At 39.3% G+C, this 69551-nt stretch overlaps 3 protein-coding genes across 6 annotated transcripts; all 3 read left to right on the forward strand.

Annotated features, from left to right (window-relative positions):
• Positions 1 to 6652: 6652 nt before the first annotated feature.
• LOC112201539 (1,4-alpha-glucan-branching enzyme 3, chloroplastic/amyloplastic) lies at positions 6653 to 16654 on the forward strand. 4 transcript variants are annotated; one of them, XR_002936802.2, is made up of 22 exons: positions 6654 to 7060; positions 7245 to 7316; positions 7691 to 7755; positions 8129 to 8806; positions 9200 to 9372; positions 9471 to 9560; positions 9752 to 9827; positions 10374 to 10481; positions 11590 to 11680; positions 11867 to 11968; positions 12564 to 12666; positions 13179 to 13316; positions 13437 to 13508; positions 13634 to 13738; positions 14127 to 14204; positions 14273 to 14383; positions 14712 to 14792; positions 14891 to 14995; positions 15224 to 15309; positions 15468 to 15522; positions 15996 to 16188; positions 16282 to 16654. XR_002936802.2 is itself a non-coding variant. In XM_024342439.2 (21 exons), exons 1-21 carry the CDS (start codon positions 6786 to 6788, stop codon positions 16026 to 16028), a joined length of 2697 nt encoding a protein of 898 aa, XP_024198207.1. In that variant the 5' UTR covers positions 6654 to 6785; the 3' UTR covers positions 16029 to 16654. The 4 variants fall into 4 exon arrangements, 2 of the variants coding, with proteins under 2 accessions (XP_040362971.1, XP_024198207.1); XR_002936801.2 differs by having other exon boundaries at positions 16303 to 16654; XM_024342439.2 differs by having other exon boundaries at positions 15996 to 16654.
• Positions 16655 to 21882: 5228 nt separating this feature from the next.
• Positions 21883 to 27018, forward strand: LOC112167368 (CCR4-NOT transcription complex subunit 9). Its single transcript, XM_024304381.2, has 9 exons — positions 21883 to 22265; positions 23929 to 24000; positions 24235 to 24324; positions 24475 to 24517; positions 24687 to 24793; positions 25527 to 25622; positions 25778 to 25968; positions 26060 to 26129; positions 26612 to 27018. Exons 1-9 carry the CDS (start codon positions 22119 to 22121, stop codon positions 26723 to 26725), a joined length of 930 nt encoding a protein of 309 aa, XP_024160149.1. The 5' UTR covers positions 21883 to 22118; the 3' UTR covers positions 26726 to 27018.
• A 13142-nt stretch (positions 27019 to 40160) lies between these two features.
• On the forward strand, positions 40161 to 42928 carry LOC112168375 (ribonuclease 3-like protein 2). Its single transcript, XM_024305497.2, has 4 exons — positions 40161 to 40835; positions 40951 to 41106; positions 41231 to 41607; positions 42187 to 42928. Exons 1-4 carry the CDS (start codon positions 40446 to 40448, stop codon positions 42359 to 42361), a joined length of 1098 nt encoding a protein of 365 aa, XP_024161265.1. The 5' UTR covers positions 40161 to 40445; the 3' UTR covers positions 42362 to 42928.
• Positions 42929 to 69551: the final 26623 nt, after the last annotated feature.

Genomic DNA, 69551 nt, shown 5'->3' on the forward strand with positions numbered 1-69551 from the left:
CCCACAAGAGGACATGGTGCCACCCAGAGAAGATGGGTACGACAACACCACCATGGATGGTGGTATGGTGACGCCACAAAGGTGGCATAATGGCGTCATAGGCCATGGGTTCCGCTAGAGAGAGTAGGAGGCCATTAGGTTCGATGGATTCTCGCCCTAAGAAGAGAGTGAGTTTGGCACAACTTGATCCATTGATCATTGATACTCAAAATCCGTCTCATGAGAATATTTTGGATTGTGGTTATATCCGAGAGACATCGTTGGGGGACGCCTCAATGTTAGAACCAATTCCTGAGAATATAGAGATCTCTATGAACTACACTAGTGTACATGAGGACGTGGAATTGTTGAGACCAATGACATCGAACCTTACTCTGTTGAAGAATGTCAACGTAGAGAAAATTGGCCTAAATGGAAAGATGCGATCCAGGTTGAATTGGATTCACTAACGAAGAGGAAGGATTTCGGGCCTGAGATGCCAACACCTCCTAACATAAAACCTATTGACATTAATAGGTCTTCATTAGATAGCATGATGAGAAAAAGAGATGGTAATCTCGCCTTATGGCGCAAGATTTCTCACAACGCCCTGGAATCGACTACGAGAAGACATATTCTCTCGTAATGGATGTCATTGCACTCCACTACCTTGTCAGTTTGGTAGTTTCCAAATAACTGAACATGCAGCTTATGAATGTGGTCACTACGTATCTCTATGGGGATCTAGATACGGAATATAATGAAGGTTCTTGTGGACTTCATTTACCCAAGTCAAGTGGCTCTAGACCACGGAAAGTATTTGCAACGAGGTTGAAATGCTCACTAAAATGACTACTTGATTGGGAAGGGATATGATGAACTATGCCCACGCGTTTCCATGACAAGTTCCGGATTTGCAATTGTCGCGGTTTATGTTGATAAACATAATTGGAACCCTTGAGAGTTAAGGGAAACCGTTGAACACCTGAAATCCAAGTTTGAGAGGAAGGACCTTGGGAGAACATGGTTTTGTCTAGATTCAGAACTTGTATACCGTGTCAATAGATGCTTAGGCATTTTTGATAAAGTCAAAGATGCACCATGGTGGTCCGTAGTCTTGGCCCTAAAAAGGGATCCGTTTCGTCCTAGGGATGATGAGGAAGACGTGTTAATAGCAGAAGTGCTTACTTATGTACAATAGGCGTATTATTGTACTTAGCACAATACAAGACCGGACACCTCAATTATTATGAACTTGTTGGCTAGATATATCCCTGCGCCAACGCAACGCCGTTAGATTAGTATAAAGACAATCTTTCGATATTTGAGACGTACGATTGATATGGGCTTGTTCTATCCTTACATAGAGAAAAGAAATGACGGAAGTGTGGGATCGGACCCCACAAGGCAAAATGCCACCTTCCGTGCTCCTCCTCCCCTCCATCAAAATGACAACAAGCACTTCTAAATATTGAAGTGAACCAAATCCGATCAGAGGATAATGTAGCGGACTTATTTACTAAGTCGTTACCAAAATCCACCTTCAAGAAACATGTTAAGAGCATCGGATTGAGAAAGTTATCCGAACTCCCATGATTGTAGCAATCAGGGGGAGATATTGACATCAGGAGGAGGCATGATGTCTACATGTTCGATCTCGAAGAGTGAAGGACGTGTTGTGCTCTTTTTGTCCTTCGACCAGGGTTATTTTTGTCTCACAGGGTTTTTGTTACCTGGCAAGGTTTTTAACGAGGCAACAATCAAAGCGTCATCACTAAGTTTGAGCGGCACAAGGGGGAGTGTTGAAGGATGTCGACATAATGTGTGCCTCTACAAACTAGGGTTTAGAGTTATAATAGGAAAGTGTTCTAGGTATTCAATTGTATTCGAATTCTATTACCTATTGTGTACCTTGTAACTCCCTATATAAAGGGCTCATATTATCAATAATAAACACGATTACAATTCTCCTACAACAAAACAGACATTTTTCTATGTTTTTTAATCTTTATCAAGGGGGCTTAAGAAAAACAAAGATTAAAAGCCGACAAACTTAGACTTTACAGACTGGCATTACTCATTAGTAACCATCTCTTAATTCTCAAGTTATATACCTCTAGCAATTGAAGCTCGTCTCAGAGGATCCAGCACAACGTCAGGGCTTTCATAAACTGCAAGTGAAATTCGAGACGGCGATGCATAAGCAGTTAGAGAATACAAAGTCCAATGTTTTAACGAAAAGAAAAGGTAAATGACCAGGTATTATTCGAATCAATGCGGAGCACTCAAATAATCTATTCTATAGCCAAGTTACCAGGTTTGAGCAAGAAATGGTTAACAAATAAAAGTCATCACTGATTTAGTACGTTATAACATAAGATACTATTTCCAAAGCAGCACGCACAGAATTTTTCGACATCAATCGTAACATGTTGAGATTTTGGTGTCAGATTGGAGGGAAACAATGACATAAATTGTAATATATGTTTTTTTTAATGTCATGTTGCTAAGAGATGGACCGAATTAACATAAATTATTTTGTTTGATGACCTAATCTAATATAACCCATGTTAAAATGACCTTAGTTATCATTTCTTCTATTTTCATATATTTCATTCCAACAAGGTATTTTCATGCTTTCACTTCATCAATGAAGTATGTTTGAAACATTTTCCAGTAACTGAGGTGGAAACTACGAATATGTCAGAGATGCTCTGATGTGCTTAACACGTGAGATTAGTTAAATAGAAAATTTCGATAGAATTACTAAAAGTTGACGAGTAAAGTATCTCCAACAGATTACTTATTTCAAAATAAATTTTAAATTTAGCTAATTTTATGATAAAATTCTATTTTAACAGAATACTTAAACAAAAATTAAATTTAATCTTTACTAAATCTCCTCTATTTAACTAAACCTTAAATTTTCTAACATTCAAATTAATTTAACTTCACTGGAGTGTAACTCTTATATTTCACTTTTAGCTATGAAAATAGCTACAACCGTTAACATTTCTTCATCAAGCTCCGGTCTTTGCAGAGCAATATTCCGAAACCTAGGTTTCGTGAAGTAAACGGCGGTGAACCCCGATGGATCTCTGTTTGCTAGAGATCCGTTTGCAGTCGAATCCAAATAGTTTTTCCGCGCAGCGCGGAGGTTTTGAAGGTGATCCAAGGCGCTCTTCAGACCAGTGGTGGTAGCAGCGACTTCAGGGTTGGAGGCGGCGAGCCCTGCTTGATCAGCGACGTAGCTGGTTCGGTCGAAGTCAACCCAAGGCAGACCTGATTCCAGCGGGCTTTGAGTTTTTCCAAGACCGATCCAAGGCGGGGAACTTTCCGGTTGCCCTGATGGGATGAGCGCGGACGCCCGCCAGAGTGATGATGGGCGACGGTGGTTTCTCAGCAGGACCAGATCTGGTCGGCACGGCTGATGGGTACAATAGGGTTTAGGCAGTGGGCCTTGGGCCTCTGGCTTTCTGGGCTGCGGTATGGCCTAGTGAATTGGGCTCAGGCGGGTCCAATTCCCCTATTTTCTCTCTCACTCGGGCTGGGCATGGTTTGGGTCTTTTAGGAGGTGACTTGTCCTGCTTTGGCTTGTACCTGTTCCTAGTATGGTGTTGTGGCTGTGCTGAATATTGTGACGTACACCATTGGGTCTTAGGCGTCATGATGTTTAGAACAATGGTTCTATTCTAGGGCAGTGATGGGCTAGGGAGTTTTTAATTTCCGCACTTTGGTCTCAGCATGACCCTAAAACGAGGCTGTTCACTGCATTGACGGGTGGAGGGGTACACCAGATGGTCTTTAGGGCCCAAGCTAATCAAGGTAGATGCGGAGAATTAGGGTTATGTAAGAATAAACTTAGTTGTTAGTTTTTTTGGTATTTTCCTTTTGGATTTTAGTTTTGCATTTTCCTTATTGGAGTTTAGCTTTTGCAACATTCTTTTGGATGGTATACTGGGTGCAGTCAGTTGAGCAATGAATATAATGGATTATCTTCGGATTCTCTAACTTAACCTTATACGGTTGTATGATCTCTTCGATCACATGAATATATCTTCTTTTCTCCTTAAAAAAACAAAGAAAAAGCTACAGCTGTTAAACTAACTAGGTGAAAATTAAATTTATCTAAAATAAAAAGCATAAATTGACAAACATGAGAAACGTTGGTTGCAGTTCGGCTATTTTTGATAAAATCTAAAATTTTCATCATTTTGTGAAGGGGGTAATGTTGCCAGTGCAAAATATTTAATAACAAATTACATTTAAGTTATTGACAAAAGATGACTTTACAAATAAATCATCTAAAGATTGAATTAAACATATAAGGACTAAATCTTACAAATAAGGACAAGGTGTTCTCCACTTGCCACATGTCATGAGTTAATTTACTTTTTTATCCTTAACTATTTCTTTTAACTTCTAATCATTTTGTAAAGATCAAATCTTACAAGTAATGACAATTTGCTCTCCACTTGCCTCATGCCATGAGTTAATTTACTTTTTTACTCTTAACTATTTCTTTTGACTTCTAATTCCCTTATGTTACTTTTTTTTTTTTCTGAGAATAATTCTTTATGTTACTTTTATTTCCTTGAGAATAATCCATTTATGTTACTTCACAAAATCTCACTCTCCTACTACTCTCATCTCATCATCTAATCCTGCTACTGTACTCGTCCAATCCTGCTACTGCACTCATACTCGTCCAGTTCTGCTACTTGTTTTCTGCTACTGCACTCGTCATCGCCCAATCCTGCTACTGCACTCGTTCAATCCTGCTACTGTACTCGTACTCGTCCAGTTTTGCTGCTGCACTTGTCCAATCCTGCTACTGCCCTCGCTGCACTCATACTTGTTCAGTTCTGCTACTACACTTGTACTCGTGTTCTGCTACTGCACTCGTCATCACCTAATCCTGCTACTGCACTCGTCATCGCCCAATCCTGCTACTGCACTTATACTCGTCCAATTCTGCTACTGCACTTGTCCAATCCTGCTACTGCCCTCGCTGCACTCATACTCGTCCAGTCCTACTACTGCACACAGTATCACATAATAAACTGCACACAGTAGCACATAACAACAATAAACTACAGAAAGAAACTTCAATTAAACACAGTAGCACATAACAATAATAAACTACACAAATAAACTTCAAATAAACTGCACACAAATAAACATCAAATAAACTGCACACAGTAGCACATAACAATAATAAACTGCACAAAGCACATAACAATAATAAACTGCAGAAAGAAACTTCAAATAAACTGCACACAGTAGCACATAACAATAATAAACTGCACACAGTAGCACATAACAACAATAAACTGAACACAGTAGCACATAACAACAATAAACTGCAGAAAGAAACTTCAATTGAACACAGTAGCACATAACAAATACAACAATAACACAGTAGCACAGTAGCACATAACAAATACAACAATAACAAATACAACAATAACACAGTAGCACAGTAGCACATAACAAATACAACAATAACACAGTAGCACAAATGCAAGAATAACACAGTAGCACATAACAACAATAAACTGAACACAAGATCATGATGTTCTAGACATAACGCAGAAACAAGCACCAAAATAGAGTCGAACTGAGACTAGCTTATATAAAAATTAACTCTGTTACTATAAAATATATTTTTCCAATCTGTCTCATACAATGTACTAAACCAAGCCATGTAAAATCATGTGCTACTCAAACTCTCAGTAACAGACAAAGTTTTGAATTGCAAAGAAAACAATAGACTCAGTGGTAACAACTCCAAATAAGCACAAACACACAGTAGCATAAAAAACTAATCCAAACCAAGCAATTACTCCAATTTTTCCAACCCAGCGACTGTGAAGTTGCTTCGAAAATGACAGACAAAATTCTAAGTCTCCCTTCTCACTATCAACTATGATATTCCGATATTCAAGCTCAATAATCCACAATACCAGATGTTGAGAAACAAATCAAATTCGAAGATTAAAGCCAAAAGATGACGAACCTGAGCAAGTAGTTTGGGCAAATTGACCATCACAGCAGCCTTGTTAGCACTCAAACCACCACTATCGTCAGCCATCACAGCTTTGTTCTCTTCTTCTTCTTCCTCCCTTTCACCCTCCAAATCGGAGTCTTCCTTCTCCGAAATCACAATCATGCGGTCCTTCTCCTTCTCCTTCTCCGGCTCCGGCAGCACCTCCTCCTCCTTCAGCTTTTTCACAGCTAACCTCGTCCTCGGCCTCACCACAACGACTCAATCATTATATTTACAGCTGCGAAGCTTTGAGAGTCATGAACATGGTTGATATTTCAAGCTGAGTGCTGCTACTACGGAGATTTTGCAAAGCATTTTGGATCTGTTGCTGGAGTTTTTAGGTTTTCTGATTTGGGTTTAGGGGTTTTGCGTTTTGCATTTGGGGATTTCAGGTTTTGTTTGGTAAGAATTATGGCAGTGGCATGAGCGTAAATTATAACAAATACTAAGCATTTTAGTCATTTTCTATCAAAATTTCAAGCCAGGCCTGCTTCATTTGGTTTTGGGCCTGGGCTTGTGTCCTTATTTGTATAAAACAAATTGAAGGTGAGTTTTCTGTGTTTATATTTTTGGTCATGTGTTACTATATAATTTTCTAAAAATTTAAACCTTTGTGGCCGGGGGTGTCCAAATAAGACTTGAAGGTGCCCACAGAAATCACACACATCATAAACCTCTCTAATACCCTTTCTGCAATTCCCAGTACCCGCCTTCTTATCCCAAGCTCTGCTCTCTGCAGCTGCCTCAACTCTTCACCATGGCTTCACTTTCACTTTCAACCAAGTTCCCTCTGTACCCCAACCTCACATTTCTCCAATTCCAGTACCCAAACAGACCTCAAAGAATCATCTTTCCTATCAAGAAGACAACCCACATAGGCTGCTCCGCCACAGGTCAACCCCACCAACAACAAAGACCACCCAAGAACAAGAAGAAAACCCTCACCGACGGCGACAAAGGCGTCGACCCAGTTGGCTTCCTCTCCAAATTCGACATCTCCCATAAGCAATTTGCTCAGTTCCTCCGTGAAAGGTGACCCATTCTCACTTCATTGATCTTACAACATGCGAAAGTAGTAAAGTTTGAAGCTTTGATATACTTAGATATTGGTTTAGTGAAATTACTGTAGTACATTGTGGAGGGTTTTTATCTTATGCTAGTAAGAATTACTGTGAGCTGTTGTTTATATCTATTCCATTGGTTTATTATATTGCAGACACAAAGCCCTCAAGGACCTGACAGATGAAATATTAACTCGCCACATCAACCTCAGGGATATGTCTTCTGGGTTTGTTCTTCCAAACCCAAATTCCCTTTCTTTTTTCATTTCAACTTTTGGTTTTTGATACCCTTCATGCTTCATCTGTGGTTGTTTTTGTTAACCTCTAGTTTTGATGTTAATTTAGTGCACAGGTCTGTTGGTGTAACTGTTGCCTTGTTCATTAAGTCTTAATAAGTAGAATTCACATTTTGAATGACCAAATAACTAATTATCATTGTGAAACTGTCCATGTGACAGCCTCAGTTTATCTTGTATCAATAGCTTTTGGTTACTGAAAAAAAAGAAGAGTAAAATATTAATATAGCTGACACTACATTGCTGGTTGAGACTTGAATTTACCAGTTCAGGTTGTAATTGCTATTGTTATCTTTTTCCTATAGATATGAGATATTGGGTTTGCATCGACACCCAGAACATAGAGAGGATTATATGGAGTGGGCTCCAGGTTTGATATAAGCCTAAACCCTTTTTCTTGTTTCCAATTTATGGTCAGTGTGATTCTAAATGTTGATCCCTTAGTCAATTATTTTCCTCGATAAAATCAAGATGACTAGCTTTTCTTTTATTTATTTTTTTCCTTCTACTTCTTCGTCTGTTAATTCATTTTCTATAGATTTATATGGTTTTTTTTTTCCTGTCTGAATTACATTCTGGCCAGCTTGTCTTTGACTAGTCACCAATTATTTGAACCATGAAGAAAGACAATTTTCTCTGGTCTTTGTTATAATTTTGTAATGTTTCTATATAAATCAAATACCTTGTTTTCTGGACTTTACATCTAGCAGATCATATGTCTAAGATAAGCTTGCGAAATGCAGGTGCTCGCTACTGCGCACTGGTTGGTGATTTCAATGGGTGGTCTCCCACAGAGAACTGTGCAAAAGAGGGTCATTTTGGACATGATGACTATGGATACTGGTTCATCATTCTTGAAGATAAGTTGAGGAATGGAGAGAAACCAGATGAGCTGTACTTTCAACAGTATAACTATGTAGATGATTACGATAAAGGTGACAGTGGTGTTACCATTGAAGAAGTCTTTAAGAAAGCAAATGATGAGTATTGGGAACCTGGAGAAGACCGGTTTCTAAAAAACCGCTTAGAAGTACCAGCAAAGTTGTATGAGCAGATTTTTGGGCCTAATGGACCTCAAACGTTAGAGGAACTTGAAGAAATACCAGATGCAGAAATAAGATATAAAGCGTGGAAAGAACAGCATAAAGATGACCTGCCTAGTAACTTACCTTCTTATGATGTGATTGACAATGGAAAAGAGTATGACATTTACAATGTTGTACTTGATCCAGTATCACAAGAGAAATTTAAAGCAAAGAAGCCTCCCTTGCCATATTGGTTCGAGACACGTAAAGGAAGGAAGGCATGGTTGAAAAAGTATAGGCCGTGCATTCCTCATGGGAGCAAGTACAGGGTCTATTTTAATACTCCTAGTGGGCCACTGGAACGAGTACCTGCTTGGGCAACTTATGTGGAACCAGGTAGTCATTGGTCCTCCAGCATTATGCAATTTTTGAAAGTTCTTATGTAGAATTTTTTTTTGTTGTCTTGTAATTTTTTCATTAAAAATGTGCAAGAATTCTCATCAAGTCTGCATCAGGTAAATGGGATATCTATTTACAGACATGCTTCGCAGAATCCTGGCCTAGGCCTTATGTAGACTATAGTGGCTGTTCTCATTGGTTCCTCTCCCTCCCTCCCTCCGTCCTACCGTTTTGGTTGCTTTACGATTGTCTTATTAGCCATCACATGCTTTTATCCTTTTGTGGTGCCTTATCATCATTCTATTCATAATATTTTGTCGTGTATATTATATATTATATTGGCATATTGGTGTATCGTTTCTTCATCTGAACCTTGTTTAATACCTTCAGACGCAGATGGAGGACAAGCTTTTGCAATCCACTGGGAACCACCCCCAGAACTTGCATACAAATGGAAGAATGCACGCCCTAAAGTGCCAAAGTCCCTGCGCATTTATGAATGTCATGTTGGCATAAGTGGATCAGAGCCTAAAGTATCTTCTTTCAGTGATTTCACAGAGAAGGCAACTCCTATTCCTGGATTGTGTAACTAGGGACTTAAATCTTATTCTTATATGGCAGACAAATTTTTCATTTTTTCTCTTGATTTTTCTTCTTGTAGGTTCTTCCTCATGTAAAGGAGGCTGGCTATAATGCAATTCAGCTGATTGGAGTTATTGAGCACAAAGATTATTTCACTGTTGGTTATAGAGTGAGTGCTTCCACTTTTCTATTCTCAAATTACACATATTGATACAATTTTATCTTTTTAAATTTCTGCATGTTGACACATCTATTTCCTGTTTTATTAAGCAGAAGAGGCATTAGGCCAGAAAATATTTTGTAATCTTGATTTGTATGATGGTTCTATGAATATGATCAAGCAATATTTTGGAATTTCAGGCCACTAATTTATATGCTGTTAGCAGCCGATTTGGCACTCCTGATGATTTCAAGCGGTTGGTTGATGAAGCACATGGTTATCACTTTTCATTTATTCCATTTATTTCATTCAGTAACCATCAAATATATTATTCATACTTTATGATGTCTATGCGACTTTGGCTGTGCAGATTATGCAAAATCTATTTTACTGCTGAAATATTCTTTTTGTATTGCATCACATACTGAAGTTGATCTAGAAAACATGATCACCTAATGTTGTAAGGTGTTTTTGCGTAATAGCTGGATTCATGTCTTGTTTGTAAATTCTAAATGATTCATTAAAAGAGTGAATCAATAATATAGAGTTGTACGTTAATTCATAGCATGTTTTGAGTCTATAATTTTGTATAAAAGGAAAACAGTTAGCAAAACAAATGAAACACCTTGATGGCAGGTGGATATAAGCCTCTAGATAATAATTATTTTGAATCTATGCTCTTGTACTGAATAAGATTCATGAATAAGTGCTCTCTCCTGACTAGTTTGGCATCAATGATGTGTTTCTTCAAAAAATTTCTCCTCCATGACTATTGCTTTAGTAAAGCTTACATGCAGGACCCACCCTTTTTTTCCTTTACAGGACAAGGACTGCTGGTCTTCTTGGAGATTGTCCATTCCTACTCAGCTGCAGATGAGATGGTTGGATTAGGGCTTTTTGATGGAACAAATGACTGCTACTTCCACACTGGTATTTCTTTATATTACTAGTGCCTCATCTTTATTACCAATTCTAGAAGTGGACATTGGTCAGGTTGGATATAGTGCCATACTGATATATGATATGGAACCCATATAGACTCTGATTACTCAACATCGAGACTGACTGCAGTGAGATTACTTGATAGAGAGTGGGTTGGATCTGATCAGGTTCTCTGCTAGGGATTGAGACCAGATTATTACTTTTATTTTTTGAAACAAGTTCAGAAAATAATACTAGACTCACAAATAACAGAAAAGTATTTATAAGAAAAGATTAACAATAGAAAAGACTACCAGTAGTTTACCAGAAGATAGATCACTTATCTTCCAAATTAAAACTTATATGGCTTTGGAATTTGGATCCCCATATTTAATCAACTTAGTGGCTAACCAGTTTCATCATCACTCATGCAATAACTTGAAAATTGGTTCTATATATTACATACGTAACGATTGAACTTCCAGCCCCAAAGCTCAACTCAATAGGTGGTAATGTTCACATGATACTTATATTAAGGATCACACATAACTACTGGTGATTATCATTAACACCCTTGGTCATGTCCAGGTCGGATAAAGAAGTGTAATCTGGAAGTCTGTGTTTCCTTGATAGTAACTTATCTCTTAGGCTTGATAGAGCTTTTCTTTGCTTTTGCTCTTAGGAAGATGGCTTTTTGCTACTAATGTATGTTTCTGTCTGTGTTGATAAATTTCAGTAGCTTCTGAAAAAAGAAAAAAAATTGTTTGATTATTCTTTTCCAGTCAAATGACCCAAATAAGCAAGCACCAAGCATTACCACAAAACATTGGTCTTCTCTTCGCCCCCTAAAATCTTATGCTTTTTAATCAATATAGAAAAGCACCCCTGGGAACGGGCAGCTAGCATTCACCTCTCTGAATAAATTCCACACCGGCTCAGAAACATCCAACCTGCAAGCTTATATTATTAGCTGATATGTTCATTTGATACTTGTACTGGTATTAATGGCAGTAGCTAATCAATGTGGAATTATTCTCTTGAACAACATTGGCATTTGTTCTCATATTCATATATCATGTTGGGCCCTTCATGATATTGACATTATCTTCTTAAATAGGCAAACGGGGACATCACAAGCACTGGGGTACCAGAATGTTTAAATATGGTGATCTGGATGTTCTGCATTTCCTTCTCTCGAATTTGAACTGGTAAGTGTGAAGCTCAAAGAATGGTTCAAATTCTGACATTAGTGGAGTTGCTTCTTTGAAATGATCATGTACCTGCTTAATTCAGTAAACTAGGACCATGTTATACGCTATTCTTTGCTATTTGGAAGTTAAATTTATTAAATTGAGCGTGCTATCTTTGGCTTAATAATTACAATTTTTGAACAGGTGGATCACGGAGTACCAAGTTGATGGTTTTCAGTTCCATTCACTTTCATCAATGATTTATACTCATAATGGTTTTGCTTCGTTTACTGGTGACTTGGAGGAGTAAGGCATCAATTGAAACTTCAATAATTGCATACATAAAACCACATTCTCAATTTTATAACTGCTAGATTGTCCTGGGCTTAACAAAAGCATCTTGGGTTCCAAGAGTGGCTTATTTTCTTTTCTAATGAAAAAGTCATCAATACGTTCGGTGGGAAGCAAAGGCTCTGAAAGAGTGAAAATTTTCACAAGTTCTACCACACCTAAGTGTGGAATCTCACTTTACCGTTTTAGCTAATAAAAACCTGCTCGATCTGCAAGAATTCCGTCAACATCTGTACTCTATAACAAGCTAGTATATAGCATGTGCTCTTTTATAATTAAATCATATTGTTTTCTGTTTTGTTTTTATGGTTTATATGGGTCGCTGTATTTCATTGACAAGGAAAAATGGTTTTGAAATGATGACAGAGCATAACTGATGGGAAACTAGATAGTTTCTTGGGGAAGACAAACTCTGGGGTTTTATGACTATTTCATTGTCATCCTCATAAAGTCTGTTCTATTTCAACTGGTTTGAGTCTTTAGCACCATACCTCATGGTTAGGCTAACTATGAGCCTATGATTGTAAGAATAATCCTGCTCTTTTGCCAGGTACTGCAATCAATATGTTGATCGGGACGCATTGTTGTACCTCATTTTGGCAAACGAAATACTTCATGCTCTCCACCCAGATATAATAACGATTGCTGAAGATGTAAGCAGTTAATCTTTTATGTTTGTTTAGTAATGGAAACTAGCATCACATTTTTTTGCTGATTGTGAGCTATAAAATAATAATATCATATATGCTGCTCTGAGCTTCAGATTTCAGATCCTATTATCTTAGCTCTAAAAAATTTACATTTTTTAGTTTTGGTATTGAAGTAAAGCTGCACACACACACACACTAGCATGTGCCCACACTCCATGTGCGTGGGTGATTTACCTGCATTTTTCATTGGGTGTTTTTTTTTTGGTTTTTTTTTTTAAAAATGGAAAGTGGGTGGTTTCTTAACCAAAACAGTCTCCTACAGTAACAACTACTATTTATTTTATTTTAGTTTAATTTCTTTTCTTTTTGTTAAATTGACATTACTGTCCTTGTTAGTTATTTCAGTTTCCGAACTTTTTTAATATTTGAGAGTTATATCTCAGAGTTTTACTTAGTGCTGTGTGTATTGTATTTTCTGACTTCTACAAAGATTTAGAGTTTGATTTATTTTCCAGGCAACCTTCTATCCAGGTCTATGTGAACCAATCTCTCAAGGCGGATTGGGCTTTGATTATTGTGTCAATCTTTCTGTCTCAGAGATGTGGTCATCTTTCCTTGAGAATGTTCCAGACCATGATTGGAGCATGAGTAAGGTTGTACATTTGATTGTCATACATTGAGTGGACATTCATAATGTTAATGCCTTTTTTCCTCGATTTACACTTTCCCTATTCCATGAAGTGGACATTCATTATGTTCAACCCACTCTGCAGATTGTGAGTACATTAATGGGCAACAAAAATTATGCAGATAAGATGCTCATGTATGCTGAAAATCATAACCAGGTATCAACCTTTCAGTGTCTTAACCATCTAGAACTTTATTGAAATACTCTAGGCTTACATGTTATTTGGTTTAAACTTTTTGTGTTTGATGTAACGCTTTAACCTGTTTACGATCTTGCAATCAGTCAATTTCTGGAGGGAGATCTTTTGCAGAGATACTGTTTGGTGAAATCAGGGAGGGCTCTCCTGACAAGGAGAAATTATTGCTCAGAGGTTGTTCCTTGCACAAGGTATGCCAAGTACCACTAGGTCTAAATATATTTCTATTATTTTGGTAAGGAAATTCTAATTTCAGATTGTCTCCACTGTTCTACTTCCATAAATGCTCTCACACATGTAAATGCTCACACACAAATATCGTGTCGTTGCTCCTGATTTTTTTTATTATTTGTAATCAGCTTTCCACAAAATGATTGAGGAATTAGTTATCTCTATGCATAAATCTGCATCTGTATGAAATAGGTGCAGTTTGTAGGCAGTACACACTCTGCAGTTTAGGAAACACTTGCAATACATTCAACATGTAGTGTGTGCATGTATGGTTGTTGAGCTGTAATCTCAGGACATGTTTTTGTTCATTCTTGTCATTTATATTTTCATTTTTGGGCACTGAGACAGATGATCAAATTAATTACTATGACAATTGGTGGCCGTGCTTATCTCAACTTCATGGGCAATGAATTTGGGCATCCAGAGGTGAGGTTACTTGTCCCTACAAGTTCAATAATTTTATTCATATGACTAATGATTGTCTCATGTTCCAGAGGGTTGAGTTCCCAATGCCAAGCAACAATTTCTCATTTTCTCTTGCCAACCGAAGGTGGGATCTTCTTGCCAACGAGGGATTGCATCTCAACTTGTTTAGTTTCGATAAGGTATCAATTTATTTCCATATTATTACCTTTACATGCTACATCTTGTGGTTCTGGCCCTCTTTCTGTCTCATCTGGCTCTGTAATTGTTCTAGCTGTTGTTGAAAGTTGCTAAAAGTTGTTTAGGTTCCTAATCATTTTTTATTTCTTCCATAATTGCTGTTTCTATAATTATTCTGTTCACCTCTTGGTTATGAAATTAAGATTTTAACTTGAAGTTTCTATTATCGGGGATTTTTCTTATAAACTATTAAAAGTTCTTTGTTTTTTGTGTGAGGAAGACATTCGTTGACGTCATAGCAAAATGATTTCCATTTTTCCTCTGTCCTAGGACTTGATGAAGTTGGATGAAAATGAAAGAATACTTCCAAGAGTTTTACCCAGCATTCACCATGTGAATGACAATAGCATGGTATGGTGACTCTTCCATTCACTTACTTTGTGTGCTTCCATGCATTGTAGAGAAAACTTTTTCGTTTACTGATCAAGATACTCTTTTGCTAATTACAGGTAATTGCTTACATAAGAGGGCCTCTTCTATTCGTATTTAACTTTCATCCAACAGATTCTTATGAAGGATACCGAATAGGTGTAGAAGAAGCTGGAGAGTATCAAGTAGGTTATGGCAAACAGCATTTAGTACTTTTATGTCAGAAATATAGTTCCAAATCTTAATTTTGAATGTTTTCTTTTATATCGGTGTGCTGCCATAATTGCATGGATTCATGTTTATGAACCTAGAAACTAGATAGTCTAGTCTTTACGCCTTTATGGATATTTATATGTATGTAAGGACTCCAATGGTTAAAGCAAATGAATGTGTTTGGATTTTTGTGGCTACAGCTTGTACTAAATACGGATGAAAGAAAGTACGGAGGTCAAGGGCTTTTGAAGGATGACCAATATTCTAGGACAACTACTAGCCAAAGGTAATCACCAACTTTGTTTACTCTTCCACTACCTTTGCAAAAAAAATTTGTGTTTTACATTTGTATACGCGTTAGCATTGAATGTTGGTTCCTTTGTTCAATTCTTTTTGTTTTTTTTTTTACTATCAATCTAAGAGCTCTGTGTTTGGTTTTTGCAGAAGTGATGGTCTCCGAAACAGCTTAGAAGTTCCTCTGCCTAGTAGGACTGCCCAGGTTTGTAAATTCCTTTAGGTTTTGTTTGTCAGTATCTCTCTCCTTTTTTGGGGATAAGTGGCTTATAGGTTGGGTTTCTTTTTGTACTTAGATGACTAAAGGATAGAAGAACTACTCTAAACCACTTAGACAAAAAAAGTAGACTTCTAAACAACCCTGAATTGTTTTAAATTGTAAATAACCTCATAAACTGCTACTATATTTGATCTACTGTAGTCTATAGATACATATTAGATGATGTGTTCTGTGACCTTAAGAAATAATCTGTTCAAATCTTTGCAAAGACTTATGGATCCTGATGCATCTTAAGGTTTGTGCTCTTGTATTCTCAGTCCTAACCAGTCTTGCTTTTTGCTCTGTTGTTTCTAGTATCACTAATACTGTCTAGGATCAAAAGGACCAAATTCTCTTTGACAACGTTTGTGATGATGAAGTAATACAATTTGACTTGTGTTTCTTGATATCTATTGCAGGCTTACAAATTAAGTCGGATTTTAAGAATATAAATAGTGCACTCAGAAATTACTTGCATGCAGACTTTAAAGAATGAAAGCTAATACCTCATCAAGCTACATAGTCTGTAGTTAGTTATTAAGCACTCCCCTGAGTGGTGCATTGACGGGAAGCTCATAATTTAACAAGGAGATGCAGAGTTCAAAATGAAAGGTTGTACCTTGGTTTATCTAAGCTCTCCATTTGTCATGGTTGTTTCTTTTGGAAGAGTTGGGATGATCCGATTTTGTCCAACTGAACTCACAGAACTGGGGTATTATGATGCAGCAAGATGTTTCAAGTAGGACTTTCAGAAGGGATGGTCACATGAGAAGAGATATTGATGTCTTACTAGCCCTCTGTTGAAGTGAAATCTGATCCTCCCTCTTGACTGGTGGATGTATATTTTCGGCGGGAAAGGGAAATACCATGCAACATGTATAAATTAGGCAGGCGTCCTTATTTTAGGTAAGGCAATGAAAGTAGGGAGGTATAAGAACATAGTTGTGAATCGTTATGCCCTTCCCCTTTTTGTATGAAAATGGAAAATTATAGATAGCAATGAACTCATTTTTACAATAAGGAATTTGATGTATACCCTTTTTTTTTTTTTTAAAAAAATTGATTTCTTTTTATGGAATTTGAACTTGAAAATAACAGTAAGAACTCATACAGATTCTTAAAATTTACAATTCTAGGAGGAAAATTATTACACCACATACAATTTTGAACGACATTTTCACATCTGGTACCATATTAGACTCCCTCTAAATGTGTGGAAATGAAATGCTTACGATCTGAACCAAAACTGTTGGATATCTCTGAGAATGAAGACACCCTTTAAGGAGCACTGTGGGCACTTATGACCATCTTTATCAGAAGAAGATTCTGAAGCTGAAGCATTTGTGCCCAACTCCCTATACTCATATCTCTAATCCCAGAACCAGCTGAAAATTTGCCACTCGTATGAGTCGTATCTCAGTTAGAATTGTGCATTTCTTTAGTTTTTTGTAACCAAATTGTCCTCGTGCTATAAGTTGCGAGGTGACAATGAGCGGCGTAGTGGTAAAGTTGGACTCTAGGGATTTAGGCAATGTCTCTAGATGGTAATTGAAAGGGTCTTTTTAAATGTACCTAACAAATATCTATGTAGATCCAGCAAGGTTTTTTACACATAGTAAAATGATAGAATTTCTAATTGCACCCAACAACTTTTCCAATAATACCCTTTCTAATAGCAAATAATCTCACACCCATTGGAGTAGAAACTGGAAACCCTCTGTTAGGATGTGTAACTGATGTGTTTTGGAAGAGGCTCTGGAAAGTTAAAGTTCCCCCAAAAATCCATATGCAGGCTTGGCGTCTGGTGAAGGGAATATTACCGACAAGAGCGGTGCTTTCTAGAAGAGTGCAGCTCCCAGATTTGGCTTGCGTATTTTGTTCTGACTTGGTCGAAGATGGGAAACATTTGTTCGTGGGTGTTCTGCAATTAAGGTGTTTTGGTGTCATAGTCCACTTAAACTCATTCCGGCTGATTATTTGCATTTATCACTTGGTGATTGGGTTAGGTTGATGTTCGAGAAGCTGCATGGTCAGTCTTTAGAATTATTCTTGGTCATATTTTGGGTTATTTGGTCTGACAGAAACAATATAATATGGAGGCAAGGATTATTTAAGACCTTGAGTCCTGTTACAGATCTTCTCATTCAAAAAACCAAACGCCTTTGCCTTTGAATAGCTGAGTTATGTAGGTAACCCATGATACTTGTCATGTTTGTCCACTCTCTCCACTCCAAGAATTGCCGCTATCCCATCTTGCATTAGAGGATGCATGTTTTTACTAAAGGATATGCAACTCTTCTAATAATTTACATGTTGACCAGAAGCGTGTTCATCAGGCCTGTCCTAGCCCAGGGCAGGCAGGGCGATGGCCCAGGGCCGAATGTAGATGGATAAAAAAAAATGTTGTTTGAGAGGCTATAGTACATCAAAAATGCAAAAGTTGTCCAAAACAGACCCAACACTATGAGAGACAAAGTCATGAGAGAGAGAGGGATGTGTCATCATGGGCCCAAATTTTTCATCAATATGAAATATTTTTGAATATTTTTTTTATATAAAGGGCCAATATTATTCTTCCTTCCACGCCTTGAATTTCCCAAGGCCGGGCCTGGTGTTCATTCTCTTACAGCAGGCTCTTCACTATCTCACATTCTCACACTCCCCCCTTCCTGCCTTGAAAAAAGTAAATGAGTTATCTGCAAAAAACAGGTGACTAATACTTGGTGCACCGCTGCATATCCGAACTCCTTGCAATACCCCAGTTCGCTCCGCATGCAAAATACACCTAGAGAGCACCTCTGCACATAATAAGAACAAGTACGGTGATATCGAATCCCCTTGCCGTAATCCCCATGATGGAATGGCTCGACCCCTATGTTCTCCATTAATTATAAAAGAGTACGACACAATGCTCACACAACTCATAATCCACTTTACCCACACGGGAACAGAAACCCAACTTCCGCATAACTTGCTCCAAAAAACCCCACTCAACTCTATCGTATGACTTGCTCATGTCGAGCTTCAAAGCACAATAGCCCACCTTACCATTTCTACAACGTTTCAAACAATGAGAAATCTCAAATGCCATCAGAGAGTTATCAGAGATTAGCCTACCCAGTACAAAAGCACTCTAATATGGAGAGATCAATGAATCAAGCAGGGGCTTTAACCGGTTAGCCAATACTTTTGAACCCAACTTGTAGATAACGTTGCACAAACTTATGGGGCGAAGTTGATGCATATACTGAGGAGCCTCAACCTTGGGGATCAAGGCCACATACGTCCAGTTTATAGCTTTCAAATTTTCATCAGACACAAAGAACTCCTTCACCGCCCCCACAATATCATCCCCGACTAACTCCCAGAAAGTTTGGAAAAAACTAGGAGAGAACCCGTCTGGTCCTGGAGACTTAGAATGATGCATACTTTTGAGAGATGCATACACCTCCTCTTTTTCAAACTGTCTTGTTAATATGCTATTATCACTCTCTGAAATACACCACGTAACTCCCTCAAGAATGTTCCAGAAAGTTCCCGGTTGGGACGAAGAAAACAGCTCCTGAAAATATTGTAGCACAACCTCCCCAAATCTGTATCATTCGTACACCAAACCCCAGAGTAGTTAAACAAATCTGTATCATTCTTTCTCCTATTCTTTGCACGTTGGTAGAAGAACTTTGTGTTTAAATCCCCATCCTTCAACCAAAATATCTTTGCACGTTGTCTCCAAAAAACCAGCTCTTGATGTAGGAGGTCATTTAGTTTGGATTATAGTGTGACTCTATCAAACATCTAGTGGGGCCGAAAGGGATGAGTAAAAAAAAATTGAAAGTTGACTACTAATCTTTCTCTATTTCCTTCCATAAGCAACCAAAGTTTTCCTCAATCCAAGATTCCAAAGCAGCCCTAGTCTTCTTAATTCTGTTCCACAAAGTGTGGAAGGGCCCCGTAACACTATTCCAGCTTAACGTAACTACCTCCTTACACCTATCATCAAGAAGCCAACTTTCCTCAAATTTAAACCTCTTTTTCCTCCTTTTCTTGCACCTCTTCTTTTGTACCCGAACTTCAAGTAATATAGGGAGATGGTCAGATGTATAAGGATCCAAATGACAAACCCGTGAAGCTGGAAACAAATCCCTCCATCCAGGTGAACTCGTGAACCTATCTAACCGGACTTTCACCTCCACACCCCCTCTGATTCCCCTCCAAAGTAAACTTAGGGCCTACAAACTTTATCTCTCCCAACTCGCAAGAGGATAGCGCCTCCTTCATGTTATTCATCAACCTTACACACCGTAAAGCACCCCCGAACTTATCGGAACTCTCACATATTTCGTTGTAATCTCCACCAACTACCCAAGGCAAGTTCCCTGGTAGACTCAGGTGTCATAACAAATTCCGCGTACGGTTTCTCTCTGCTGCTTTGGGAAAACCATACAACCCCATAAACCTCCAACAACTAGGATCACCCACCTCTCCAACTACAACGTCAATATGGTTATCCGAATAAGATTGAAGTGAAACTCTGACATTAGCATTCCATAACAAGCTTAACCCCCCCGCTCGACTAACACCCTTCCCTCTTTTCTTTTTCACAAACCTACAATTCACTGACACCGCATTCTTCCACCCTAGTTGCCTCCCAACCACATCCATCTCCTCCGACATACATCTCGTTTCACTAAGAAAAATTATACTGGGAAGATTGAGGGAAATAATCCCTTTGAGCCCTGATACTGTCCAGGGGTTCCTAATCCCCTAGCAGTTCCAACATAACACATTCATTGTACGTGATGGGTCGGAGCCGGACCCATCACAGAGGAACGTTTAAGAGCACGTCCATTGCTCAAAACAGCTTTTGTCAAAGACTTTGGAACCCTCACAACACCCCTCTTCTTACTACCACCCAACGCAACACCAAATCTTTGGAACACAGTTGAGCATACGTTATGAAACATAGACAAAGAGATCTAGTGTAACCTGAGCCCGGGAAAAAACGTCGGCGATCAGGAACCCTAACTCTCATACGTCACACAGAGAGAGTGGGAGAGAGAAGGGACCAAGTATTTTTCTTTTAATATATTTAAGTACAACTTAGAAGCAACAAGTGTGATATAATTAGACTTTTGAGAATTTTTTCTTTTAATATTTTGTCAACCCACTAAAGTCGAATTCATTATTTTAATTTTTATGAAGTGGGGTTGGATTGTACTATATTGCTTGCTTACACATTTTGATATTAGCAAGTATTTCTAGTAGAGATGGAAAGTTGTAACCTTTAAAAAATTTTCTGACCCAAATTCTTTTTACCCTCTTGAAATACCCAATCGACCAAAATCATCCCTTCTTCCTCTCTAGACTTTCTCTGTTCTCCAGCAGTGTCTAAAATATGGGCTTTGATGCCCTTGCTGAGGACGACCTCAACCCCAATCATGGACATCAAATTTGTTGAACTTGGAGAGTAGATCAAAATTAGCGACGACTCCCCTCTATTTCTGTTTTTTCTTTCCTCAGTCCTCTTTCTTTCTAGTTTCTATGTCGTGGAGACTGAGTCGGTGCAAGAGAACAAAACAGAAGAGAAGGGAAAAACCAAAAACACACTATTCATAAGGAAATCACTGTTCATAGGAACAGTAGCATAGATGGAGTTTTAGAATAAACAATTTCTGCTAGAGATGGAAAGTTTTCTATGTTTTTTAAACTTGTTCAAAAGTGAGTCTATTACATTTATTTATTTTTTCTTGAAAGGAGCTGGGTTTCCTTCAAGCCTTAATTAATGAAACCATAATATACAAGGGGGAGGAGATATAAAATCTGAACTCCAGATTACAATAATATTAAGAAAACATCATACAATATTCTCAAAAAAAAAAAGAAAACATCATACAATAATACCCAAAATCTCTAATAAATCTATGTATTATAATATACACTAATTCGTAAAGAATGATCCAATAACTACTTCATTTACTTTAAAATAACAGTAACATATCGAAAGATAACTCTATTATAAAGAAATATCATTATAAATAATACAGTTTCCTACTATACTATATCGACGCAAGCGCATATTTATTAGGTTTTCTTTTTCCTGTTAGGGTGGTGGTTGTTTAACTAGCATCCAAGATAAATTAAATTTATTCAAAAGAAAAAAAAAGAATTACTCTCACCCAACCCAATGACACATAGAAAATTCGAAAGGACGACAAATGAAGAATTCTGTGAACCGTGAGATGGTCAAATTGTATAATAAAAATATAGCCATCCAACGGTTGAATTGCAGTACCGACCTCGGAAAACGCGGTCCTTTTTCGAAACTAGGCAAAAGCCATCAACCGCTCTCAGTGGCGCGTCGACGCACTTTCTCGTCGAACCCTTTTGTAGCGGAAACGAGGTGTCACAACCCAGCCATCGCCACGCGCGCGTCTAGTACGTGGCTCCACACAGTCCTATTCTTCTCCAAGTACGAAAAGGCTCTTTGAAGATTCTCCCTATTCATTCATTCAAACGGTGTGTGTGCCCTAAGCTCTTCCTGCATGTACGCACCGTTTGGAGGTCCGATTGGTTCCAAACCCGGTTCCGCCGGAGCCCCACCCGACCCGGAAATGGCGTCGGCGGAGCACTTGGTTCTCGAACTCAGCAACCCCGAGCTTCGTGAGAATGCTCTCCTCGAACTCTCCAAGGTATAACCTCCTTTGTCCACACAAGAAAATCGTTTTCCACATTGGATTGCTTCAAGTTAGGGTTTTGAGCTTTGAGGGTTTAATAGAGTGTAAATTAGGGTTTTTGGGAGTCATTTGGATTCTAATGAGTCTTAATTTTGTTGTGGAATCATGTATTTGCTTTTGGAGCTGATGGGTCTTCGATTTTGTTTCCCTCAAATTTAAATGTTAGCATTGTTACTATAGCAACATGCATGTAGAGCCGGGATTCCCAAATCAGAATCCTCTACTTGTATTTTGTTGGTATTTGTTTTTATGTTTGGTGATGTATTCATTAGCTAGCTTCTGTGATCTTTTTTGAGAAAGAACTCCTAATATGGTTATTGTAAAAGTGGAAAGCTGGAAGCTTTTTTGTGTTTTGGGGTATTTTGACATATAGCATTACAGTTGTAGCTAAGTATTCAATGTATTGGAGGTTAAGAAAGTGATTAATAGAGAACAGAGAAAAACATTGGGAAAATTACTGGGTTGCAGCTACTTAGAAGCTCGGAGGTTTAGGCTACCGTCCCTCTTCAAACTGAAACTGAGGAGAGCTACAGAGAGGCATCGAGTGGTATTAAACTACAGGTTTAAGGCTGGGAGGTAGTGTCCTTGCGGATGGAATGTTTTTTTTTGCTTTTTCTTTTTTCATCAGATGAAAGGGGCGGATGAAGGGTTTGTACAACTTTTTAATTTCAAAAAAATCTATTGGTAGACAAAACTGTTGTCTCATCAAGTGACTTGAATTTTTTTTTTAAATAGAAAGACAAACGGTGTGTTGTCTGAACTCTTTTGAAAGAAAATTAGAGCCTGAGGGAGGCTAAGCCCTCACTCTTTTTCACACTGCCTTTGTAACACCTTCTATCAGTACGCAAAACTGTTGTCGCATCTACTGACAGTTTTTTAATGAAAGATAAACGGTCCATTGTCTGAAGTCTTTTCAAAGAAAATTACAGCCTGAGAGAAGCAAAGCCCTCACTCTTTTTTGCACTGCCTCTGCAACACATTTTATGAAAGTGCTTGCCCTGTCCAATAAGGGATTGCCTTGAACGAAACTCGAATACTTCCCCGACAATGTTAAGTACAGCCATGCCATGCTTTGGGAACAGACAGATGATTATCATTTGATCCAGCTTTTCTTAATTGTTACTCTTTTTTAGGGGAAAATGAAAGTCTTCAGTATATATAAAAAGAAGTTATCTTCCCAGTACATATAGGAGCTAAAGCCGTTTTCTTTGTCTACCTTTTTTGTCAAAAAAAAATAAAATAAAATCTAATTCTGCCTTTTTTAACTTCGAATTGTAATAAGGCTATTGGAGTAATTTCATAGTGCAGGTAACTTCCCTCTAATTTATTTTCTCTCTTCCATTTCTCACATGCATGCACATGAGAAGTTTCTAGTGTTTTTATTTTTTTATTTTTTATTATTAGAACATTGTCTTATAGCTGTGCGATATAATTGCAAAATTGACATATCGCACAGGTGTGATAGACTTTGGGTAAATTTTAAGTTGTAACCGTTAATACTTTTTGTGCTGCAAGAAGACTTGTGTCTGTCATTGGTTGCAATTTGATTGTCATATGGATCCTCTTTACAGGTATCCCTAGTTAACCTTCTTTTTCCCATTTTGATTTCAATTTTCAGAAGAGAGAACTGTTTCAAGATTTGGCTCCATTGTTGTGGAATTCTTTCGGTACTGTTGCTGCTCTGTTGCAGGTAGGTTTGTAGTACCATATTAGGCTATGTGTGTTGCAATATACTTGTTTTACATCCCCAAGGTTGACATTTTGCATGTGCTTTAACCCTGTTTTCAATTATTTTCTTATGTGTCAAGCATGTGCATTTGCATCATCATGTAGGTTTCTCCTGCTTGAGAATCAGTATGAGTGAATCTTGTTTGTGTTGCTCCCTGATGATGGGTTCTCACTCTGTTTGTCTCTGTGTGTGCAGGAAATAGTTTCAATATACCCTGTTTTATCACCACCAAATCTAACTCCTGCACAATCAAATCGAGTTTGCAATGCTCTTGCTCTGCTCCAGGTCCACTGCTGTCACCTCTTCAATGAATACCCTTCTCATTATTATGGACTTGTATCATGAAGTACATGTTATCTTTCATACTATGGAATTTTGTCCTATATTTTACACGTGTTTACTATTTTCTACTTCATATTATTCTTTTTCTTGTAGTGTGTTGCTTCTCACCCAGACACAAGGATGTATTTCCTTAATGGTAAATAACCTTCATCTTTTATACATGCAAAGGGTTCAAATTTCTTTCCTAGTGTGATTGTATGTAGAAACACTATTTGTCAGGCAGTTCACTGAAGCTTCTATTCTTATGGTTTATTAGAACTCCAAGAGAGGATTCTTTCATCTGAGATATTGTCTTTCTTTGGCAGCTCATATACCTTTATATTTGTACCCTTTTCTTAATACTACAAGCAAGTCAAGACCTTTTGAGTACTTGAGGCTTACCAGCTTAGGTGTCATTGGCGCCTTGGTGAAGGTATGCTGTTCTTGTTGCCCAAACTGAACATATATTTGTATTTTTCTTTGATAATTGTGATATATGATGCATGTAATGTCGTTAATTGATGAGCTGATGTAGAAGTAACTTGATAGGCTGAATGGCACAGAATTTGAGACTCATATTTAATATAAGTCCAAACAGAAGAACCTAATGCATGCCTTGAGTAAATGCACTTCTGCTGTTTTTAATTGCATAGGTAGATCTAAGAATGAATCTATTTTAGTTTATTATCAAATCAAATAGAGGGGGTAAAACAGGTGGATAGAAAGACGACTGTTTCATCTATTTATTTAGGTTTTAGATCTCGAAGGGAAGGTTTTATTTACTATATCCATCAGTTAGTGAAAATTGTGGGTACCACACATTTCACTATAGTGAAGCTACCTAGTCAGAAATGCTTTCTAGTTCTTGTGAGTGAACATTGGAGTAAGAACATATATGATTCTGTAATGGATCTGTATGTGCCTTACATTGCATCCTTTTCCAAATTTTTGATCACTTATCACCATCTTGTAAGAGTTTCTTGCTTCATACACCATTATGGTGCCGCTCTTCCCCACACTTTTGTTACACATGTACATCTGATACCTGAAGAGGAGAATAGTGTTATTGTTACTTAGCTCATTATTAGTAGAGGCTTTTTCTTGAACATTAGTATTCTATTTCTTCTGAAAGAAAATGATGTTGGTTCCTTCCTCTTCTTTGCCAGGTTGATGATACAGAAGTGATTAGCTTCCTTCTCTCAACGGAAATAATTCCCCTATGCCTTCGCACTATGGAAATGGGCAGTGAGCTGTCAAAAACAGTTGAGTGTGCTCTTCTATCTTTTCACTTTTCATTCTTTCTGCTGTAAATTGATTTTTAAGATGTTGGTACAGCTTAATGCATACATGGGTGTTGCATTTGCCTGAGCAATGTAATAATATATATAATTACTGACAAAGGAATTTCTTCTGGCAGGTTGCCACATTTATTGTTCAAAAGATTTTGTTGGATGATGTGGGCTTGGATTATATTTGTACTACAGCTGAGCGGTTTTTTGCAGTAGGTCGAGTGTTGGGGAATATGGTTGCATCACTTGCTGATCAACATTCATCGCGTTTATTAAAACATATCATCCGTTGTTACCTTAGATTATCCGAAAACCCGAGGTTGCTTGATTGAAGAGTTTACATTTTTCTTTCCTGGAATCTCTTTTGTTAATGATCTTAATAGAGTTCTTCATGGTTTGTTATCATGCAGGGCTTGTGATGCTTTAAGAAGTTGTCTTCCTGATATTTTAAGAGATGCTACTTTCAGTGTCTGCCTTCGGGTAAGCACTTCTTCCATAAAATTAGAGACGTGAATAAAATTAGCTGCTTCATCTTCAGATGAGCCTTGTTGGTTTGCATATTCGTATTCCCAAGTCATCGTATATTTAACAAGTAACTGGAATGTATATTTATACATGTGTTCATAAATGCGGGTCTATTTTCTATTTCTTCTTTTCATGAACAAATGTATTTTGTGATATGTGGGAACAGTGTCCGACTTGGTTTTCAGTTTTTGAAGCTTTCTACTTCGTGTTTTCATATGCTTGCCTAACAATGACTCTTATCTTTTACTGAAGAATATATATGGTCTTCATTCTAGTTGTTGGATTTTACAAACAGCACTGGTCCTTTCTCTATTCCTGTTTTCATGGACCTGATGAAATGTACCATCTTCAGTTTCATGAACTCCTCGCTGTGTATATCGTCCTACTATTTTACTTGGGCCCCATTTTTTAAGTGTTGGTTCAAATTATGATTTCAGGAAGATCAAACTACAAGGAGATGGCTGCAGCAGTTGCTTCACAATGTTGGAGTTAGTCGGGTTCCTGGGCTTCAGGCTGGGGCAGGGTTTGATCATATGATGGTGAATCAATAGCATAAATAAATCAACTATGATTTTGGAGTGCCATCTGGTGCTTATGCATCAGAGAGGGCTGCTTAGATCTTGTTTATCTAGCTAAATGCTAATTGGCAAATTCTATCATTGTAAATTACAAAATGTTACTTCTGTAACTTGGGCTTGTAAGGTTTTTTCTGCCATGTATGACATTTCTGGAAGTGGGTTTGTTCCTAGAAGAAATCAGTCCTCACCATTCTAAAACTCTCATGTATTAACTTTTCAAATTGTTCAGTTTACTCAATAATCCATAAGGCCAAGTTACTCTGAAATCAATTCTATATTGCGCTTTTCAAAGCGTGCAAGCACTTTTGTGCGCTTCTGGTCCCAGTTTGTCACATAAAAAATGGTGTGTCGCTGTAAAAGATGACAGATTTTATTAAAAATCGAATCCCTAGCAAAACGTAGTGTGCCAGGAGGATTGAATCAACGTAATGAAATCCAGAATTGGATTCTCGCCGTACCAAGCATGAAAGAGCTGACTGGATGTGGGGGTGCGTTCCATGCCCTTTAGTTCTTCAGGATAGATGACAGGGAATCTAATCACCTGTGGCATTTCATCCTCGGCCTTGGAGATATGATAGAAGTGGGGAAGATAAGATGACAAGATTAGTGGGCCGAACATTAGTTAATTAGTTAATCTGCCGAATACGGATTTGGTTTTGATTTTCAATAATCAGTTAGATTATCGGATATGTTTTAGGGAATCATAAATTGAGAGGAATTTGTTGTGTATTCTCATTGATAATAGGGATTACAATGCATAGAATCTAAATCATACAAGGAAAGTAATCGTATATTGAATAGGAATCTAGATCCTTCTATGTAACCATATTACTACTAGGCCAAGTAACCTAGTGTTTGGGCCAAACACAAATTATGGTTTTACTTGAACACTCCCCCTTGTGTTGCCCAAACGCGGTTCTTCTCTCGTTGCCTCGCTAAAAACCTTGCAGAGTAACAAAAACTCAGTGGGACAAAAATAACATTGGTCGAAGGGGAAAAAGAGCACAACACACCATTCACGCTTCGAGACGAACATGTAGACATCTCCCCCTGATGTCTGCGCCTCCTCCTGATGACTACGATCATGGGAGTTCAGATAATTTTCGCAAGCCAATTCTTGCCACATGTTTCTCGAACGTGGATTTGGGCAATGATTTAGTAAACAAGTCTACCACATTGTCCTCAGATCGAATCTGGTTTACTTTGATCATGAGGAGTTTCTGTTGTTGCTGATTGTAGAAAAATTTGGGTGATATATGCTTGGTGTTGTCACCTTTGTTGTAGCCTTGCTTCATTTGTTCAATGCAAGCAGCATTATCCTCATAAATGCTTGTTGGCTCATTTGTGGTAGACTTTAGACCACAATTGCTTCGAACATGCGTAACTATGGATCGAAGCCATATACATTCACGAACTGCTTCGTGAAGAGCAATAATCTCTGCATGATTCGAAGAGGCAGCGACTAAGGTCTGCTTTGTAGACCTCCAAGATATCGCGGTCTTTCCTGTGGTGAAAACATAACCAGTTTGGAAGCGACCTTTGTGTAGGTCAGAGAGGTACCCAGCATCAGCAAAACCTTCCAAAACACTTATATCATTTTGGGATGGGGAGAGGGAACGCAATTCACCATGTATGGCGTCCCTGACACTTGATGGGTCCGAATCCATCGTCTCTCTGTAGGGATAGAACAAGCCCGTATCAATCATACCGCTTAGGTATCGAAAGTATCTTTAACACCAGTCCAATGGCGTCGTGTTGGCGCAGAGCTATATCTAGCTAACAAGTTAACAGCAAAAGAGATGTCCGGTCTTGTGCATTGTGCTAAGTACAATCATGCGCCTATTGCACTTAGGTAAGGCACTTCTGCCTCTAGCACTTCTTTGTCATCATCTTTTGGATGAAATGGATCCTTCTTTGGATCAAGACTACGGATGACCATTAGGGTGCTTGAAGGCTTAATCTTGTCAGTGTTGAAACGCCTAAGCATCTTCTGGGTATAAGCTGATTGATGAATCAGGATACCATCTCTACGGTGCTCAAGTTCTAAATCGAGGCAAAACCGTGTTTTCCCAAGATCTTTCAACTCAAACTCGGATTTCAAGTGTTTAGCGGTTTCCCTTAACTCTTTAAGGGTGCCAATTATGTTCATGTCATCGACACAAACCGCTACTATTGCAAATCCGGAACTTGTCCTTTTTATGAACACACATGGGCATAGTTCATTGTTGACATATCTCTTTCCAATCAAGTAGTTACTTAGACGGTTATACTACATCCATCCGGATTGTTTCAATCCATATACTGACCGTTTCAATCTTATAGCAAACGCGCTATGTGGTTTAAAGCCACTTGATTTGGGTAACATAAGTCCATCGGGAACTTTCATGTATATTTCTGTATCTAGATCCCCATATAGATACGCAGTAACCACATCCATAAGCTGCATGTTCAGTTTTTCGGAAACTACCAAACTGACAAGGTAGCGGAACGTTATGACGTCCATTACGGGAGAATAGGTCTCCTCGCAGTCGATTCCAGTGCGTTGTGAGAAGCCTTGGGCCACAAGGCGAGCTTTGTACCTTACAATCTCGTTTCTCTCATTACGCTTTCTAACGAATACCCATTTGTGACCAACTGGTTTGGTGTTGGGCGGTATTGGTACAATTTTGCCAAATACCTTTCTTCTCGCAAGAGAATCAAATTCTGCCTGGATCGCATCTTTCCATTTTGGCCAATCAGCTCTATGTTGGCATTCATCAATGGAGCGTGGTTCGATGTCATCAGTCTCAATAATCTCACGCACCACTGAATACGCGAATACATCATCAATGATGATGGAGCTTCTTTCCCACGTCCCATGTACACTAGTGTAATTCACAAAGATCTCTACGTTCTCAGGGATAGGTTCGGACATTGAGGCGTCCCCCAATGATGTCTCTTGGACATAACCATAATCCGGAACATTCTCATGGGACGGATTTTGAGTATCGATGATCAAAGGATTTTTTTGTGCCTCATTCGCTCTCTTTCTAGGGGTGAGAATCCTTCGAACCAATTGGTCTACCGAGCTTCCTTGCGGGACCTGCGGTCATAGATGCCACATCATTGCCATTCTAGGCAATGGCGCCATCTCCTGGTGTAATAGGTATGGCGTTATGTCCAGTATTCAGGACATCGATCCTTGCAGGCACGTTTGCAGCAGGTATGTGTGATCTCATCACTTTGGCAACATTAGAAAACGCATCAGGCAGAGTGTCTGCTACGTTCTGAAGCTTGATTATTCTTCGCACTTTAAGTTCGGACTAGGCGGTATGAGGATCAAGATGAGACAGTGGGGACAGACCACGACAATTCCTGTCGTTCTTGTTGAACTTCTGTGTTCTTATCTCCCCCTAATGATGGGAAAACAGTCTCATCAAAGTGACAATCTGCAAATCTAGCGGTAAAAGATCGACTATCAAGGGTTCAAGATAGCGGACAATAGTTGAAGATTCATAGCCATCATAGATGCCCATTAGTCGTTGTGGACCCATCTTCGTAAACTGTGGCGGCGTAATAGGCACATAAATGGCACACCAAAATATACGTAAGTGCGAGATATCAGGCTCGTACCTAGTCACTAGCTGTAACGCAAAATAAGATTGGGTTGCAATGGGTCGTAGACGAATTAGCGTTGCTGCATGCAATATGGCATATCCCCAAGTAGAAACAGGGCGATTGGTGCGCATAACCAATGTCCGTGCTATCATCTGTAGTCTTTTGATAGCGGCTTCTGCGAGACCATTTTGGATATGAACATGGGGAACTGGATGCAACTTTCTGGGATGCTTTACACGATTTGGCCCAATGTCCAGTTGATCCACATCGAAGACAAACATCATTATGGTCAGGCTCCCTTGATCGAGGCACCTTTGGGTCACTATTTGGATGACCATTGCTCTTGGTGGCGTTACCACAATGGTCGGAGGCTCCGCCTCTCTCTCTCTTCACACGTTGACCTCCACGGTTTAGTGCACGCCTCTCTTGGTGATTTTCTTCCTCTTTAGGGCGAGCATATAGACCAGAACATCCAGAATTGCCCCTACTCTTAGGGTTTCGCTCCTTGCGTCCTCCCTTGGGGGCGCGACTATAGTTAGACTCTGGAATAGACTTGGTTCCCACTAGTCTAGCATTATATTTCTTCACAAGGATATTGTTGCGCTTCTCAACTAACAAGTTCATTGTAAACGAGATGTCCGATCTTGTGCAGTTAGCTAAGTACAATAATGCGCCTATTGTACTCAAGCAAGACACTTCTGCCTCAAGCACATCTTCATTATCATCCTTCGAATGAAGAGGATCCTTTTCAGGATCAAGACTATGAACGATCAAGGGGGTGCTTGAAGGTTTGACCTTGTCAAATGCCTAATCATCTATCAACACGATGCTCAAGTTCCAAACCGAGACATAATCGTGTTCTCCCAAAATCCTTCATCTCAAACTCGGACTTCAAGTGTTCAGCGGTTTCCCTTAACTCTTTAAGGGCTTCTAATGAAGATCATGTCCAACATGAACCGCGATAGAATCCGAAACTTGTTATAGAAACGCGTGGGCATATCCCTTCCCAATCAAGTAGTCACTTTAGTGAGCGTTGCAATCTTATTGTAAACGCGCCTCGTGGTCTAGAGCCTCTTGACTTGGGTAAATAAAGTTCACTATGAACCTTCATGTATATTCCGTATCTAGATCCCCATAGAGATACGTAGTGACCACATTTGTAAGCTGCATGTTCAGTTATTCGGAAACTACCAAACTGACAAGGTAGTGGAGTGCAATGACATCCATTACGAGAGAATATGTCTCATCGTAGTCGATTCTAGGGCGTTTTGTGAGAAGCCTTGCGCCATAAGGCGAGATTGCCATCTCTTTTTCTCATCACTCTTTCTAACGAAGACCCATTAGTCAATAAGTTTTATGTCAGGAGGTGTTGGCATTACTGGCTCATAAAACCTTCATCTTCGTTAGAGAATCCATCTTAACCTGGATCGCATCTTTCCATTTAGGCCAAATTTCTCTACGTTGGCATTCATTCATCAACGGAGCGTGGTTCGATATCATTAGACTCAATAAAATCATGCGCAACGAAATGCGCAACTACATCATCAATTATGATGGAGTTTCTATTCCACGTCTCATGTACACTAGTGTGAGTTTCATAGAGCTCTATATTCTCAGGAATAGGTTTTGATGTTGAGGCGTCCCCCAACGATAACCATAACTTGGAAGATTCTCATGAGATGGATTTTGAGTGTCGATGATTCAAGGATTGGTTTGTGCCAATGTATCCTTCGAACCCACGGGCCTCCCATGCATCATAGCTGGGGCCATGGCCTATAACGCCAGAGTGCCACTCTCTTTGGCGTTGGCGCCATGCCTACCTCTATGTAGGGTGATGTTACGTCCTCTCGTAGGGACGTCCTTCCTTGCAGGCATGTTTGCAGCATATTTGTGGGATCTCGTCACTTTAATAGGGATCAAGATATGACATAGTGGGGACAGACCACGACAATTCCTGTCGTTCCTGATGAACATCTGTGTTCTTATCTCCCCCGAATGACGGGAAGACTGTTTCATCATAGTGACATCCGCAAGTCTAACGGTAAGGAGATCGCCTTGCAAGGGCATTAAGTGGCGGACGATTGTGGGAGTCTCAAATCCAACTGAGTTGCCCATTCGTCTGGAAGGACCTATCATAGTGCGCTGTGGCAGCGCAATGGGCACATAAATGGCTCACTCAAATGTGCGTAAGTACAAAATACTTGTACCCAGTCACTAGCTGTAACGCAGGGGGACATTGAGTGGTGGTAGGTCGTAGACGAATTAGCATAGCTGCATATGATATTGCATTACCTCAAGCGGATATAAGGAGAGTGGTAAGCATTACCAATGTCCAGACTATCATCGTAGTCATTTCCGCGAGACCAATTGGCTGTAGGGAACAAGATGTCCAATATCAGTCCCAATGCAATAACCATCGAAAGTCTTCGATGTAAACTCTCCAGCATAGTCAAATCCAATTGACGGAATATGATGATTTGGGGAGTGAGCCAGTTGTCATATGATATGTGCTAGGAGTGTAGCATAAGCAGCATTACAAGTGGAAAATGGCACGACACGTGACTAGCGTGTTTGCGTGTCAACCAACATCATGAGATATTTAAACGTCCGCAGGTTGGTTGAATTAGTCCATAGAATCCCCATGGATTTGATGTAAGAACAAAATGAGTATTTTCATATCCTTTGCGTAGGACGGTCTCAGTCCTAAGTTCCCGAAGGAACTGACTTTGCAAAATGAGCGAGAGGCTTTAGAAGCAACAAATGAGATTTTTGGTTGGGCCTGAGCAAAGGAACTCATCTATGTTCTCTACATGCGTTTTCACATGGAATCCGTTGGCTATTCATAGGGCAATTTGCCCTAAGAGCGTAGAAAAGCTCGTAATTAAAAAGGAGTCATAAAGAAGAGAACTCAACTTTTATTAATAAGCCAAACGGAATTACACCATCGTTTCTTTTAACCAAAGAAAATCTAATCCAATAAACTAGTGAATGCAAAACAATGGTAGTCGTCTAACTTCTTTTGGTAATTCCAATGTAAATGTGACTAGGTGAGTAGAGAGCTGTCGGTGGAGCAAAGCTTGCTTAAGTACCACTTATCTCAAAACCTTTCTAGACATCACTTTTACATTGAGTACGCCTACTTTGAAGAAAGACTAATATCATTGGCATCTGCTACAAAAGTAATATGGCAATGGCCTACATCTCTTGGAAAATAAAAAGACTTAATCAAAATCGCCAGTTTCTGGGTCTTGATCCTTGTAGTCTTCCACCCTTAGATCGAGATCTCCATCTTGATCTTCTTGTTCCATTTAATTTGCTTCCCTTGCTTCACGATACGTCTTGTATGCGTTTGCAACATTCTGGGGTGCTGTACATGCTTTGGCCCAATGTTCAGTTGATCCACATCGAAAACAAACATCATTATGGTCAGGCTCCCTTGATCGAGGCGCCATTTGGACGGCCAATGCTTTTGGTGGCGTTACCACCATGGTCGGAGGCTCCTCCTCTCTCTCTCTTCACACGTTGACCTCTACGGTTCCGTGCACGCCTCTCTTGGCGATTTCCTTCCTCTTTAGGGCGAATATATGGACCAGAATGTCCACAATTGTCCCTACTCTTAGGGTTTCTCTCCTTGCGTCCTCCATTGGGGGCGCGACTATAGTTAGACTCCGAAATAGACTTAGTTCCCACGGGTCTAGCATTATAGTTCTTCACAAGAATATTGTCGTGCTTTTCAGCTACGTTCATGGCGCCAATGAGCTCATGAAACCTTGTGATACGTCTTGCATTTACATCAATCCGATAATTCTTTGAAATCATCATTGCAGAGACGGGGAAGGTAGAGAGAGTCTTCTCGATCAACATCGTATTAGTTATGGCTTGGCCACAAAACTCCATCAGAGACTTGATACGAAGGGCTTTCGAGTTATAATCAAGCACAGACTTGAAATCACAAAAGCGGAGGCTATGCCATCGCACTTCTAAATCAGGAAGCAGGGAGTCACGAACGTTGCCAAATCGCTGCTCAAGTTCTACCCATAGCTTTCTTGGGTCTTCCTCATTGAGGTATTCATTTTGGAGCGCGTCATTCATGTGCCTTGTCATGAGAATTATGGCTTTAGCTTGTTTTGCTTCAAAAGGAGTAGCTTGCTCAATGGAGAGTACGTTCTGACTAGGCTCTTGGATGGTTTCCAGAAGCCCATCAGCCTTAAGATGTTGGCACACATCTCAGACCTACCTATAGTATCCTGCACCAGTTGTGTCCAGTGGAACAAAGTTCAACTTGTTCAGGTTACTCATCCTGAAAAACAACACAAGATTAGGGTTAGTTTCAAAGCGAAAAGGCTACCACAAAAAACTATTAAATTTCTGAGCGTAGTCGCTTCCAAGAAATTAGAGATTTTCTGAGCGTAATCGCTTCCAAGAAAATCCAGTTCCAAGAGGGGTTTTGGATTAGATCGAAACAATGATGTATGTGGTCGATCGTTTTCTTCTCAACAAACTCTAAGTTTGGAGGATTCTACAAGCTCCAAGCTTGGAATGAGCACGAACCCCCACAGTTTGACTTTTGGTCTCCCCTATGAAGAAGAAGAAGAAGGGGGGGGGGGGGGGGGGAGGTAGGAGAAGGGAGGTTGCAAGTCCCTGAGAAAAGAAGAAAAAGAATGAAAAACTTTAAAAACGGGAACTTTTAGAAAAACTTACCTTGAAAAGTTGCCGGAAATCTTGACCGGAAAAGTTGACGGAGGTGATCGAAAAAAGTTTACCTTAGGTCGCAGGAAAAGTGGCTGGAAATTGGTAGCCGGCAGTGGTGGCCGGAGCTAGGCTGGGCTGCTGTAGGGACTGTGTAGGCGCTGTGCAGGGGCGTGCGGAGGCTGGCAGGCAGGTGCTGCACAGGGGTCGGCAGATGCTCGGCAGGGGCTATGTAGGGGTCTCAGCAGGTGCGTGCAGGGCTGTCGACAGGACTCGGCAGGGCTACGCAGGGGTCTCGGCAAGTGTCGGCAGGGGCTATGCAGGGGTCTCGGTAGGTGCGTGCAGGGCTATCAACAGGACTCGGCAGGGGCCTGTGCAGGGCTGTCCGCGGATCTCGGCAGATGCAGGCACAAGGGTACGCAGGGCTCAGCAGCAACTTGGCAGATGCGCGGAGGGCAGGCTCAAGGTAGGCACAGGGTAGGGGCCGGTCCGATTTTTTCTGACGGCCTGTTCAGGTCGATTCTGGCCGATTTAGGTGGTTCCGCCGCCGGTTCTGGGCTCCTTGGGACTAGGGATTTGATATGTGGGGCGGTGGTTGCAGGATTTTGAAGGTTACGAAATTAGGGTTTTCAGGGTTAGGGCTTCGTGCTGATAACGTGTTTTAGGGAATCAGAAACTGAGAGGAATTTGCTGTGTATTCTCATTGATAATAGGGGTCTCTGTATATAGAGGATTATAATGTATATAATCTAAATCATACAAGGAAAGTAATAGTACATTGAATAGGAATCTAGATCCTTCTAATGTAACCCTATTACCACTAGGTCAAGTAACCTAGAGTTTGGGCCAAACACGAATTATGGTTTTACTTGAATAGGATCTGATTTTTTATTATATTTTTATTATTATTTTGAATTGGATTATTAGATCTGGTAGGGTTGAATATTATTCGTTGCTAAACGGATTCGGAAGATCAATGCACTCCAATCAGGTTAATTGACAAGTTTAATTAATATGATTTTAAATCATAAATGATGATTACAATCATTAATATGGGCGTCTTGAACATTAACCACAAGTTATAATTAACCTTAGAAGGTTAAAACAAAAAAAAACTAATGCAAAACAAATTATAAGTTGTCGGGTTCGAAGCAACGACGAGTGTTGGTTTGGTCGATCAATTGTTGGCCAGGTGAATTCTGGGTGGGAGTTGGTGTTCTTGGCTGAGTGTGCTCCAACACGTTTTGTTGTTTCTGCCACCTTGTCTGGTGCCAGTTTAGTATTTTTAGTTAAGTTTTTTAGTATGTTTGGAGTCGAGGCCTAGTTTGGTTTCAACAGTGCGTCAGTATAGATGTCCATTTTGACGTCTAAAGTGGGATAAGTTTCGGTTGAAGCTTTTATCTCCCATTCTCATTGTAATCTTCGTTTTTATTAATGAAGTTCTTATTTGATAAAAAAAAAAATTACAAAATTGAAGCTCACTTCTTGGAAATAGAAAAAAAAAGCGACTATGAGTTGGTGGAGACTATCCTGGTCCCAAAGACACTAACTCTGCTGGTCGCCAATGCACATAATTATGGTGCTCACAATATCGTAGTTCAAATGAGACTTAGTGAAACAATAGAGAATGACGTCCACCAATTTGTAAAGAATGAAAACTCACGACACCATTGTGATGACCTAATTTTTTTTTAATATTAAGAAAATAACATTATAAGGAAAATAAATTAGTTAATCAAATTTTTTTACACATATCCTTTCATCACCATTTGATATGTGCATAATGTTTAAATATTTTTCTGATTTTTGTATGTTAAATGTGATATGTATGTATGAAGTAGAGTGCTAGATTTATATGCATAATGCATTTATAAGTAAAAAGAGCAGCCCAATTTGTGGTCCAAAACCCGAGCCCAACTTTCTAGCCTCAAACCTCTTTAGAATCTCACAAGTGTGGGGATGAGCCTTCTAGTTAGGCTGGATTTCAAATCCTGTTTCAAAAAAATAAAATAAAATAAAATAAAAATAAAACTCTTTAGAATCTCTTCTACAACAAAAGAAGATCAAACCGACCTCCCAAACTCAAACCATCGTCATTTCTTTTCATCGTCTACCTCATCCTTTTGATTCCCTTCAATCTGAAAACCCAAACTTACCGCCTTAGACGAGCACAATATTCATAGCTAGCAGCATACACAAGTAGGAGGTGTTTCTTGGAAGTTAAGCTTCAAGGTTGATGATCCCCCAAGGCTATGAAGCAGGAGCAATGTTCTAAAAATCGGCCTAGGCAGCGCCGAGGCGCTAGGCGGTAAGGAACCGATCGGATTTTGGCTTAGGCGTTGGGCTACTAGGCGCCCGCCTAGGCGGGCTGGGCGGTGCCACTTGGGCTGTGCTAGGCGGGACTAGGCGGTTCTAGGCAGGGACTAGGCGGTGCTAGGCAGCCCTAAACCCTAATTTATTCTATATTTTGACTATTTTTATATTCATAATTAATTTTTAGACTTTAAATATATTTATTTATATTATTATAGGTCATAAAAATAATTTAACAATTAAAAAAAAAAAACCACCTAGTCCCCGCCTAGGCCCTTAGGCGCTAATCCCCAAGTCACCGCCCGACTAGCGTCTAGCGTTTTTAAGAACCTTGAGCAGGAGGTGAAAACCTAGATTGCAGGAGGTGGCAAGCCTAGTATAGATGGGTCAGAATTTCATAGCTGTATTATCTAATTTTATTTCCTTTATACCTATCTAGATTTAATTGTCACTTATTTCCTTGACATTATAAATAGGCGGATCGTTTTGCATCCTCTTGATATTCTCGAGTTTGTTGATACTTGAGAGAGAGAGAGAGAGAGAGAGAGAGAGAGAGAGAGAGAGAGAGAGAGAGAGAGAGAGAGAGAGAGAGAGAGAGAGAGAGAGAGAATTGATATCTTAGAAGTTAAAGAGAAAGACTCAAGGTGTGATTCTTTTTTATGATTTGATTATTTCTTTGTTTAGTTATGCAAATTAGTTATTGATTATCTTTCTTGTTTTTTAAAGTCTAGAAGTCGTTATAAGGACTTGAGATTTTGAAAGAGAATTCATTTTGTTAGAAAAACTTATAGTAGACTTAAAGATTAAGAGTAATGTTAGGTAAACATTTTTTTTGAGTACCACATCCATCTCACCTTATATGACAGGTAATATAACACAAAGCCTAATATCTGGTGGGATGCATAAGTGTCATGGGAATGCTCCACCCTAAGTGTTAGAAGCCAGGTGAAACATTCAACGGTAATAATTGACATTTGACATTTCTTTAGGTATATATACTTTTAGATCTTATTGGCTTTCACGTGATCGGGTTTTCTGTCAAATTTGCCAAATCCATTGTAACCTATCAATTTTATATTTAATGAATGAGACTTCAGAGTTGAATTGGCTAAACTAAAGTTTTCCTGGATTTTCTCAACGGTAAAAGGTCAGATACCGTGCGGACGATTTTCCTATATATTTTTCTTGGTTAAGAGCATTTTTAGCAATTCTAGCCATTTTTGAGTCAAATTTTAGGTAAAGTAGCTAAAAAGTCATTTTAGCTAGCCACTTTAGAATTACATCTGCATCAATGCTCTCTATTTTAGCTAGTTTTGAATTTATATTATTTTTAAATGAATAATAAATAGTTTAAATCTATTTATAAATTACATAAAATAACTTAGAATGAATGTTTTAAATTATAGAGAGCCTCATCATGCTCTCTATATTTAGGAGCGAGATAGCTAAAAGTTATAATAGAGAGCCACTTAGGAGTCTAGTGCAGCTGCTAAAATAGATAAAAAGCTAAACATGCTCTCCAAAATAGTTAAGGAGCCACAATAGAGAGGCTGCTAAAAATGGTCTAAGGAAAAAAAAATGAAATACGAGAGAGAAAGAATTAATATTCTCCATCTATGAACTCAAGATGAAACTCAAGTTATGGAATATGTAGATCATGACGAGAGAAACAATGTTCATACTTGGATCAGTGCTAAAGATGACCAAAATTATTGAAAAATGGCTAGAGAACCATGAGCTTTTGAGGCTCCATCTGTTGTCATCCATCTTCAGATGGACGAAATGAGAATGGGTAAACTAGTGCCGGCAAGAGGAACACAATTGCATCGGTCCGCCATTTGAAAGGTGGTCGGAGCCAGATCTTCGATAACGAAGATCTGGCCTGAAAACGATCCTAATAGCATATAGATGGGGTAAGTAGCTTTACGCTTTGCCAACGATAGCATTTCAATTCGCTGATAGTAGCTTTCTGATTCGAGGTAGCAACTTTTTGAAATTTTGTGAATGACAATAGTTTTTTCAGAGAGGGTAATAATTTTTCTGGAGAATGACAATAGTTTTTCTAAAGAATGATAATACATTTTTAGAGAACGTCAGCAGCTTTTCGATTCAAACAGGAAAAAAAGAAGAAGTACAAAGCATAGGGGCCAACCGGTAACTGCCAAGAAAGAGAAAACATGCTTTTAGTACTGATCACCCAACTCTCAAAGCAAAGGAATCCGGGACCAAAAAGAACATCACAAACCAAAAATGGGAGTGTTTAAGGATATATAAAATGTGTATGACCCAAACATTTGTAACTTGTTTAAGTTGTAATAGGGTAGATATCTACTTTCATTCAATGTAAGATTACGTTTCCTCGTAGAATACAAATTTTGTATCCTGTAATCCTCTATATAAAGTGGCTCCGATTATTAATGGAATACACAATTCATTCTTCCAATTCAGTTTATCTTTTTTTATTTTTATTTTTATTTTTTTATTATTAAAATAATCCTTAGTCCACCACACTCTTACATATAAGTATATAACCGTGAGAATCGAACCTATGATCTTTACAATGTGGGAATTATAACTTACCAATAAGTCACAGCTCACCGACAGATGGGAATACTTACCACTATACTACAACAACTTGATAAAAAAAGCCAATTCTGTTTACCTTAAACAGTGACATATTTAACTAAAAAAAAAAATTCAAATAGGAAAAGAAAAACGGACGAAGCATAGGGGCCAATCGGCAACTGCCAAGAAAGAGAAAACATGCTTTTAGTACTGATCACCCAACTCAAAGCAAAGGAATCCGGGACCAAAAAGAACATCACGAACCAGAAAGGCGGGCAACGAAGACCATGCTTCATATCTTGATATGATAAAAAAACGAATGAAATGCAGATGTTGGCTATATTACTTCTTTCACTCCCCATTTTCCTTTTGTTAACCAAAAAAAATATTCTCCCACCTTCCCACTCTCTCTTGTAGTAGTTCCATATATACTACAAATGCATATGTGTAGTAGTTCCAAAGCACAAACCTTAGTCTTCTCAGATTCATAATCTTCAAACTCATAAAACCCACCAGTTTTCTTTTCAACATGAACCCTTACTTGAACATGAAAATCTTCACCCAAACACCACGCGACCTCCACGCACCACCACCACCCTCGCCGGAAATGAAACAAGCCGTGGCAGCCGTGGAGATGATCGTAAGCTACGCATTCAAGAACAAGAGGCTTCTAGAGGAGGCTCTCACCCACCCCTCCCATTCCGACGCTGTGTCGTATCAGCGGCTCGAGTTCGTCGGCGATGCCGTTCTTAGCCTCGCTGTAAGCAACTACCTTTTTCTTGCTTACCCTAGAATTGACCAAGGCAACCTCTCTATGCTACGCTCCGCTAACGTCAGTACCGAGAAGCTCGCACGTGTTTCCGTACGACACGGGCTTTTTCGCTTCCTTCGCCACTCTGCACCTGTTCTCGATGATAAGGTCAATCCTGTAATTTGATCTGTATTCCAAGCAATCTGCCTGTGTATTTGAATTTAGTTTTTTTTTTAAATTTTTTTAGGAAGGATCAAAGTGTTAAACAGATGTCATTGTTCAGGTTAGGGAGTTTACTGAAGTTGTCAGTGGAGAAGAAGAGATGCCACTTGTATATAGAGGGTCTGTAAAAGCCCCAAAAGTTCTTGCAGATATTGTGGAGTCTGTTGCTGCTGCTATTTATGTTGATTTGAATTTCGATCTGGAAAAACTTTGGATGGTATGTACTTGAGCTTCTTTAACTTGATATAAGAAGTTTAAGAAATTAAGTTGATAAGTTTCGAAGTGTTTTGGACATTAACCTATTAGTTCTAGTTATTGCTGTTTTGCCTGTACATTTGCAGATCTTTAGGCATGTTTTGGAGCCTATAGTGACGCTCGAAGACTTGCAGCAACAACCTCAACCCGTGACAAAGTTGTTTGAGGTTTGCCAAAAGCATGGGAAGCATGTCGACATTAAGTATTGGAGGGATGAGACGAAAAGCATTGCGAGTGTGTATGTTGATGGCAAGTTTGTTGCCTCGGGTTCTTCTGAACAGAAAGAAGTTGCCAAGGTCAATGCTGCTGAGATAGCTCTATATAAGTTGTCGAAATTGATGCGCATAGATGATGTGTCGATTGAAGTTATTGCTGGAATTGATGGGTCATTTCATATTGAAGGAGCAAAACATAAGTTGCATGAGCTATGTGGAAAGAAGAAGTGGCCTAAACCAATCTACAAGTATGAATTTTTATTTTTGATGAATGTAATTTTGTTATATGCTTTCTACTTTGTTTTGTTCTTTCTCCTGTTATTATTTGCGAACTTCATAAAACACTAATATTGCTTAGTCGTGAACATATGTGGTGTAGCACTGTAGCTAATGCACATTAGATTTTGTTGGTTGTTAAAGAGGGTTGGAGTAAACACAGGGGACTAGTAGATTGGTGGCTGGAGTATTGTTCTTATATGGTTTCAAAAAAGCAGAGTGCCATTGCTGATACTTTTTTTCTTCATAAGCTGAAGATATTCTGTTTGATGTTTCTTCCTTTTGCTTTCTTTGTGACCTCATTCATGGTTCAACTCATCTGTGTCTTCAATTCATTCCTGGTTCCATTCCTCTGCCTCTTATAGGCCTGTTGATATTCTAGGAATGAAAAAAAGGTCTTTCCAGTTCGTGTTTTGGTTGGAGTAGTGTAATTCTACCGTGTACTTGACTACTTGGATTGGATCTGTTTCACCAACCTGCTTAAATCTTCCTGCTTTGCTTTGGTTATGTAAAGACCTTTAAACAAATCCTTGTCTATTTTTCTATTGTAGCATCAACCAAGACAAAGGTTCTTCACATGAGAAGAAGTTTGTATCGACAGTTCAAATTGCAACTATTGATGGTGTGCTTTGTATGACGGGAGATGAAATGTCGAGAGTAAAGGATGCAGAGAATTCTGCAGCATCTTTAATGATCCGTGCTTTGCAAGAGTCTGATTATGTATGAGACACCCATGTGGATGAAACATAACCATTTCCTATAGTTCATTGCTCTTTAGACTGTAAATTACATCTAAAGTTAAGTCTTACAGTTCAAACCCATCTTACCGTAACAACCCTTGAGCTCTACTCACCACGGCCATCTCCTAAATTGGTGTTTCGTTTCCAGTGATGGCTGTGGCACACACAGATTGAGAGGAGTTGAGGTGAAAAAATGGTGAACTGATGGGGTCAATCGTATACACAAGGCTAGTGCTCTTACTTGATCTGTGACAGACAAACAATCTTACGAGAACAACTATGGATTGTGGTGGGAAATTGTTGTGTTTCATGTATGAGTGCTTAGGTTTTGGGCGTGTAAGTTTGTAACATTTGGTTTCTGCTTCTGTTTTAGAGATAGTGTGGACATATTTGACATGTTTGCATGATAGTTCCGATATTTATGAAATCTTGTATCGAATTAGTATCGTTTTCTTCTATGTATTAGGTTCTTTAGCTGAAAATGGAAATCGAAAATGGCCATTGAATAACAACAACGGGTTGATTATGCCTGGAATTCTTCTTTGCACCAACGGTGTAAATGACCTAGCACTTATTAGATGATCTCAGCCGTTGATATTTATAGTCACATTTTTTTTAATGACTAGAGAGTATTTAATGTGATCTAACCGCTTATTTATGTTTGTGCAAGTGCACATCAGTGCCATGCCTAAGTCCTTTCAAGCAATTTAGACTAGCAATATATGTTCTACATCCAAGCACATTATGTATAGCAATGTCTCCTCAAGTGTTACCCTAATCGAAATAAAATGTGTAGCGAAGCTGAATTAATAATCTAGGCAACTTCATTCATTCCAAGATTTATGTGTTCTCAATTGGTTTTTACCGTTATGTTTTTAGGGTGAGATTTTGATTTTAGTGGGGAAATAGGGGATGAAGTTTAGCACAAAGTATGTGGTTCCAAAAAAGGTTGGTGGGGTTGAGTGTACAGAAGAAAGGGGTTTGGTTATGTGGGCATAGTTGTGAAGTAGTGTAGAATTTATTTTATTAACAGAAAATGAGAGCATATTTTCCTCTTAAACAATATAGTTGACAAAGAAATTACAGGACTACTTTTTAAATCTCTAATCTAAAATTTTCATTGCTCTTTTCTATTCTCTTTCTTAGATCCGCCGCTTTCTCATATAGTCATTTTCTGGGCATTTTGTCTCTCTCATTTCTGACTAGTGACTTTTTTGGTCTATCATATTTTATCGGCTATTGTTACTCTCACAATGTAAATCTTAATCATTGGAAATAAAATTTTTATTTTCAACAGCACATAATTAAAATTGAAAGACTGAATAATTATAAAATTCAAAGATTGGGTATATACAAATATTTGCTTGGTTCATTTAGTAAAACCGTAACGTATGCATCTAAATGAAAAAAAAAAAAACCAAAAACAATAACAATAAAGAAATAATACCACCGTTGAGCTGTGACCTGTTGGTAAGTTATAAATTCAACATTGTAAATGTCATGAGTTTGATTCTTATTGACATATGTAAGGGTGGCGTAGGTTAAGAAATATTTTTTTAAAAATAATAATAAATAAATAAATAATACCCAATAAGAAGGATATGTATAAAAAAAAAAAAAAAAAAACTCAGAAACAAAAATGTCCAAAGGAGATTCAAACTTGGGCAATATGTAAAAGGCCACACAGGGCACTAACCGCTGAACCAAGGCTGTGTTTGGTTCCCAGAATTAGAGCCTTGGGAAAAGAAATTCATTCCTTTCCAGTGTCTTTCTAGTGTTTGGGATTGCAAAGGAAGGGAAAATGATTCCCAAAGGAAAGGAAATTGAGGGGGAAAATGCTTCCCGCCCACCCACCCCAGGATCCACTTTCCATCCCTATTAAATGACTAAACTATCCCCGCTGCCCCTTGTTATTTGCCAGTTTGATCCACAATACCATCTAGAGTTCTGTGTCAAGCGTGTGTTTTCATGACTTTGAGTCCTTTCCAAACGCTATGTCAAATAGCACGAAGAACTGAAGCACACACTACCAAAATTCATTGTTATCATCTTCCTCGCACAGCAGCTTCCAAGATTAATCTTGTTATCATCTTCCCATCTTCCTTCTGTAGCAGCTTCCAGGTATATATATACATATACAATATGCATTGTGCGTTTGTTCATTTGTGGTTTTGGTTTTGATTTCATTTGTGATTTGATCTGTGGTTTTGGTTTTGATTTCATTTGTGATTGGATCTATGGTTTTGGTTATTGAGTCATCTGCTTTTGGTTATTGATTTCATTTGTGATTTCATCTGTGGTTTTAGTTTTTGTTATTGATTCATCTGCTTTTGGTTATTGATTTCATCTGTGTGTTTGTGTGTGTGTGTGTGTGTGTAGTTTGTTATAGATTGATAATATCGTTCTTTCATTTATGCTAATATCGTTCTTTCATTGATGCTATTATTCCGTTGATGTGTTTGGTTGAAAGATTGAACACCTTGAAAGAAACTGGATGATCATATAAGAGTGTTTCAAAATTTTCCTATTTGAGTGTCTGATAAATACACGGAGCCGTTCAAGAGCGGACGTCCGCAACCCAGAAAAAGTGCGGACGTCGCTGCTCAGAAAAACTGGCCAATCAGCTCTACGTTGGCATTCATCAACAGAGCATGGTTTGATGTCATCGATCTCAATAATCTCACGCGCCACTGAATACGCGAATACATCATCGATGATGATGGAGCTTTTTTCCCACGTCCCATGTACACTAGTGTAATTTACAGAGATCTCTACGTTCTCAGGGATAGGTTCTGACATTGAGGAGTCCCCCAATGATGTCTCTTGGACATAACCATAATCCGGAACATTCTCATGGGACGGATTTTGAGTATCGATGATCAAAGGATTTGTTTGCGCCTCATTCGCTCTCTTTCTAGGGCGAGAATCTTTAGAACTAATCTGTCTACCGCGCTTCCTTGCGGGACCTGCGGCCATAGATGCCACATCATTTCCATTCTGAGCAATGACGCCATCTCCTGGTGTCACAGGAGTGGTGTTATGTCCAGTATTTAGGACATTAATCCTTGCAGGCACGTTTGCAGCAGGTATGTGTGATCTTGTCACTTTGGCAACATCAGAAAACGCATCAGGCAGAGTGTCTGCTACGTTCTGGAGCTCGATTATTCTTTGCACTTCAAGTTCGGACTGTGCGGTACGGGGATCGATATGAGACATAGTGAGGACAAACCACACAATTCATGTCGTTCCTGTTGAACATCTGTGTTCTTATCTCCCCCTAACGATGGGAAGACTGTCTCATCAAAGTGACAATCCACAAATCTAGCGGTAAAGAGATCGCATGTCAAGGGTTCAAGATAGCGGACGATAGTTAGAGATTCATAGCCAACATAGATGCCCATTCGCTGTTGTGGACCCATCTTAATACGCTGTGGCGGCGTAATAGGCACATAAATGGCACACCCAAAAATGTGTAAGTGCGAGATATCAAGCTCATACCCTGTCACTAGCTGTAATGCAGATAAAATTGGGTTGTAGTGGATCGTAGACGAATTAGCGTCGCTGCATGCAATATTGCATATCCCCAAGCAGAAACAGGGAGATTGGTGCGCATAACCAATGTCTGTGCTATCATCTGTAGTCGTTTAATAACGGCTTCTGTGAGACCATTTTGGATATGAACATGGGGAACTGGATGCTCTACATCAATCCCCAGTGACATGCAATAGTCATCGAACGTTTTCGATGTAAACTCCCCAGCATTATCAAGTCGAATTGACTTAATAGTATGGTCAGGGTAGTGAGCCCGTAGACGGATAATTTGGGCGAGGAGTTTAGCATAAACAGCATTTCGAGTGGACAATAGCGCGACATGTGACCAACGTGTCGACGCATCAACCAATACCATAAAGTATTTAAAAGGTCTGCATGATGGTTGAATTGGTCCACGGATATCCCCTTGGATTCTCTGAAAGAACGAAATGAGTATTTTGGGATCCTTTGCGTAGGACTGTCTTGGTCCTAATTTCCTGAAGGAACAAGCTTTGCAAAATGAGTAAGGGGCCTTAGAAGCAACCAATGAGGATTTTGGTTGGGTCTGCGCGTCAGTAACGCTATTAGAAGAAAATGTGTGACTACATCTCCCATCATGGCGGTGGAGCCATGTGAATTGTTGTGTATAGCGTTATGGCCATTGGGAGGAACAACCATGGCGTCATGCTCATGGTTGGCGCCATTGATGGCGTCACATGGGACTTGGGAGGCCCTTTGGCGCCCCAAGACTACTGCAGCGCCAGATGCTGCAATTGTTGCGGTCTTGCTAAGTCCAGGAATCAATTTTCGATTCTTGCTTCTTCTCGATCAACATCGTATCAATTATGGTTTTGCCACAAAACTCCATTAAAGACTTGAAACGAAGAGCTTCCGAGTTATAATCAAGCACAGACTTGAAATCACAAAAGCGGAGGCTATGCTATCTCACTTCTAAATAAGGAAGCAGGGAGTCATGAACGTTGCCAAATCGCTGCTCAAGTTCCACCCATATTTTTTTGGGGTCTTCCTCATTGAGGTATTCACTTTGGAGAGCGTCATTCATGTGCCTTGTCATGAGAATTATGGCTTTAGCTTGATTTGCTTCAAAAACAGTAGCTTGCTCAATGGAGAGCACGTTCTGACTAGGTTCTTGGATGGTTTCCAGAAGTCCATCAGCCTTAAGATGTTAGCGCACATCTCGGACCCACCTATGGTATCCTGCGCCAGTTGTTTCCAGTGGAACAAAGTTCAACTTGTTCAGGTTACTCATCCTGAAAAACAACACAAGATTAGGGTTAGTTTCGGACCGAAAAAGGCTACCACGAAAAACTATTAAATTTCTGAGCGTAGTCGCTTCCAAGAAAATCCGATTCCAAGAGGGGTTTTGGATTAGATCGAAACAACGATGTATGTGATCGATCGTTTTCTTCTCAACAAACTCTAAATTTGGAGGACTCTACAAGCTCCAAGCTTGGAGTGAGCACGAACCCCCACAGTTCGGGTATTGGTCTCCCCTATGAAGAAGAAAGGGGGGCAGAAGAAGGGAGGTTGCAAGTCCTTGAGAAAAAGAAGAAAAGAATGAAAAATTTCAAAAACGGGAACTTTTAGAAAAGTTTACCTTGAAAAGTTGCCGGAATTCTTGACCCGAAAAGTTGACGGAGGTGGCCAGAAAAAGGTTGCCAGAGGTCGCCGGAAAAGAGGTAGGAAACTGGTGGCCGGAGCTAGGCTGGGCTGCTGCAGGGGCTATGCAGGGACGTGCGGAGGCTATGCAGGGCTGGCAGGCAGATGCTCGGCAGGGGCTAGGCAGCTGTCGGCAGATGCAGGCACAGGGGTGCGCAGGTCTCGGCAGGTGCTCAGCAAGTGTCGGCAGGTGTTGGCATATGTCGACAGGGGCAGGCACAGGGGTGTGCAAGCCTCTCGGCAGGACTCGGCAGGAGGCTTGCAGGGGCTATCGGCAGGTCTCTGTAGCTGCAGGCACAGGGCTCGGCAGATCTCGGCAGGTACTCGGCAGGGCTTGCAGGGGGCAGGCACAGGGCAGGGGCCGGTTTGGATTTTCCGACTGCCGGTCTAGGTCGATTCTTGCCGGTTCCGCCGCCAGTTCTGGGCTCCTTGGGATTTGGGCTTCGATATGTAGGGTGGTGGTTGCCGGATTTCGAGGATTACGAAATTAGGGTTTTCAGGGTTAGGGCTTCGTGCTGATAACATGTTTTAGGGAATCAGAAATTGAGAGAAAATTGTTGTGTATTCTCATTGATAATATGAGCCTCTTTATATAGAGGATTATAAGGTATAGACTCTGAATCATACAAGGAAAGATAATCTCTAGATTCTTCTAATTAAATCATATTACCACTAGGTCAAGTAACCTAGAGTTTGGGTCAAACACAAATTAGGGTTTTACTTGAAAAAAAAGTTTAATATTAAAAAATAATCTTAAACTTGCATCTTTTTTTAATTATAAAAATAAAATATATTAAAAATATATATATATATATATATATTTTTATAATTTGGCCTTTTTTCAATTGAAAAATTTGGGAATAATACATATTCACAAATAATTCAGTTGATTTCTGATTTTTCCAGAATATTTTTGAAAACGGTATTTTTTTTTTCTTTCAAAGATTTGTTAATTTGCAAATAATTCTCGAATTAAGTAACTAAGATTGTAAGGAATGGAGTTTATCACAAAATCTGTGTTGCAAAAGACGATTGGTGGTTGGGGAGGGTAGGAGTTGTCACGCCCCGAACCCTGTGTTGGTTGGTTTTATGCACCCAAGCCGAATCCGAGGTGTGAGTGTTATAAAACAGAAAGTAAATAAACCACTGAAGTACGACATCCAATTTCTTGAACTAATCACTACTGAAATATGTCATTCAAAAGACAAACCACCATTCCTTTAATCCAATGTATAACTAGAACTCTGGTCAAGCTATGACTGAAAACATTCCCGGAGCAACTGGAAAAGTTATTTCCTTAAAGTCACTCCACTAACCACTCCTAAAATATCACAACCCATCTACCTAATGAAAGCTCCACCAAAAACCTAACACAATTAAATTTTCGAGGCTCCACTATTCAAAACTCGAATCATGCTCCGCATCACAACGTAATTTCACTTGAACTATTATGGATACCCAACAAAGTCACTACCGCCATTCTCCGAACTTACGTTCAACTACTTCACCGAAAACAAATAACCAAAGACACACACTTACACAATATCACTACGAAGAGTTGATTCGAACTCTCCTAGTCATTTACAAATAACTAAGATCGTAACTTCGTTGTAAAACTTTAAGCATCCATCCGAATACTCAAACTTCAAACGCAAAATCAACTTTATAAACTCACGTTTATTCACCTCCCTACTTATAACATGCAATTCAGAATTTAGGAAGATAAAATTATATGTACTCCTGGTACCTGAAATCAATTCCTTTTACCTTAAACAAAACTATGCCCATATGCCTTGGTCAAGTCAACGACCCAAAAATGACAAATTTCATTCTACTTACAACTCTCAATTACTATCATCACTTCCACTTCACACACTTACTATCATCGGTGACCAGAGTCACTTGAAAACATGGCATCTAGCCATAACAACCAAGAATATTTCTTCAAATTTCTCTGTTGTCTACCTGAGGGTGATGCACATATGACGCCGACATAAGGGGTCAAGTTGGAGAAATTTCAATCTGGATTTCTCTACAAATGGTTTCCAACACTGAGATTCTCAAAAAATCTCCGACGACTTCCAGTGATGTTCCAAATGCTGCTTAAAAAAAAACCAATCACGTCATATTACCTATTTCCTAAAACTCTGTTCAAAGTCAGAACCACTATTATTACTAGTTCCATTCCCACCAATAATTCTAATTCCCAAACAATTTATAGAAGTCAGAGACAGTCCAAAGCTATGGTCGCTCATCTCTAACAATCAAGCGTAAAATCGAACTCCGGTCCTGCACGTTAAACCTTGCCCCAACAAACGTGTTGGCATCGAGGAAGAGATAACCTCAACATTCCCTCATATCACATTTCGTAGCACAACTCGAATATGTAAAGTACTCTTACTCTACCATCACCAGGGAAAGGTGCAAGACAGGTAAACAATCCAATACACAGTGAAATCCCTATGAGATTGGCGTACAAGAGGCATAGCACCTGAAGGAAGAAACAACTAGACATGTACCTTACACACTTGATGAGTACAGCAGAACCAAAGAGTAAATGATGGGGAACCGCTGCAGTCGGGCCATCACTCATGTAGTACCCCGAAAATTCATTATTATTTTATGAGGATTTTCTGAAATTTAATTAGTGGTTGTTGGACGATTTCGTGGTTCATGGATGCATGAGGCGGAAGTGTTTCAGACGAATTTTTATTCGAAAAGTATGGTTTTAGGGGGGCGCAAGGGTTGACTTTTTATACATTGAGATTGTCCGAAAACTTCATTCACAAACATAGTAGAGTGCATCAATTGAGTTCGTGCACATGTGGAATGTGGAATTCGGAGTTCGTATAAAGAAGTTATGGCCATCGGAAAAAGTTTTCATTTTGGTTAAATAGGAAAATTTCGGGAAAAATATCAGAAAATCAAAATTTCTGTTTTTGGAAACTTTTTCTCTCACTTCACTCCCGAGCTGCAGTTGGGAACTGATTTTCTTTCGCTGATTTCTTCCTCCTCCAGCCACCGTTCGACGTACCACTTGATCCATTCTCTTCGCCTCACTTCCCTCTCCAAGTCTGGTAAGTTTCATCACCTGGGTCAAGCTATTGGCGGCACTATGAAGGCGAGAAGTGGTGGCGACGCTGCAATTCTTAGCCTCGTCAGAACTCACGTTTTCGGCCACCTCAGGTGGAGATTCTTGGGGGCTTTTGAAGCCCAGAGGACATAGAAAATGTCTCCAAAGGTGGCTTGCAACTATTCAACTTGTGGAGATCAAATTTTGGAGATTGGGATTGAGGGTTCATCGATTTTCCATTCTTTCGAGGTAAATTCCGGTCAAATGGCTTTGATTCAGACTTTGTGCCAGTTATGAATGTTGATGTGCATGTGGAGAGGAAGAGTTTGGCATAGGTCTCGCCACCTAATTTGGAGGTCGGTGGCTTCCAGCCACCTCAGGGGCAGTTTCTACTCCTCATTGTGATTTACTCGTCGATACGAGCATTTCGATATATAGATTGTAATTTTTGGAGACCGAATGAGTATGTTATGATTTTTACGGTTTCAAACCTTTCGATTATTCTATCCTTGAGGATTCGAGTGTTCGATCAACTTGTGGTTTTGACATATTGATCGTAGAAGTATTCTGGAGACTTTGGGTGGTCTGGGATGTGGTTTCGCCTCGATTGGAGTCACTTTTGTGGTTTTAGTTCAAAAAGGGGGTTTCAGACTTTAATCGCTTGTGTTTCGTGTACTAAGTTGGGATTGTATGTGATTAGGTACTTGACAAAGTTGTGTTGAGCAGATTGGGAAAATTGTGCTTATCTTGGTTAGCGTGTGAAGACGCAGCGGGATTCAGAGGTGAGTAAATCTCACGATATTTGTTATGAGCATAATTACCATATTTTCTTGGAGTTATTAGGTTAACTATGACTATAATTGGTATTAATGGCATTCCTGAGTGGATGACTGCGTATGTATATATTTACATGAAATATATATGTATTGGTGGCTTCGTTGTGATTTGAACAATATTTAAAATGAGTTCATTATTACTCGAGAATGGTGAAATTGAGTATTGAGTTGTGATTGTAGAATTTCATGTGTTGAGATACCATGAGTCTAATATGACCGTCTTAATTGAGATTTAAGATATGGTAGCTTGTGTAGGAACATCTGTGTAATGAATCGATGATATCATGGTGATGAATCTTTGTGATGATTATCATGTATAGCTTGTGTAGGAATGTCTGTGTAATGAATCGATGAAATATGTGTGATGATCAATTGGATGATTGCTATCTGTGTGATGACCGGCGAAATCTGTGAGATGATCAGTTGGATGATTTCTATCTGTGTGATGACCGGTGAAATATGTGTGATGATCAGTAGGATGATGGCTATCTGTGTGATGACTGGTGAAATCAGTGTGATGACTGCTCTGTAGCTGAGTTGAATTGTTATTAAGTTAACAACGATTGAGAGGACTGCTGTGATGGTCAGAGCTACCTACGGATATCAGAGTGTGGGGCTATGATGATTACTATGACTTGAATTGCTTGTCTTAATGTGACCTCTTGAACTAAACTATACGCAGGGGTTACTATGAATTGTTTCGCTTGTTTTGAATTGTGATTTCCTTGTTTTCTTCTTGATTTTACTGAGTATCATCAAGTATATAAGATAACAAGGAAGAAAGTTTATAGGACCTCAAAACCTAATGCTCTGATACCAAGTTGACAGGATCTGCCTTGGATTTCACCATGTAATCCTAAGTGGCCCTGCGGGGCCCATCTTAAACGAAATTCTACTAAAATTTGGCGAAACTTCCCCTAAAAATGGACTACCCAAAAATCTATGGAAAGACAATACACTTCTATAACAATTCATTCTTATTCTTTTGGAGCCACCCTGCTCTCTAAATCACAAAATTTCCCATTTTACAAACAATTCTCAACTTAAGAATATTAATCACACCAGATATCAAAGCAATCTAATGCATAAGGTATCTCTGAAGATGGAATAGAGAGATAAAGAATCGATACATTCTACAATGCGGAAGCTATGACAGCTATTCCCCAACTCCTTGTACGTCCGACCTCAAGCTAATCTAGACTGCAAACTGGACATTTGAAACCGAAGGCCCAAGGGAAAAGCATTTAAAAAAACCGTTAGAGTGAGTGGACGGAAAAATAAGTAATTTCAAATGAACAAGTCAAACTTAATGCTTTCCCAATTTATTCTCTTAAAACCCTCGCATGCAGTAAAATCTTAAAAACACTCTTAATCATTCTCTTTACTAAAATCTTAAACACGTATTGTAAAACCTTTCAAAAGCCGTCTCAAAATCTCTTTAAAACCTCATATCTCAAAAATAGGTGATGACTAGAGGGAACTGTCGACTAGTCATCTCATGCCACCTGGAGGGGACTCCGACCAGGGACGCTTTGGAGGGGACTGCAGACCGGACGAGGAGGTGATGGTTAGAGGGGACTGCTGACTAACTACCTCATGTCATCTAGAGGGGACTGCCGACCAGTAATGCATACATGCACTGACTTATTTACCTCCTCAATAAACATGAATCAATGTCTTTAAAATAATTGCTTTCGGAAAGAACCGATATTACTTCAATAAATCACCGAAAGCATAACTCAAAACTCATAAAACTCAATATCTCAATAAATCTTTGAAAGCATAAATCAAATATTCAATAAATCAATAAATGCTTTCGGAAAAAAATCTCAATAATACAATCATGCTCAAATACTTGATAAATCATTCGTACTCGTATATTATCATATAAATCGATATTCGAAATCAATAATTCTCATAATAATTTCTTAATCAATCACTTCCCAAAAATCACTTCTCAACTCAATAACTCATAAATAAATAGCTCGAAAATCTACTAAAAGCCCTCGAGAAGGAATTTCAATACTAATCTCGTAATTCATAAATAAATCTCAATAAATCAAAGCTCATAAAATCATAAAACTCAATAATTCAAATCATAAATTAAATCTCAATCGGAAAATAATAATATACTGCATGCACAATTAATTTAAAATAAATGTCCACTCACTGTACTATTTAGGTGACCACGCATACGATTTTTTTCGTCAAGCAATAGCTCTGTACATCGCCCTGTACACAATTATATTCCGTAAACAATAGTTCACAAAATAAATATGATTCCAAAATCAATCCTCGTAAAAAACATCTCCATTTTTTCGTGGATTCAACCCAAACTTCACCATTAACACCAATTCGTTAATTTCAAGGTTCTATGGCAGAACCGAGAGAAATCCGATAGTGGAATTCTCGTAAATCGATAATCAAAATATCGAACTTCGGAAATTCAACATCAATATTAAACTTCTCCAATTTCCACCAAAAATCATATCTACATGTTGTATAACTCACAATTAAATTATCTAGCCAAAAACAGGACTCCAAAACCGGCCATACGCGCCACCAGCCACCAAATTTCACCAACATCATCATCTCAACATTCTGAACAACTTTCATAACTACAACAAAGTCCAATTTCAAGTCAAAAGTCAGGAATTTACCTTGAATGCAAAGTAGGGAAAATTGAAACCCTTGATCTTCAATCCTTCGATTCGTGCTCTAAACTTCAAATTGGACCACGAGACTTTGAGGGATTGTTGTATGATCCAAGAGCTCAAAGACCCAATAAGAATCATCACTGGAGGTGGCCGGAAACTCAAGTTTCGACAAAAAAATCTGAGAAAACAGCGATGTTGCCCTCTTCTTCTCCTTGCTGCACCTTCTATAGTTCAAATTAAGCTACCAAACTACCATAGAATTGAAGATGAGGAAAAGAGCTCTCCAACGGTACCTGTGGCGTCAAAATCCGTCCCCAGATGAAGGAGACATGACCGGAGGAAGGTGATGAGGTAGGGGAGAGAGAAAAAGAAGAGAGAGGGAGTCAGTGGTAAGTGGAAACTTACCACAGTAACTCGGCATTTTTATAGAAAAATTATCATAAACAGTAACTTTAGTATTTTGGCCATAACTTTTGTATACGAACTCCGATTTAAGTGTACCACATGTTCACGGACTTGGTTTAACATTCCTTATAACTTTCATGAAGAATATTTTCTCAAAAACTGATCCGAACAAATAGTCACGTTTTAGGGCCCCTAAAAGATCGAAACGGAGTTAAAAGTAAAAGTAAATGTCGTTTACCTTCCGAAAGACTAGTAAACTGGTAAATTTAGGTTCGAGATGTAACAATAGTTATGAAGGTGTAGACAAGAGTGAAACGTGAAGGGATAGGTGTTTGGCTCCAAAAACCAGTATGGTGCAAACTGTCTCTTTTGAGTGTGCGAGTGTGCTAGCACTGTGGGGTGCAGTCGTCGAGGAGTCCCTTGACCTGACTTCTTGATCAAACTATATGGATGAGGAGAGCACCAACCTCGTCACAAGGTTCTTTTCTTGCCTTTCGAAAAATGACTTCTCGCCTTACTGGTAAGGACTTTGGTTGTGATCTCTTGCGTTCACCGAATCGATACTTAGTGTTATAGACTAAGCAGAGCAATCACTGGGAAGTTGGAGAAAGCACGGGTTTTGCTAAAGCGTGACTTTAGCTTCGCTGGGTTGCGAGGGCGTTACCCTTGCTTCGCTGGTCGAGATAGTCTCGGTGGCAGTGGTACTGGCAATCGGCTCCTGGGGAGACTAGGACTGGAAGTACGGTCACCGGGATGGTTTGGTGGTACTGACAGTCGGCTCTTGAAGAGACTGGGACTGGAGTGTGATCACCGGTAAGAGAGGTTGCTCCGGGGAGACTTAGGTAATGGTAGAGATTAGTTTGAGAGTTGGCTGTCCTTTGTTGTATCGTCTTTAGTCTCTGTATATAGGCTACTCGCAAATTCACTTTCCAAATAGGAATGAAATATTATATTTTAGGCCATAGTTATTGGTCTTGAATCAAACCAAAACTCTTAATAGTTTTAGTATTATCATATATATTAATAATTATCCTCCTCTGTCGCCGCTAGAATGTAGGCAAAGTTAATTGCCTCTTGGAGTCTTTGACGTAATCTTTTTGGATGCGGTAGGATATATATGCACGTATATATGTTCATATATATATATATATATATATATATCTTTGCGAGGACTCTCAGTCCAACAATCATGCATATATATATTGGCAGCAAATAGTTCCACGTCCACCTTAATTGCATAATTGCATGGGAGACTTGTCCTTAATTGCACCATGCATGAGCCACCACATCACATATATATATATATATATATATATATACATACATACATACATATGTATTCCTGTAAAAGTAAAAATGGATTGGAATGGTCTACTCATTTCATTCATAACCCCTTTATATAGGGATAGGATTACAACGGAAATATCAATTACATTAATGATACTAAATGCTGATTGAGCTGTGATTTGTAATTACTTGATTCCCTCTTCATCTGTTTCTTTGACGAAGGCACATAATGTGCTTTTCCTTTAACACTCCCCCTTGTGCCAAGTCAAAGACAAAATGGTGCATGGGTTGTTGCCTCACTAAAAACCTTGCCAAGTAACAATAAAAACCCTGTGAGACAAAAATAAAACTTGGTCGAAGGAAAAGAGCACAACGCACCTTCTACATTTGAGAATGACATGTGTGTGTTAGACTCCCCCTGACGTCTACACCTCCCCCTGATCATTACATTAATCAAGTGAGCTTGGAAAGTCTTCGCATTCCTATGCTTTTCACATGTTTCTCAAATGTGGCCTTAGGCAGTGATTTGGTGAACAAATCTGCCACATTCTCCTCAGACCTTACTTGATTCACTTGAATCTTGAAGAGGGTCTGTTGTTGCTGATTGTAGAACAACTTTGGCGATATGTGTTTTGTGTTATCACCCTTAATATAACCTAGCTTCATCTGTTCGATGCAAGCTGCATTGTGTTCATAAATGCAAGTAGGCTCTTCAGTGGTAGAACTCAAACCACTAATCCCTCGAATATGTGCAATGATAGTTCTTAACCATACACACTCACGAACCGCCTCATGTACAACAATGATCTCTGAGTGGTTCGAGGAGGTAGCCACAAGGGTTTGCTTGGTTGATCTCCAAGATCTCGTCATGTTCCCATTGGTAAATACATAACCAGTTTGGGAACGACCTTTATATGGGTCAGAGAGATACCCAGCATCAGCAAAACCAATCAAAACATCATTTGGCGTTTCGGTGTAGTGAGTGGCACTTTCGCCATCAATACTTTCTTCAGGGATTGCAGTTCCATCTGCGGTCCCTCTTGTCTCTCTGTAGGGAAAGAACAGTCTCAAGTCAATGGTTCCTTTTAGGTATCGAAAATGCTCTTGATACCATTCCAGTGACGCTGCGTTGGCGCTGAGCTAAATCTAGCTAATAAGTTCACTGAGAATGCAATGTCTGGTCGAGTAAATTAGACTAAGTACAATAATGCGCCTATTGCATTTAGATAGGAAATTTCAGCTCCCAATACTTGTTCGTCATCTTCCTTTGGACGAAATGGATCTTTCCTTGCATCCAAACTTCGACCGATCATGGGAGTGCTAGCAGGATGTGCTTTGTCCATGTTATATCGCCTGACTTTTGGACATATGCAGACTGGTGGATTAATATTCCACAAACTCGGTGTTCTAGTTCAAGGCCTAGATAGAATCGAGTTTTCCCAAGATCCTTCATCTCAAATTCGGATTTCAAGTAGCTTGTGGTTTCTCTTATTTCATCAAGAGTACCTGTTATGTTCATATCATCGACATATACTGCTACAATTGCCAATCCGGAACTTGTTTTCTTTATGAATACGCAGGGGCATAATTCATCGTTCTTATATCCCTTCCCAATCAAGTAGTCACTTAGACGGGTATACCACATCCGCCTGGATTGTTTTAATCCGTAAAGTGAGCGTTTCAACCTAGTTGCAAACGCACTCCGTGGTTTAGAGTCACTTGGCTTGGGTAATGTAAGGCCATCAGGCACTTTCTTATATATCTCTGAATCTAGATCCCCATGGAGATATGCAGTAACCACATCTATGAGCTGCATTTCTAGTCATTTGGAAACTACTAAACTAACTAAGTAGCGGAACGTTATAACGTCCATTTTGGGAGAGAATGTCTCCTCGTAGTCAATTCCAGGGCGTTGTGAGAAACCTTGCGCCACAAGGCGAGCCTTGTACCTTAGGACTTCATTCTTCTCATTACGCTTTCTGACAAAAGTCCATTTATGTCCTACAGGCTTTACACTTGGTGGGGTTAGTACTATCGGACCAAATACCTGTCTCTTTGTCAGAGAATCTAATTCTACCTGGATTGATTCATTCCATTTAGGCCAATCTGCTCTTTGTTGACATTTTTCAACAGAGCGTGGTTCGATATCATCGTGCTCTATGATTCCTTGAGCAACAGTATATATCAACAATGTGTATGGAAGATCTTTCTATCAACTCATACGCACTCTCGTAATCCTTTGAGATTTCTTTGTTCTCTGGAATCATTTCAAACATCGGAGCGTCCTCCAGTATTGATTCATGGACATAACTATAATCAGAGATAATCTCATGAGAGGGATTCTATACATTGATGATTGGTTTGTGCCTTATTCATCCTCTTCTTCCTTGGATGAGTGTCAATCGAACCAAGTGACCTCCCCCTCTTCCTTGGGGAGCCACGGCCTCAACCACACCTCCACTAAGTGCGGTTGCAGTGCCACTATCTGCGGCACCGTGCCCCTTGTTAGGGACTTCTAACCTTGCAGGCACATTTGCAGCTGGTATATGTGATCTTGTCACTTTTGCGATATCAGTAAACGTATCAGGCATCGAATCTGCTACGTTCTGAAGATCGATTATTCTTTTCACTTCACTTTCACTTTGTGAAGTGCGGGGATCAAAATGAGACAGAGTGGGGACAAACCACGACAATTCCTGTCGTTCCCTTGGAAAATCCTTTTTCCTATCTCCCCCTAACGACTGGAAGACTGTCTCATCAAAGTGACAATCCGCAAATCTAGCGGTAGAGAGATCGCCTGTCAAGGGTTCCAAATAGCGGACAATTGTTGGGGATTCGTATCCAACATAAGTACTTAATCGTCTCTGAGGACCCAACGTAGTGCGCTGTGGGGGCGCAATAGGCACATATACTGCGCAACTAGATATGCGTAAGTGTGAAATGTCAGGCTCATATCCACGTAAGTGTGAAATGTCAAGCTCATATCCAGTTACCAACTGGTACGCAGATAATGGTTGGCTAGCAATGGGTCTGAAACGAATAAGTAAAGCTGCGTGCACTATTGCATAACCCCATGCAGATATAGGCAGGTTGGTACGCATAACCAATGCCCTAGCCACCATCTGTAGCCTTTTGATGGTGGCTTATGCGAGACCATTTTGTGTATGCACATGGGGTACAAGATGCTCTACATCGATCCAAATAGATATGCAATAATCATCAAATGTTTTTGATGTAAACTCTCCAGCATTATCAAGCCTTATAGACTTGATAGGGTGATCAGGGTGGTGAGCCCTTAAACGTATAATCTGTGCTAGGAGTATTGCAGCATTTCTTATGGACAATAAAACGACATGTGACCAGATTTTCGAAGTATCCACCAGAACCATAAAGTACTTGAATGGTCCGCATTCTGGATGGATAGGTCCACAGACATCTCTTTGTATCCTTTGTAAGAATGGAATGTTTTGTTTTGTATCTTTAGCATAGGAAGGTCTCGATCCTGTTTTTGCTAAAGAGCAGGCTTTGCAAAATGAGTGATGTGCCTTTGAAATAGTCAATGAGGCATAATGGGAGGGAGGTAGTGCTTCTCGTACTTCAGAAGGCAATGACTGCATTTGAGCAATCCTAGAACCGACACCTTGCAGTGTGGCAGATTTTTCTCCCATTTTTCACTCAACAGAAGGGATGTCCGTGTGAGTTCTTGAAAAATACGGATCATCATGTCACGACCTCAGTGCCATAGGCGGTCATGCAAAAGCCTATATGAGTCAGTGTCCCACATTTCATTGTTGGTGACAGTATAGGATTCAATGATCTGAATCGTAGTGAGGTACAGTCCACTAAATTGACTCATAAGTTTCTCTAAGATGTGTTTCCTTCCACAGTCATTAGATGTAATATCAAGGTATTCAAGTCCATTCTCACGGTGTATTTTTACTGGATAATCGTTGGCACAAATAGCTTTGAAACATTAACAAGGTTCGATTAGCTCTTAGTGCATATAGAGCGTCTGTGACTTGAAATGTTGCGCCATTAGGCAGCAAAAATTTGGAAGTTCCTCGCCATTTTATTAGTTTTGATAATCCAATCATCGTAGTCACAGAGGAATTATAGGCTATTAGTTCAATGAATAATTGCCTATTTCTTAATATTGTGTGGGTAGTCCCACTATCATCTAAGCACTCAAGTTCTCCTCCATTCATTCCTACAAATAAATGGGAGGTATTTAGAAAATATAACTCATATTCTTTAGAGTATTTCTATTTGCGTAGAATGGTATTCTTTTCATTCTAATAATTTTTCTCTAGATGTATTGCTTTACATCTTTATAGTGCTATGTCGAACCATGTAAATATGTGTAGTAAATAAATTTGAATAAATTCAGTGCTTCAGAATAAAATTCAAAATTTATTAATAAGCCAACGATAATCAAATCAAGGTCTTGTTCAGAAATCTTATTCATCAATCCATGATTGAAAATAAACTTTAAGACCAAACAATAGTCTAATTAAAAATGAGGCATTATGCCTTCACAACTGTCTTTGGAAAATAAAATAAATAAAGCAGATCAGTCAAGATTGAGAGCATCCATTGACTTAGCAAGTTCCTCTTTGCCATTGGAGTCTGCAACTGTAAGGTTGACGTCTAGGTCATGACCTCCTTCTTCCATATAGTGAGCCATTTGTTCTTTAGACTCTCTATACCTCTTGTAATTGGCTGCTACTCTGTTGTTTGCTTGGCAGTTCTTGTACCAATGCCCAATGAATCCACACCTATAGCATGGTTCATTGTCAACTCTTTCCTTTGGCATCTTGTTTCAATGATCCCCATGTCCCTTTCCACGTGGGTAGGGATCAGCAAGTCTAAACCCCCTTGCATTGGAGTTATTTCCACCTTTCATTTTTCCATAATTAGCCTCGGGAATTTTCTTTGTCCCAGTGGGCCTGGCATTGTTATTCAAGAGAATCTTATTTTGTCTCTCAGCCACTTGCAGTAGGCTTATCAACTTATTGAATGTTGTGATTCTTTTGTTGTCATAATCCAACTGATACTGGTTCGCTAGTATAAAAGCTGAATTAGGAAAGATGGTAAGAGTCTTGTAGATCATATCATCTTCTGGGATTTCCCTTCCACAGAAATTGAGACGTGCCTTTAAGCGCAACATGTCCTTGTTGAAGTCATTGACCTTTTTATAGTCAAGCAAGCGGATTCCATTCCACTGAATAGCTAGTTCTGGGAGTAAAGTGTCATGACTGTTCCCAAAACGTCCTTTAAGGGCGTCCCACAGTGCTTTGGGTGTCTTCAACTGGAGATACTCCCAGCGTAGGCTAGGATCAATATGTCGCCTCAGAAAAATTAAGGCATCTGCTTTCACCTTATTAGATAGTTCATCATCTTTGAGATCAGTAATGGTGACAGTGTAGTCTTTTGCCACAAAGGTAGTTTCCATATCGGAAACCCAACGATGGTACTCAAGTCCTTCTGAGTCCAAAATGTCAAACTCAGGTCGAGTTGGATCAGCCATCTACATAAACAAGAGAGAAGATATAAATTACGCAGTCATAAAGACATCCACATAAAGTATTTTCCAAACATATGAATTAGATTTCAAGACCAAGATTCGTAATTGTAACGTCCCGTATCTCAATTACCCGTTTACTAGTCATTTGGACGGTAAACGACTTTTATTTTCACTTTTACTATCGTTTCAGTACGTTTAGTGGCCCTAAAAGTTGACTTTTTGTTCGGGTCAAAATTTGAGAAAATTTCCTTCATGAAAGTTGTAGAGGGCGTTAAACCGAGCGCGTGCATATGTGGTACGTAAAAATCGGAATTCGTGTGCGAAAGTTATGAGTGATTTAAGAAAGTTACTGTTCATGATAAGAAAATTATATATATAAGGAAAATTACTGTGGTAGGTTTCCAAAACCGGAAACCCACCTTTCTCTCTCCTCTCCCCCGATTTTCCCCTCTTTCTTCTTTGGGAAATCCTTCTTCCCTTCGATTGGCCGCCGTCCGGCCATCACCCGGCAAAAAGCCGGCCACCACAGGGTCGCCTCCTCCCCCTGGTCACGCTGGTGCCCTTAGTTTTCGACGACTTGGCCGGAAAAGCTCGATTTCACGCTGGGAAGGTAACGGTTGCAGTTTTGGGATTTTGCCGATTTCCGGCCATTCCGGCCACCGTATTCACATCGAAGGTTCGGTTTTTGCAGGAGATTATTTTGCCTAAGGTCTTGCTTCTCAATTTGCAGTGTAGAGGTCAAATCAATCGAACCTGATTCTAGGGTTCTTGAGCTTTTCTGGAAAATTTTCACCGGCTTGATTCGACCACTTCGAGGTAAAATTGGATGATGTTATAGTTGAGAAGTTGGTTGGGCTTGTCGTGTAGATGCTAGTGCCGGAGTTGGGTGGCCATCGGAGGTAGTGGCCGTCGGCGCGTGGGGCCCACGCGCTGCCACTGTGGCGGCGCGTGGAGGCGTGTGTGGGCAGTGTTTTAATTTCAGTTTTAGCCCTTTAAATTGTATAATTGTTGTAGAGGTTAAATATGTGATTTTGGTTAAGTTTGGGAGAAGTTTGACATGGATTATGAATTTCCGAAGTTTGGGAGTTTCGGTTGTTGAATTGTAGGAATCCGACCTTCCGATTTCCCTTGTTCCGATATGGAATACATTAATCGACGGATGGATATTAATGGTGAAGTTTGATTGGGTGTGGAAGAGGATTGGAGAAGTTGAGATTGGGTTTTGAGATTAATTATTGATTATCGTAAATAGTTATCAAATTGTTGTTTACGGATTATAATTGTGTACAGGATGTGATACCGACCTATCGCTCGACGAGGATCCTTACGCTTGGATACCACGTTAGCCGTATATCGTGAGTGGACTTTTATTTTTCAAAGAATGATGCATGCATTTATTTAAACAGTTCCGAAGTTATAAATTATTTATCAATTTACTTTCTCGAGCATACGGTTATTTTCGGAAACGGTTTTGGTTAATTGATTTACTTGGAGATTTTATGGCGTGCGTGGTCACATCATTGGATTACGCTTATCTTCTTTTATTTATTTATTTCCGATGTGATTTCCAGATTTATACTATTTATATTATACTTATATTCGGCAATTTGAGATTTCTATGAGATTCGATGAAGTTAATCTTTTTACTTATTTATATCCTATCTATTTTGAAGATGAGATTATCTTGGCGTGTGGGACACGTCTTTGGAAATTCATTTACGAGAGTTGGGGAAGTTTTATGGATTTACTATGGTTTTCGGATTTTCTTTTGCCATACTTTGGGTGACTTATCATTGCTAGCATTGATTTTCCGCCTTTGTGGCGCGGTGATGGGATCACCGTAGCCCTCCGCCTTTGTGGCGCAGGTTACTGACTCTGTGACAATAATTCTGTAGCCCGGTATCCTATCGTTACACTTAGTGGTGTAAGGGTATATTACGGGAGTTATGGGAGTATTTTAGCCTGGGAGGCTATCACCCAAGCCTGGGAGGCTCACTCGTATGGCTATTATCTTCCCCTACTCACTTTACTACTTAGCTAGCGGGGCTAGCTCGATTTTTGTTTAACCAGCGGGGCTGGTCTTACTTCCCTTGAGTATCAGAGTTCCAACTTTTTCTTATAAATCGTATGTGACTAGCGGGGCTAGTCGGTTTTCATGAGTGGAACTCCTCTACTTTTATTTTCGTTAATCATTGCATGCATCGGAAGTTTTTAGAGAAATAAATGTGGGAAAGTATAAAATCCCTTTTATTTGAAATTGTTTATTTTTGTCCACTCACGCTAACGTTTTTATGTACTTTCCCCTGGGCCCTTCGATTTCAAATGCCCAGTTCGCAGTGTAGCTGTTTGGCTTTAGGAGTTGAGGCTTAGCACCACCGCTGTCATCTATCCCTCGTAGGTTACTTGCTAACCTACTATGTGTATCATTGTTCTTTTGGTTCTAGACTGCTCTGATAACCTTGAGATTTTTGTATTATTATTGTAACCTATGACTTGGTTGTAATTTGAGTTAATTGGTTAATTTGGTACTCTAAATTGTGAAGTTGTGCGGTTTTGGGAGCAGGGTGGCTCCAGGAGTTTTGGGAGGGTTGTTTAGAAGTGAAATTGAAATTCTACAGGTTTTGGGTTACCCATTTTTAAGGGAGGTTATACCGAAATTTTTGGTAAACCTTCTTTAAAGGTGGGTCCCGCGGGGCCACTTCTGATTCCAGGGTGGAATCCGGGGCGGACCCTGTCAGTAATGGTCACATTTTTTCGATGCTATGTGAAAATACTTTGTCACAGTAAGTGTTTGTATAATGCGCATGAATTTTCATTATCATGGCAAAATGGAATTTTATATATTGTATTACAAAAATAACTATAACACATTTAATAATAAATAAAACATAGCATGCTCAAATTTCACAAATATATACCAAAATATATGTTACACATAATGATAGCAATAATATATTATGCGTAAAATAAAAGATAAATAATAGCATAATATAAAGACATGCGTATGAATAATTATATAAGAGTAAATAAAATTCATAAAACATGCTCACAATTGCATAAATAATATATAACAAGATATAGATGGCATGTTCAAAAATAAAGTATAAACTATAGCATAATTAAAACATGCTTAAACATAATTATGTAAAACATAAATAACACAACATGCTTAAAAAGATCAAAATTATCTAACTAAACATGCTCAAAAGTTCTAATTATAAATAATGAAAATATGCCATAGTATGAAAATAAATAAAAGAGAACATACTTGGTCGCGATAAAATAAAACAATCCTAGCGCACGCACGTGTTGATGCAGGCGTGCATAGTGATGTTTTTGGGCTTGAGGAAAACTGGGCCGCTTCCTCCTTTTTCAATCAGTGGGCCACAAGGCCTTATATTTTTTTTTTGGGCCGCAGGCCTACTTCTTTTGTTTTTGTTTTTTTTTTTTTTCTGGGCCGCGTAACACTCAAGGACCCCTTTTTTTTCTTTTTTTTTACAATTGGGCCGAGTCAGCCTTTGTTTTTTTTCTTTCTGGGCCACAAGGACTTTTTTTGCTGGGTCGCCCTTTTCTTTGGGTCGGTTCACTTTTTTTTTTTTTTGGTTGTCAGTTAACTACGATCTGGTGTTGGAAAATCTGGCAAACTCTGCCGGGGTTCTCTAGTTCTGGTTCTGTGAAGGGGAGAGGCCGGTGCATAGTGAGGTCTGGTTCTGATCTGGAAGTCTTCTTATCGAGATGGGTCTAGCTCGAGGGACAACGTGGCTGCAGGCGGCGAGTATGGGTCGATTGGAAACGAATGGAGGTCGTCGTATAGGTTGTCCGGTATCGGAATCTGCAAGGGTTCTCGTCTGGTCTGTCGATTTGCAGAGATATCAGTGCGCTGGAGGCGGGCAGACGAGGTGATGGCCGCTAGCAACTGGTTTGCTAGGCGTGAGGTGTGCTGGAGACGCCGGGAACTGATCGACGCTGAGAGCTGGTCGATCATGGATGCTGTGACGGTGGAGAGCGCCGGCTGTGAGCGTAGGTGAGGAGCAATGGTGGATCGCGTCGGCGGCGCTGATGAGGCGTTCGACTAGGCTGAGCAGGTGGGAGGCTACTGCTGCTGCAGTTCGGAGATCCGGCAGTGGAGGCGGCACGCTGAGTTGTGCGCAGGTGAGGCCGGTTCGGGGCAGTAGAGAGGTGGGTTCGCGCCGGTGGAGATGCTGCTGTGACTGGGCTGCTAGGCTCGGTGGTGGGTTTAGGCAGCGAGCCTGTGCGTGCTTGGCCGGAGAGGACTAGGGAATTTTTTTTTTTTTTTTTTGGTGGCGGCAGAAGAGAAAAAAAAAACTCTCTTCCCTTTTTCTCTTCTAGGGATTGAGTTTATTTTTCAACGGACAGAAGAAAGAAATTAGAAAATCATTTTTTCTTGGCTATTGGCTCTGAGCGTGCTGATAACGTGTAAAAGTAAAAATGGATTGGAATGGTCTACTCATTTCATTCATAACCCCTTTATATAGGGATAGGATTACAACGGAAATATCAATTACATTGATGATACTAAATGCTGATTGAGCTGTGATTTGTAATTACTTGATTCCCTCTTCGTCTGTTTCTTTGACGAAGGCACATAACGTGTTTTTCCTTTAACAATTCCTTCGTTATTGACAGTCAAGGATGATCACATGCTTCCTATCTCTCCCACGTCCAGCTACCATCAATTGCATGGGAAAGCTTAGCTGGTGGCCCACCTTGATACTTCCTTATTTGATCAACCAAAGACCTTAATTATGGGTAGAGAAGTACGTTGCCATGTTCTCTCTTTGCAAAAAGCTTGGTAATCAAGCAAATAGATCACCATTAATTTGATAATTAATAGTAAATCAGTGAATATCCAGATTTGCTTCAAAATTACTTGGCCTCCAAGTAGGCTTTACTTAGCCTCTAAATAATATATTCCGAACTCATCGCAAATAAATAGCTTGGGCCTCAGATATTGGCTCGGATTTCTTCGAGTCCCCCTTATTGGGAAAAAATGTTAATTTTGGGTTCAAACAATAGTTATAATTTCTTTATTAACAAAGTTAATGATGCAAACATACTAAAAGTTGATTCTTTTTAAGGGATATGGTTGACAAGAAAATTACAAAACTACCCTTAAAATCCCTAATGGTTCTCTATAAATTTCATTTGTTGGTCTTTTCTCTCCTCATTCTTAGATCCGCCGCTCTCACACACTCATTCTTCTAGGAATTTTGTCTATCTCATTTCATTCAATTGGGTTTTTCAGTCCTTCATAACCTTTCACCCCTTATAACTCTCTATCACAATCTAACTCTTAACCATCTAAGGTAAAATTCTTATTTTCAACTACTTATGCTTACGATTTAAAGTTTGAATCGAATAATCGTTATATTGCATATGTTCTGATCATTAATAAGAATGCAAAATCATGGTGGTTATAAGTTGTTAATGAAAACATCATTATCACATTGGCATCATGTATATTAATTTAGGTATAGTACTTTTTAGAAGTTAGGGATTTTGAATTCTATTTGGTTGTAAGGTTTTGAGTTCGATTATATAAGTAGTTGTATGATGACTTAGGAAGGAGAAAAAGAATTAGAACATTTTCGGACAAAATTGTAATTTTTTTGGTGATATAAACTATGTTTTACTCTAGTAATTTGACAATATCAATATCTTAGCTCAAGTGGAATTAACAAGAAATTTACGCATAAATTTCAAAGTGATTTGGGCTTGTTTTGTGCTTAGGTAGACTCATGTCATGGCAAAACGTCTTGGCTAATTTGTTTTTAGGATTCATATTTGTATATGTACAACGAGAAAATGAATAATTTAGATTATTAAATACATGCATGCTAAAAGTATGAGCATCCTCAAAATTCAAGTTTAAGGAAGTCCTCGATTGTTAGAACCTCCCTACACACACACACACACACACACATATATATATATATATATATATATTTTTATCCAGTATTTTTATCCAGAGCGAGGCCTCACTTTGAAATTTCAAAGCAAGGTTAGGGTTTAGGGTCACTTTTTGGTCTCATATCCACATCTCGACCGTTTAGTTTTTAGGTACTAGTGTATAGATCATCTATACAAAATTTCAGCCAAATTGATGATCTTTAAGGTATCTAACTCACTTAAACCAGTGAACGAATTAAATATGTCCAATCTAAACCGTACTAGCTTTAAGGCAGTTATCAATGCCTTAACGACCATCAATTTGGTTGAAATTTGGCAGACATGATCTATACATTAGTAGTTAAAAACTGAATGGTCAAGATGAGGAAATGCGACCAAAAAGTGGACCATAAACCCTAACCTCGCTCTGGATAGGATTTACACACACACACACACACAGAGCAAGGTTCTGAAGATGACATCCGCAACCTAGAAAAAGTGCGGATGTCCCTCCTCCGGCGTCGAGAAGGTAGCGATGGCTGCGCTGCGGTTGCTGGACGACCCTCTGGACACATCCTGGACCAATTTGCAGTCGGGTGGACCAGTCAGCTATCACTTTCCAGTCGACCACGCTGCCCAGACCTCCGACCTCAATCTCTTTGACCTTCGTCTTCACTGTAAACTGGTCTGGGATGCCCTTGGCCTCCGTTCGGCAAGAGGAGCACCGTCGTCGGAGCTTGGTCGTGGAGAAATCCCGGACGTCCGCACTTTTTCTGAGTTGCGGATGTCCTCTTCAGAACCTTGCTGTGTATATATATAAAAAATATATATATATATATATATTATATAGGTAATTAAATGATAGATGAATATATTCAATATTGAAATTCTTACGAATGTAATAAGTAATAATTCGACACATATTAGAATTTCATTACTAGTAGAAGGGTGCCGATATATATATATATATATATATATATATATATATACACACACACAAATCCTATTCAGAGCGAGACCTCGCTGTGAAATTTTAGAGCGAGGTTAGGGTTTAGGGTCGCTTTTCGTTCTCATATCCACATCTCGGCCGTTTAGTTTTTAGGTACTAATGTATAAATCATCTCTGCAAAATTTCAATCAAATTGGTGGTGGTTAAGGTATTGATAACTGCCTTAAAGCTAGTACGGTTCAGGTTGAACAGATTAAATTCGTCCATTGGTTTAAGCGAGTTAGATACCTTAAAGATCATCAATTTGGCTGAAATTTTGCAGAGATGATCTATACATTAGTACCTAAAAACAAAACAGTCGAGATGTGGATATAAGACTGAAAAGTGACCCTAAACCTCGCTCTGAAATTTCAAAGCAAGGCCTCGCTCTAGATAAATATTATATATATTTATAGATTTTATCTAGAGCGGAGTTTCGCTTTGAAATTAAAGTGTGAACTTCGAGTTTTGGGTCGCTTTTCGTTCTCATATTCACATCTCGGCCGTTCAGTTTTTAGATACTAGTGTATAGATCATCTCTGCAAATTGATGATCGTTAAGGTATCTAACTCGCTTAAACCAATCGACGAATTGAATCTGTCAACCTGAACCGTATTAGCTTTAAGGCAGTAATCAATACCTTAACGATCATCAACTTGGCTGACAATTTGCAGAGATGATCTATATAGTAGTACCTAAAAACTGAACGGTCGAGATGTGGATATGCGACCGAAAAGCGACCCAAAACTTTTAAGTTCACACTTTAATTTCAAAGCGGACCTCCGCTCTGGATAGGATCTGTATGTGTGTGTGTGTGTGTGTGTATTGTAAAATAGATGCATCAAGACATAGCTCACTTAATAAGTTTCATTGATATGAAAGTTATAGCGTAAGGCTTGTTAATAATAGCGATAATCTCATTAAGATGGACGTACATAAAGAAACTTATTTGTTGCAGATTTTTTATCATCTAACTTTTTGGTACACATAACAGATGGTGCTTCTCTTCAACCCGTCAGACTGTAAACTTGCTTGATGCAACCCCTGGACACTTGGATTATGGATTTTTATCCAGTTGCAATTGCAAAGTTTTCAGTTTGCAAAAACAGGAAGCAAACCTGCATGGAGGCGCAAGAGAACAAGACGGGATGATCCAACAGGCAACATTTGTTACTCTGGCTTATAGGGAGCACAAAAGATACGAGTATTATTGGTAGTTTGGTACTATGCTATTAGAACTGGTAAGCCTTAAAATCTTTGGTTTGCTGAATTGAAGCCTCAGAAA

The sequence above is a fragment of the Rosa chinensis genome, chromosome 5, assembly GCF_002994745.2.
Source record: "Rosa chinensis cultivar Old Blush chromosome 5, RchiOBHm-V2, whole genome shotgun sequence".
NCBI classification, from domain to species: Eukaryota; Viridiplantae; Streptophyta; class Magnoliopsida; order Rosales; family Rosaceae; genus Rosa; species Rosa chinensis.

Bases quoted from the DNA above. Each gene is read 5' to 3' on its own strand.
- LOC112168375 (XM_024305497.2), top strand. From the start codon at position 40,446: ATGAACCCTTACTTGAACATGAAAATCTTCACCCAAACACCACGCGAC. The intron at 40,836-40,950 runs GTCAATCCTGTA...GTCATTGTTCAG, and splicing joins CACCTGTTCTCGATGATAAG to GTTAGGGAGTTTACTGAAGT. The intron at 41,608-42,186 runs GTATGAATTTTT...TTTCTATTGTAG, and splicing joins TGGCCTAAACCAATCTACAA to CATCAACCAAGACAAAGGTT.
- LOC112167368 (XM_024304381.2), top strand. From the start codon at position 22,119: ATGTACGCACCGTTTGGAGGTCCGATTGGTTCCAAACCCGGTTCCGCC. The intron at 24,001-24,234 runs GTAGGTTTGTAG...CTGTGTGTGCAG, and splicing joins CTGTTGCTGCTCTGTTGCAG to GAAATAGTTTCAATATACCC. The intron at 24,518-24,686 runs GTAAATAACCTT...TTTCTTTGGCAG, and splicing joins AAGGATGTATTTCCTTAATG to CTCATATACCTTTATATTTG.
- LOC112201539 (XM_024342439.2), top strand. From the start codon at position 6,786: ATGGCTTCACTTTCACTTTCAACCAAGTTCCCTCTGTACCCCAACCTC. The intron at 7,317-7,690 runs GTTTGTTCTTCC...TTTTTCCTATAG, and splicing joins CTCAGGGATATGTCTTCTGG to ATATGAGATATTGGGTTTGC. The intron at 14,205-14,272 runs GTGAGGTTACTT...CTCATGTTCCAG, and splicing joins ATGAATTTGGGCATCCAGAG to AGGGTTGAGTTCCCAATGCC.